This window comes from Haematobia irritans, chromosome 3, assembly GCF_050003625.1.
Source record: "Haematobia irritans isolate KBUSLIRL chromosome 3, ASM5000362v1, whole genome shotgun sequence".
In the NCBI taxonomy this organism is placed as follows: Eukaryota; Metazoa; Arthropoda; class Insecta; order Diptera; family Muscidae; genus Haematobia; species Haematobia irritans.
Window position 1 is genome coordinate 76196109 of NC_134399.1, and position 60948 is coordinate 76257056.

The 60948-nt window shown below is 36.1% G+C and overlaps 1 protein-coding gene across 3 annotated transcripts; it reads right to left on the minus strand.

The window, feature by feature from the left end:
- Positions 1–12886: 12886 nt before the first annotated feature.
- On the minus strand, positions 12887–60720 carry LOC142229700 (uncharacterized). Of its 3 annotated transcripts, XM_075300275.1 has the most exons (4): positions 60546–60720; positions 60277–60477; positions 14684–14823; positions 12887–14611 (listed from the first exon to the last, which is right to left on the minus strand). In XM_075300275.1, the coding sequence occupies exons 3-4, from the start codon at positions 14804–14806 to the stop codon at positions 13172–13174; spliced, it is 1563 nt and encodes a 520-aa protein (XP_075156390.1). In that variant the 5' UTR covers positions 14807–14823; positions 60277–60477; positions 60546–60720; the 3' UTR covers positions 12887–13171. The 3 variants fall into 3 exon arrangements, with proteins under 3 accessions (XP_075156390.1, XP_075156391.1, XP_075156389.1); XM_075300276.1 differs by having other exon boundaries at positions 60277–60720; XM_075300274.1 differs by lacking the exons at positions 60277–60477; positions 60546–60720 and adding an exon at positions 26604–26752.
- Between the last annotated feature and the right edge of the window lie 228 nt (positions 60721–60948).

Sequence of the window (60948 nt, forward strand, 5' to 3'; positions counted from 1 at the left end):
TTCTATAGAAATAAAATTTTGACAATTTGAACCGGATTGGATGCATTTTGCTCCTCCAAGAGGCTCCGGAGGTCAAATCTGGAGAATGTTTTACATGGGGGCTATATATAATTATGGACCGATATCGACCAATTCTGGCACGGTTGTTAAAGATCATATACTAACACCATGTTCCAAATTACAACCGGATTGGATGAAATTTGCTTCTCTTGGAGACTTCGCAAGCCAAATCTGGGGATCGGTTTATATGGGGGCTATATATAATTATGAACCGATGTGAACCAATTTTTAGCATGGTTGTTAGAGACCATATACCAATACCATGTACCAAATTTCAGGCGGATCGGATGACATTTGCTTCTCTTGGAGACTTCGCAAGCCAAATCTGGGGATCGGTTTATATGGGGGATATATATAATTATGAACCGATGTGGACCAATTTTTGCTCGGTTGTTAGAGACCATATACCAATACCATGTACCAAATTTCAGCCGGATCGGATGCAACTTGCTCCTCTTTGAGGCTTCGCAAGCCAAATCTGGAGATCGGTTCATATGGGGTCTATATATAATTATGGACCTATGTGGACCACTTTTTGCGTGATTGTTAGAGACCATATACCAACACCATGTACCAAATTTCAGCCGGATCGGATGAAATATGCTTCTCTTAGGGGCTCCACAAGCCAAATCTGGGGATCGGTTTATATGGGGGCTATATATAATTATGGACCGATATGGACCAATTTTTGCATGATTGTTAGAGACCATATACCAACACCATGTACCAAATTTCAGCCCGATCGGATGAAATATGCTTCTCTTAGGGGCTCCACAAGCCAAATCTGGGGATCGGTTTATATGGGGGCTATATATAATTAAGGACCGATATGGACCAATTTTTGCATGGTTGTTAGAGACCATATACCAACATCATGTACCAAATTTCATCCGGATCGGATGAAATTTTCTTCTCTTTGAGGCTCCGCAAGCCAAATCTGGGGATCGGTTTATATGGGGGCTATATATAATTATGGACCGATGTGGACCACTTTTTGCATGATTGTTAGAGACCATATACCAACACCATGTACCAAATTTCAGCCGGATCGGATGAAATATGCTTCTCTTAGGGGCTCCACAAGCCAAATCTGGGGATCGGTTTATATGGGGGCTATATATAATTATCGACCGATGTGGACCACTTTTTGCATGATTGTTAGAGACCATATACCAACACCATGTACCAAATTTCAGCCGGATCGGATGAAATATGCTTCTGTTAGAGGCTCCACAAGCCAAATCTGAGGGACCCTTTATATGGGGGCTATACGTAAAAGTGGACCGATATGGCCCATTTTCAATACCATCCGACCTACATCGATAACAACTACTTGTGCAAAGTTTCAAGTCGATAGCTTGTTTCGTTCGGAAGTTAGCGTGATTTCAACAGACGGACGGACGGACGGGCGGACATGCTTAGATCGACTCAGAATTTCACCACGACCCAGAATATATATACTTTATGGGGTCTTAGAGCAATATTTTGATGTGTTACAAACGGAATGACAAAGTTAATATACCCCCATTCTATGATGGAGGGTATAAAAAGAAATTTAATTTGATTTTTTAAATAAACGATTTCACCGATATACACGCGTTTTCCCTTCACCAAAATTAGACCGTATCACCCTTTAGGTTAGGTTAGGTTAGGTTAGGTGGCAGCCCGTGAGCCTAAAACCTTTGCGTAGATCCAAAATGTCTCCAGATTTAGAATTTCGATAAAATCGAATAAAAATTGCGGTGTCTTGAACCTAAAAGACAAATCTGGAGATCGGGCTAGATTAGGTTTGGTGGCAGCCCGATGTATCAGGATCACTTAGACTATTCCATCCATACCATATTGGTGAACTTCTCTCTTATCACTGAGTGCTGCCCGATTCCATGTTAAGCTCAATGACAAGGGACCTCCTTTTTATAGCCGAGTCCGAACGGCGTTTCACATTGCAGTGAAACCACTTAGAGAAACTTTGAAACCCTCAGAAATATAACCAGCATTACTGAAATATAACCAGCATTACTGAGGTGGGATAATCCACCGCTGAAAAGCTTGTATGTGCAAGGTGGGCATGCTAACCATTGCACCACGGTTGCTCCCATCGGGCTATATGGGGGCTATACCAAACTGTGGTACCTCTAGATTTTGAATTTCAGGCAGATCGGATAAAAGTTTGGATGTTTAGAAGCTCAAGAAGTCAAATCGGAAGATCGGGCTATATGGAGGCTAAACTAAACCTTGGACCAATACACACCATATTTGACACACCTTTTGATGGACCCAAAATACCTTTAGATTTTCAATTTCAAATAAATCTGATAAAAATTTCGGTCTCTAGAAACCTGAGAAGTCAAATCAGGAGATAGGGCTAGATGGGGGCTATGCCATAACATGGACCGATACACACACATATTTGCGGTCCCTAAATACCTCAAGATTTCCAATTTTCGGTTTCTAGAAGCTCAAAAATAAAATCGGGAGATCGGTCTATATGGGGGCTATACCAAAACATGGACCGATACACACCATTTCCGACACATATTTGCGGTCCTAATATACCTTTAGATTTCCAATTTCAGACAAATCGAATAAAAACTATGGTTTCTAGAAGCCCAAGAAGTAAAATCGGAAGATCACCCTATATGGGGGCTATACCAAAACATGGACCAATACACACCTATTTGCGGTCCTAATATACCTCTATATTTCCAATTTCAGACAAATCCGATAAAAACTACGGTTTCTAGAAGTCCAAGAAGTAAAATCGGTCTATGTGAGTGCAATACCCACCATTTTCAACACACCTATTTATGGTCCTAGCATATACCTCTAGATTTCCAAATTTCAGACAAATCGAATAAAAACTACGGATTCTAGAATCCCAAGACCCAAAATAGGGGGATCGGTTTATATGGGAGCTATATCAAAACCTGACCGATATAGCCCATCTTCGAACTTGGCCTGCGTGCCGACAAAAGCCGTATCTGTGCCAAATTTCAAGATGATAGCGCCATTATTGAAGACTGTAGCGTGATTACAACAGACAGACGGCCCGACGGACACGCTTATATCGTCTTAGAATTTCTCCCTGATCAAGAATGTATATACTTTATATAGTCGGAAATCGATACGGTAGTGGGTATAAAAATTAATAGTATTAATTAATTTTTAAATTGACTTTCAATTAATTTTTGAATTGACTTTCAATTAATTTTCTAATTGACTTTCAATTAATTTTTTAATTGATACTATCATTTCTATGATTGAAGACATTTTCATAAAAAAATTAATTGGATCAATTAATTTCGTGATTGAATCAGATTTTTTTTTTGTGTGTAAAGGGTGATTTGTTAAGAGCTTGATAACTTTTTTTTAAAAAAAAACGCATAAAATTTGCAAAATCTCATCGGTTCTTTATTTGAAACGTTAGATTGGTCCATGACATTTACTTTTTGAAGATAATTTCATTTAAATGTTGACCGCGGCTGCGTCTTAGGTGGTCCATTCGGAAAGTCCAATTTTGGGCAACTTTTTCGAGCATTTCGGCCGGAATAGCCCGAATTTCTTCGGAAATGTTGTCTTCCAAAGCTGGAATAGTTGCTGGCTTTTTTCTGTAGACTTTAGACTTGACGTAGCCCCACAAAAAATAGTCTAAAGGCGTCAAATCGCATGATCTTGGTGGCCAACTTACCGGTCCATTTCTTGAGATGAATTGTTCTCCGAAGTTTTCCCTCAAAATGGCCATAGAATCGAGAGCTGTGTGGCATGTAGCGCCATCTTGTTGAAACCACATGTCAACCAAGTTCAGTTCTTCCATTTTTGGCAACAAAAAGTTTGTTAGCATCGAACGATAGCGATCGCCATTCACCGTAACGTTGCGTCCAACAGCATCTTTGAAAAAATACGGTCCAATGATTCCACCAGCGTACAAACCACACCAAACAGTGCATTTTTCGGGATGCATGGGCAGTTCTTGAACGGCTTCTGGTTGCTCTTCACTCCAAATGCGGCAATTTTGCTTATTTACGTAGCCATTCAACCAGAAATGAGCCTCATCGCTGAACAAAATTTGTCGATAAAAAAGCGGATTTTCTGCCACTGATTTTGGTAATAAAATTCAATGATTTGCAAGCGTTGCTCGTTAGTAAGTCTATTCATGATGAAATGTCAAAGCATACTGAGCATCTTTCTCTTTGACACCATGTCTGAAATCCCACGTGATCTGTCAAATACTAATGCATGAAAATCCTAACCTCAAAAGAATCACCCTTTAGATTCAATATGGCAATTTAAATACTACAAGATCTCTTTAAATCACAACAGGAACCATAATTTTATAATTTAATAAAATTTTATATCGAAATTTAAATGGAAGACAATGAAAAGTCACTAGAATCGAAATAGGTCTCCATTCTGGTATTTACTCTCTAAACTTCCGTTTTTCCATTTTTGTCACACCTGAATCAATTGTGAGAGAAACAATTAACACTAAAACTGTATTTGACCACCTCGTCGCATACAGCATCACTCGTTAACACAATTAAACCCAAAACCGCACACACACAAATACCAACACCAACATTGTGGGTCAGCATCCTTTTTAAAGTCATCTCAAAGGCAAGCGAAAATAAAGCCGAAAAAGACACTGCAGCAATAAAACAAGCAAACAAATTGGCACAAAGGATTAAGATCAAAGTGATAAAACAGCCAAAAACCAAACGCCAAGCAAATAAAGCAAAACAATACAAAGGAAATTCACGCACACAAACATACATACACACACTAAATAAATCTAAGGACACTATTTTGTTGAAGATAAACACACACACTGAGATGGATACAAACGTATTTTGAATGAATTTATTGGAGTTGTGGGAAATCCTGGTATTTGGCGAAGCTGAAAAGAAATTGGTGTAAAAATACATTTATAGCAACACCCTAATGTTATAAATACAAATAAAAATCGTTTTAGTTTTGCAAAGTTTCTCTGGGCAATAAATAGTAAACGGAAATACACAACGGGAAATTTGAGATTTAGTTACTAATAAACGTGCTTTAGGATCAAAAGATGTACCTTCCTTAGAATAGTTTCGCAAAAATGCAACAGTATTTTAAATGAAACAAGTCAGAATAGTCGAAAATTGTGATATTTTTCCTAAATAGGAAAAATAAGAAAATGTTAAACTTTATTAATTGAGATCCACAAATTGGTGCAGCGTATAATATAATCGACCATGCAGTATCGAAAATGCGAAAATGTACTATAGTATTTTTTTCAATACTTTTTCACCCTGGTCAGTACCGTAGTACCTCCGCGAATAATCAGTACCTTTTGTGTAGACAGTTTTGAGCCGATATCAGATTTATGGTACAATGGTTTTTACAAAATATTTTAAACAAAATTATTTGCTAATAGTCTTTTTACAAATTTGGCAAAACAGACAAGAAGATCTCGATTTTGTAAATGCCATAGTCAAAAGTAAGATTTTCTTGAATTTCAAGAATGTTTTAGTCGAAAAAGTATGTGATTCTATATTACGCTTCCACACGAATACTCTCTAGACAAGAAGTTATCGATCGCGTACTAAAATAATGCGAATCATTACAGTTACGGTCGAAACTTGCGACAAAAATATTCTACCAACATTTGGAGAAAATTTTACCAAACAAGTATATACGGCCGTAAGTTCGGCCAGACCGAATCTTATGTACCCTCAAACATGGATTGCATAGAAACTTGTACTAAATACTGTCATCCACAATCGAATTACTTGGGTTGCGGTAACACTTGCCGATGGTTAGGTATCTTAAAACTTTTTAACACCGTGTTCTCAATTGTATGTTAAGTTAGTCCATACGGGGTATATAATACAAAAAAGGCCGGTTAAATACGTAAATAATTCAGTTTGACAAAACTTTCTATAGAAATAAAATTTTGACAAAATTTACTATAGCAATAAAATTTGACAAAATTTTCTATAGAAATAAAATCTTGACAAAATTTTGTATAGTAATAAAATTTTGACAAAATTTTTTATAATAATAAAATTTTGGCAAATTTTTCAATAGAAATAAAATTTTGACAAAATTTTGTATAGCAATAAAATGTTGACAAAATTTTTTTTAGAAATAAAATTTTGGCAAAATTTTCTATAGAAATAAAATCTTGACAAAATTTTGTATAGTAATATACAAATTATGGACTGCTGTGGACCAATTTTTGCATAGTTGTTAGAGACCATATACCAACACCACGTACCAAATTTCAGCCATATCGGATGAAATTTGCTTCTCTTACAGGCTCCGCAAGCCAAATCGGGGGATCGGTTTATATGGGGGCTATATATAATTATGGACCGATGTGGACCAATTTTTGCATGTTTTTTAAAGTCCATATACTAACACCATGTACCAAATTTCAGCCGGATCGGATGAAATTTGCTTCTATTAGAGGCTCCGAAATCCAAATCTGGGGATCGGTTTATATGGGGGCCATATATAATTATGGACCGATATGGACCAATTCCTGCATGGTTCTCAGAGACCATATACTAACACCATGTACCCAATTTCAACTGAATCGGATGAAATTTGCTTCTCTTACAGGCTCCGCAAGCCAAATCGGGGGATCGGTTTATATGGGGGCTATATAATTATGGACCGATGTAAACCAATTTTTGCATGGTTGTTAGAGACCATATGCTAACACCATGTACCAAATTTCAGCCGGATCGGATGAAATTTACTTCTCTTAGAGGATTCGCAAGCCAAATTTGGGGGTCCGTTTATATTGGGGCTATACGTAAAAGTGGTCCGATATGGCCTATTTGCAATACCAACTGACCTACATCAATAACAACTACTTGTGCCAAATTTCAAGTCGATAGCTTGTTTCGTTCGGAAGTTAGCGTGATTTCAGCAGACGGACGGACGGACATGCTCAGATCGACTCAGAATTTCACCACGACCCAGAATATATATACTTTATGGGATCTTAGAGCAATATTTCGATGTGTTACAAACGGAATGACAAAGTTAACAAGTATATACGGCCGTAAGTTCGGCCAGGCCGAAGCTTACGTACCCTCCATCAAGGATTGCGTAGAAACTTCTTCTAAACACTGCCATCCACAATCGAATTACTTAAGTTGCGGTAACGCTTGCCGATGGCAAGGTATCTTAAAACCTCCTAACACCATCTTCTAAATTGTATGTAAGTCCATACGTGGTATATATTAAATCAAAAAAGATCGATCCAATACGTATATAATTCAGTTTGACAAAGTAGACATAAAATTTTGACAAAATTTTCTACAGAAATAAAATTTTAACAAAATTTTCTATAGAAATAAAATTTTCACAAAATTTTCTATAGAAATAAAAATGTTGACAAAATTTTCTATAGAAAGAAAATTTTGACAAAAATTTCTACAGAAACAAAATTTTAACAAAATTTTCTATAGAAATAAACTTTTGACAAAATTTTCTATAGAAATAAAATCTTGGTAGATTATTTTTGGCTCGAGTGGCAACCATGATTATGAACCGAATAAAATTTTAACAAAATTTTCTATAGAAATAAAATTTTGACAATGGTGAAAATTTTATTATGAACCGAATAAAATTTTAACAAAATTTTCTCTAGAAATAAAATTTTGACAAAATTTTCTATTTTTAGCTCTAGTGGCAGCCATGATTATGAACCGATATGGACCAATTTTTGTGTGATTGGACCAATTTTGGTATGGTTGTTAGCGACCATATACTAACACCACGTTCCTAATTTGAACCGGATCGGATGAATTTTGCTCCTCCAAGAGGCTCCGGAGGTCAAATCTGGAGAACGTTTTATATGGGGGCTATATATAATTATGGACCGATATGGACCAATTCTGGCAGGCTTGTTAAAGATCATATACTAACACCATGTTCCAAATTACAACCGGATTGGATGAAATTTGCTTCTCTTGGAGACTTCGCAAGCCAAATCTGGGGATCGGTTTATATGGGGGCTATATATAATTATGGACCGATGTGGACCAATTTTTGCATGGTTGTTAGAGACAATATACCAAATTTCAGGCGGATCGGATGAAATTTGCTTCTCTTTGAGGCTCCGCAACCCAAATCTGGGGATCGGTTTATATGGGCGCTATATATAATTATGGACCGATGTGGACCAATTTTTGCACCGTTGTTAGAGACCATACACACAAAGAAAATTTCATTAAAATTGAGCCAATGAAATTTTTTCATTGATATGACGAAACATTTTCATTTATACAATGAAATAAATCGTTAATAGTACGAAACGTTACGTTGACTAACAGAAAATTCGTTATAATAACGAAAAATTTCATTGTATTAACGAATTTGTTTCATTGGCTCACTTTTAATGAAACATTTCGTTAATATAACGAAACTTTTTCTAACAGTGTATACCAATACCATGTACCAAATTTCAGCCGGATCGGATGCAATTTGCTTCTCTTTGAGGCTTCGCAAGCCAAATCTGGAGATCGGTTTATATGGGGGCTATATATAATTATGGACCGATGTGGACCAATTTTTGCATGGTTGTTAGAGACCAAATACCAACATCGTGTACCAAATTTCAGCTGGATCGGATGAAATTTGCTTCTCTTTGAGGCTCCGCAAGCCAAATCTGGGGATCGGTTTATATGGGGACTATATATAATTATTGACCGATGTGGACCAATTTTTGCATGATTGTTAGAGACCATATACCAACACCATGTACTAAATTTCAGCCGGATCGGATGAAATATGCTTCTGTTAGAGGCTCCACAAACCAAATATGAGGGTCCCTTTATATGGGGGCTATACGTAAAAGTGGACCGATATGGCCCATTTTCAATACCGACCTACATCGATAACAACTACTTGTGCCAAGTTTCAAGTCGATAGCTTGTTTCGTTCGGAAGTTAGCGTGATTTCAACAGACGGACGGACGGACGTACGGACGGACATGCTTAGATCGACTCAGGATTTCACCACGACCCTGAATATATATACTTTATGGGGTCTTAGAGCAATATTTCGATGTGTTACAAACGGAATGACAAAGTTAATATACCCCCATCCTATGATGGAGGGTATAGAAATACCCCGCATCCTATGGTGGAGGGTATAAAAAGAGGGGAGTAAAACCAAAAATTGTGCATTGGCTATACACTGCAGTAGTTAGACCTATAATGCTATATGGTGTTGTAGTCTGGTGGCCGGCACTTCAGCAACCGACAGGCTTAGATAAAGTTCAGCGTATGGCGTGCTCGTGTATCGTAGGCGCATTCAGTAAGGCAGGAACAGATTCCCTTAATGTCATGCTGCATCTATTGCCTTTAGACATTTTGGCCAAACAGTCAGCTGCAACAACGGCTGTGCGGTTGCGCGAGCTAACATATCGCTGTGGCCGGAAAAAAATTACGGTCACAGTTCGGTCCTCAAAATAATGCCAGATGTGCCTACCGTAGTGGATTACACTCTGGCGAAACAACTTTTCGACAAAAAGTTTGATACTCTAATTCCCAACAGTGAGGCGTGGTGTACACATACCCCGGGGAATAAAAGATATATAGATGGCTCCAAATTGGATCTGGAACTTCAAATAGCGAAAAGATTACCTAATCACTGTAGTGCTTTTTCAGGCTGAAATATTAGCAATAAGAGAGGTGGCGAATTGGCTGAGAAGTAATGTTCCAAAAAATTTTGGCATTAATATATACTCAGACAGTCAACCTGCAATAAAATCCTTGGACTCTGTGTTCCTTAACTCGAAAAAGGCCATCGACTGCCGCAAATCTCTCAATTAGATGTCTGAACATCACAATATTCACCTAATATGGGTGCCTGGCCATAGAAACATACCGGGGAACTGCGAAGCGGATGAGTTGGCAAGGCTAGAGACTACCTTACATATTCCAGGGAAACTAGAATCAATTGGTATACCCCTGGCTACCTATAAGCTCATACTTCGTGAGAAGACTGTTATGGTGGCAAATGTTCGACGACACCAAGCAAATATGGTCCCATTTAAACTTAAACCTCACACTAGATATGCTAGTATTCTCGAGACGTCAGATATCACTCCTGATATCTGCTATAACGGGTCGCTGCCTGATAGGCGATTTTGCAAAAACTATTGGCGCGAAGTATAATGACTACTGTATGAGCTGTCATGATGCGGAGGAAAAGGAATCAACTAAACACCTCTTGTGTAAATTTCCGGTATTTTGTGTAAAGCGCAAGCAACTTTTAGGAGCATATAGCTTTAGATTACTGGCGAAACTGGAAAACGTTAACTTAAGCAGTCTGCTAATGTTTTTGGAACAATGTGGTTGGTTCAACAGAAGAAAATAATCGAGAAGGCTCAGCGGTTAAAACTAGAAGTGCCCATATGTAATAGGTACTTTTAATTAATGTGGTATAACAATGGACTGAATAGTCTAAGTGTGCCTGAATCTTAATCGGGCTGCCACTTTAAACTAACCTTTTAACCTTACACAAGCTTCGAAACCCTCAGAAATGTCACCAGCATTACTGAGGTGGGATAATCCACCGCTGAAAAACTTTTTGGTGTTCAGTCGAAGCTGGAATCGAACCCACTACCTTGTGTATGCAAAGCGGGCATGCTAACCATTGCACCACGATGGCGCCCTTATTTATTTACTTTTGAAAAACATACAAATGAATAAGACAGATGGTGTTCTTCAATGCGCACAGGGTTGCATGAAGATTTTTTTTTAACTCCACCTATAATAAGTGTAATAGGTTGGTCTAACAAAGAAAAACACATTTTTTGTCAAAATTCGTTTTTATTATGCAACATAGTTCCCTTCAAGAGCGATATAACGCTTATAACGACCTTTTTTGATACCATTTTGGTAGTACTCCTTCGGTTTTGCCTCAAAATAGGCCTCAGTTTTGGCGATCACCTCTTCATTGCAGCCAAATGTTTCCCTGCGAACATCCTTTTGAGGTCTGAGAACAAGAAAAAGTCGCTGGTGGCCAGATCTGGAGAATACGGTGGGTGGAGAAGCAATTCGAAGCCCAATTCATGAATTTTTGCCATCGTTCTCAATGACTTGTGGCACGGTGCGTTGTCTTGGTGGAACAACACTGTTTTCTTCTTCATATGGGGCCGTTTTGCCGCGATTTCGACCTTCAGACGCTCCAATAACGCCATATAATAGTCACTGTTGATAGGTTTTCCCTTCTCAAGATAATCGATAAAAATTATTCCATGCGCATCCCAAAAAACAGAGGCCATTGCTTTGCCAGCGGACTTTTGAGTCTTTCCACGTTTCGTAGACGGTTCACCGGTCGCTGTCCACTCAGCCGACTTTCGATTGTACTCAGGAGTGTAGAGATGGAGCCATGTTTCATCCATTCATATCGACGGAAAAACTCGGGTGTATTACGAGTTAACAGCTTCAAACACCGCTCAGAATCATAAACTCGTTGTTGTTTTTGGTCAAATATGAGCTCGCGCGGCACCCATTTTGCACAGAGCTTCCGCATATCCAAATATTGATGAATGATATGACCAACACGTTCCTTTGATATCTTTAAGGCCTCTGCTATCTCGATCAACTTCATTTTACGGTCATTCAATATCATTTTGGGGATTATTTTGATGTTTTCGTCGGTAACCACCTCTTTCGGGCGTCCACTGCGTTCACCGTCCTCCGTGCTCATTTCACCACGCTTGAATTTTGCATACCAATCAATTATTGTTGATTTCCCTGGGCCAGAGTCCGGAAACTCATTATCAAGCCAAGTTTTTGCTGCCACCGTATTTTTCCCCTTCAGAAAACAGTATTTTATCAAAACACGAAATTCCTTTTTTCCATTTTTTCACATTAACAAAAGTTGCTTCACAAAAGACCCTCCATCTCACAAACTAATTGACTTACAGACGTCCAATTTTGACACGAATCATTTGAAGGTTGGTACTATATAAAAATAATATGCATTTAATACTAGAGACGCCATCTATGTGTCAGACCGTGGACTTATCAGCCAACCTGTTACCCTGGGTTAGAGTGGTTTCACACAGCTAAAAGCAAAAAATTGTTTCTTGTTCTGTATTTTTATTATATGGTAACTCTATTTTTGTGAATTTGACACTTGGATTAGAGATCTATAAAACGAAAATCGATTATTCGAATGTTGTCATGAAAATCTAGAAAAATCGAAATCGACTATTAACCTAAAAATAATCGCAAACTTGATTTTCGATTTTCAACTATTCCTTAATTTTGATTATCAAAAATCGATTTTAATGCTTTCTGTTTTCATATTACTTGGTTTCAATTGAATTGAGAAGTACCTAGATGTAGGGAAAAGTGCATTACCAATAAAAATAAGAAATTCTGATTTGATTAAGTAAAATATCAAATGCGAAATAAATAATCATTAAATCTCGTACATATTAAAAATTTTATATTTAACATTTTAAATATACATATATTAAAAAAAAATTTACATGTTTTACTACAACACTATTTTTTGACGTTTCTTAGCAACTGTGTCTTATAAACTCATAAAAACACAAAAAGATTTCATAAAATCGAATATTTTGTATAACCATTATTTCTATGAAATTCGATTATGAAAAACCGAATGTTTGATTGGCAAAAATAGTCGAAAATCTATTTTTGATTAAAAGTCAATAATCGAAAAGTCGAAAAATCGATTATTGGTTTACACTATAGATCCCTAATTTGGATGTACTTTTCAGCAATCAGTTGTGGTCAGCAGATTGTAATAGATCATCTTTAAAAGTTTAAACAATTTTGTGTAATAATTTCAATGTATTGATACGATTTTATTCATAATTAAATTTTTGGAATGTATAATGTATATTGCCTTCACAAATGCCAAAACGAAAAGTAGTAATAACATTTTATTTTGTAATGTTTAAAAAAGAGAAATATTATTGGTACGTTACTTGTGCAACTAACCAACGCGTACGTCTCAAAGAGACAAATCAACTCTCTGTATTACTGAACATACTGGAAATTATATAAAAAAATGTTATTACGACCTTTTCAATATTATGACAATGAATGAGGAAGGATTTATGGAAATTTTAATTATCTGCCGGTATTTCATCTTTCTTCTCTGGATGAACTTTCTTCAAATGCCGATAATATGTTGAACGACTTCGGCATTTCTCATCGCAAAATGGACAGTCAACGGCAGCATCTTTATTGGGACTTCTTGCCACTTCAGGATGATAAACGCTGAGATGGTGATAGATACTTGAACTGTATCTAAATTTTTTATCACAATATTCACAACTGAAGGGCATTTTACCGGTATGCGTAACACTGTGGTTGCCCAAACTTTTTCGTGACTTAAACGTCTTGTCACACAAATCGCAGGCAAATTGATTTTTGGCTTCATGGACCAGCCTGTGTCTCTTTAATGTGAAAGCATTCACAAAACTCACATGACAAATGTCACATTTGAGTTCGGCTGGCTTGGTATGGTGTTCAGCATGTTCCTTCACTTCATATCTTTGGGAGAATTTACGTTTACAACATTCGATGTAGAACTCTGAACCTTTGTGATCTTTTTCAAAATGTTGTTGGATATCGGAGAATGTTTTAAAGGCTTGGGAACATAAACGACATTTTAATGAGGGCATCCACTTGGCTATGGCCATATCCATTCGAAACATATTGTAGAGGAGTTTTCTTCTTAGAATTTCGTTGCAGCTATCACCAGAGGTATTGGAAGTTTCTGTCTTGTCATTGGAAACTTTAGCGTCTTCGGTGGAATATTCATCAGTGAATTCTTGGTCATCGGATGATCCCGAATGCTGTGGTGATGCACAATTGGCCACATAAGGTTCATTGGAGGAAACAGGAATCGTATCCTTATTGTCTACTTCTTCTATGGAATATTGCACTCCCATATCTGTAATAATCAATTGACCCGAACCAAATGTTGAATCCTGCAATGAAGTTGAAATTTCTGGTCTTGTCTGGATTAAATGAACCTCATTGATCTTCACGATATCATCGACAGCCATAGAGTCCATAGGCTTCACGAACTGTATCTGTTGAACTTCCTCTTTAAATGGCTTAGAGGTTAGCGGTATTTCTTCAATGCTAGGTTCACTTTTCACAAATATTTCGATTTTCTCTTCAGGATCTTCTAGGCATTGCTTTTTTGATTCGTTGGGAAGTATATCAACTTCCTGTTTGATTTTTTTGGACGCAACTTGAATATCGTTTTCAGATCTTTCAAGAGATTGTTTTTTAGAATTGCCTGGAAGTATGTCGACTTCCTGTTTTATTTGTATCGGTGTTGCTAGAATATCTTCATTATAAGATATGCTAGGTTCACTTTTCACAAACATTTCTGTTTGATTTTCCATTTTTATTAATGATTGCTTTGGCGAATTGGCAGGGAGGACATTATCAGTAATTTGGTGTATATTATGGTACCTACAGATTTTAGTCCAGCAAGATTTGCATAATGCTGTCACTGGATTTTCTGATTCGGGTTCCACCTTGATAAACTAAATACATATACAATATTAGAAAATAATTAATAAAAAAAATGTTTATCCATTTTTCCTTGTGTCTTTTACCTTGGGTTCAAAATATTTAGCTGCAATATTATACAATTCGGTGGGCCTATTGCTGTCATCGTAAAGTCTGAAGGAATCATTACAGCCAGACCTACATAGTCGGCATGAATTTGTCTCGGACATCTTTAAAACTTACGCCCCTACAAAGAGATAAAACAAAAAAGAACGGGAGATAAAATGTGGGATCTCAATAGATTTCATTTGTATAGCTCCATCTAAAGTAGGGAGTATATATAATACGAAAGATAAAGAGTATGTGAAAATCCCACGAATGGCACATCTACACGCTCACAAAAAATCGCTTCTGTAACATATACTCCCAAACATATTTTGCTTCAAGCATATATATTTTTGGGTATTGCCCAAACATTTATATGTTTGATCTCTTCCAATATATAATATGTTTGAAATCATATTGGTTTAAACAATATATGTTTGGGTAGTCTAAGTTCCAAACATTTTGTATTTTTGCATCCAAATTCAATAATGTTGTCTTCCAAAAAACAATATGTTATTATGTGAACATATAATATGTTTGGAAGCATTTAGCACCCAAAAATATTATATGCTTAAAAAAAATTCTCCCAAACAATATTGTGCTCAAAATTTTATTTATTTATTTATATATTTACAATCATAATGAATTATGAAAATAAACAGGTAATATAGGTGCTAACAACAAAGTTTTTCGACCTGAATGCTCAACATTTTGTTTCTGCCTAATTGTATATTCCCCCACATCTTTCTCACTTCCACGAGATTTTTTAGTTCTTAGCACCTTTTTCTGTAATACAAACATTGTAGAAGAAATTATTCAATTGTATGATTTTTTTTATTTTAATTTTACCTTTTGCCGGACGGGGATTCGAACAGCGGACCACACAGTTTGTAAGGATCAAAGAAGTAGCTGATCAATTGCCCAAGGAAAAAAAGTGTTAATTTTGTAATAACAAGCAACAACCACCAACTTAATTCAATATCGCTCCCTGTTAAATAGCGCTCCAAGCTACTAAACACATGTATGTTTATAGGCTATTTCTAAATTAATATATGTTTGCATCCAAGCATATTATATTTACAAACATTTTATGTCCCAAACATAATATGTTCTAACATATTAACATATATGTCCCAAACATGTTATGCTAGTTTATGAACATTATGCTTGCACTCAAAAATATTGTGTTTAAAAATTTGTGTTCCAAACATATAATGTTTATAACCAAACATATGAAAAACAGTCTTTTTCATCCGTGTATCTGTCTATATTACACGTTTTGCCGAAAACTATCACAGGAATTGGATTTACGGGACACTCGCTTCAAAACGACTTGGGTCAAATGTATCATCGTCGTACTACCGTTTCTCTGGCTTACAGATTTGCACTATGAATCTCAAAAGAAAGAATGGTTAGAGAGGCGAAGCAAGCAGAAGTAAGAGAGGTTTGGACGATGGAAAACCGACGGTCATGCGAGTTTTGGAAACCAGAACAGAAATCAGAGGGAACAAGACAAGCAACTACCTAGAGAACGCAATCACTGAAACTGCCGGACGCCAGCACAATCCTGCAAGTGGATGTACGGGCGATAACCGAATAAGTGAAATGACACAACACTAACACAAATCCAGAGAGTGTGAATATATTTAAGAATAGCAGGAAGCCGTGGCACCAAACATCATCATAGCATACGAACCGTGCTGGAATACGATCTCTATCATATGGGAACGTGGACATTCTGATCGGAAGGTCGAAAAACGACAGCTATGATGATTTAAGAAATTATGTATGGGGGAAAAATCATGAACGGCGTGCACGTTCCAAAACGATCCGTTCATGAAAGTGTCAAAAGGATAACAGATTGTGGCAGTCTGACAGCGATAAAATGACACCACGCGTTGTCAAAACAACCACCAGTTTATATTTAACTTTTTAACCTTCTAAATTAAATTTTCAATGTTAAAGACACAAAAGCAAGATAACTAAGCAAGAAAAAATTATACTGTAAAATTCAGCATATGCTTCAAAACCTCTTGAGTAGTTTCAAATAAGTTTTGCTTTTATTTTGCCCAGTTTTGTTGTCTTAATGTGTGTTTTACTAAAAGCTTCTTTATTAAATAAAGTCCGCCGGCTTGGGCATTAGTGGGTTAATATAAAATTTAAATATATATCAAAGAAATTAAAAACAAAACATTAGACTGCAACGTATAAAGAACAAATATATTTCATAATCGAATATTTTGTATAATCATTATTTTTATGTAAATCGATTATGAAAAATCGAATATTAGAATTTCGATTAGTAAAAATAATAGAAAATCGATTTTTGATTCAAAGTCAATACTGGAGAAGGAAAATCCGCTACCGTGACACGAACCTTGATTGTCTGCTTCATACGCGTAGCCTTAGCACATTGCACCACCGACGTAGTTTCCATTCGAACATCTAAGGAATATTTTAAGATTTTTCATGGCCAAAGAAAACCGAAAGCTGTTCATGAATTCGTGGACGAAACTGGGAATACTCTGTTTTGATTTTCCGTGAACGTTTCCGTTTCATTTTGTTACCGTCCGTTCACGATTTTTAAACATAATATTTTCTATTAGTGCAGCTGAGGCTCTTAAAGCGGTAATGTTTGCGAGGGCAACGACATACTGGCAAACCTGTAAGAACATCACCGTGGTGCAATGAACCTGGGTACAATCTCAGTTTTGTTTAGCTATGTAATATCCCCTCTAAGTAATGCTAGTGAAATTTGTGAGTGTTTTAAAGCTTCTCTACACTATTAGAAAAAATTACGTTCCATAGTCGTGAACGGACGGTGACAAAATGAAACGAAAACGTTCACAAAAAATCAAAACGGAATGTTCACAATTTCGTCCACGGGCGTTCACGATTTCATGAACGGCATTCGTTTTTCTTTGGCCATGAAAAGTCTTAAAATAATCGTTAGACGTTATTATGGCAACTCCCTCGGTGTTGCAATGTGCTAAGGCGACTGTTAACAGGATCGAGTCGAGTAGTGGAAATCTTTTTTTAATTTTGTTTAAAGTCGTAACCATAACGTTTTCAGATCATGAACGCTGGTTGTTGTTTTGACAACGCATGGTATCATTTTATCGTTGTCAGATTGGCACCGCCTGTTCTCAGTTTGACACCACATGTGTGGTGATTCACTTTCATGAACGAATCGTTTTGATCATGCACGCCGTGCATGATTTTTTCTATGAGTGTAAGTGGTTTCACCGTATTAGGAAATACCGCTCGGTCTTGGCTATTAAAAGAAGTCCTCTTATCATTGAGCTAACCGTGGAATTCAGCAACACTCTGTGATAAGAAAGTTCGTCACTGTGGTATCACAATAAACTGAATAGTCCAAGTCAGCCTTAAATAACAGGCTGCCATCAAACGCGGGTTGGCTTTTCAAATTTCGGGGTTCGAGAACAAAAGCAAATACGAGTATAAATCATCGAAAATCGTGTTATTGTTTTTCAAAACATTACCCATTAAAATCTTTACGTTTTTGCATGGATTTGAACCAACTGTCAAAGAGCTTTTGCCACACTGATTGAGGTATCTCAAAAGCATGCATTCTAAATGCATCAACCGCTTCTTCAAGTGTCGAAAAACATTGATATCTCATTTTATTTTTTTTACTTTAAGACGGATTATCCATCAAGCCGATATTTTGAATGCTCAAAAAAGCAGAGTTTTTCAGAGTTCGCATCGAAATGTTGAAGAGTGATCCGTCTTCGGCGGTTTATTTTCCAGATTTCTTGGAAGACAACTGCACACAACTACCACTCAGAATTGTCTGTTGCGGCATGTCCAATTTTTCGGAACAAAAGACGATCATTTGCTTGGTAGTGCTTCGTGAGGGAACAATTTTTGTTGGATTTGGCTCTTCTTGAAACCCTCAGGCAATTGCTGTTTACCTTCCGGCTAATACGCGTAAATCCTCGAATCATCGCCTGTTACGATGTTACAAACGTGTTTCGAAGCACTGCGATCGTATTGGAGCATTTCTTTCGACAAATCGAAACGAGCGTTTTTTGAGCGATTAAAAAATAGTTTGGGATCCAACGCGAATAAAATTTGTTAACGGGCACATATTGAATATATGCTAGTCCCACTAATGCCTAAGATTGTTTCAATCTCAAGGTAGGTCACATGACGATCTTGCAATATCAATTGGCGCACAGTATCAATGGTTTCCGAAGCAAGAACTGATTATGTATGACCTTCATGCAATTCATCTTGAAGTGAATTACGACCTTGGTTGAATTCACCATAATCACTGGGCTTCATCGCCAAAAATTTAATTAAATTCACCGATGCACTCTTGTTGAGTTAATGTTGGGAATTTAATTCCTTTTTTTGGCGAAATTAATCTTTTAAGCTTCTGTAAACAACACAAATGTCAAAACCATCGGAGTACGTATAACCTCAAAAATGTCAAGCTTTACGATATAGCTATCAGTTGGCAGATTGCAGCAGTAGATTTAACTGAATCCCGGCACATAAAAGCCATCCCTCGTATATGATATATCCTAACCTAACCTACAAGATCAATATGAGAGGATAGAAGCGTCAAATTAGAAGGATTTAGCACAACAATTGAACCATTTTTTTTGTATGTTAAGCTGGCTTTACAATACCAAGCTAAATATTAGCTTCCTCTAGATCCGCTCCGTCTTAGATCAACGGTTGCGTCAATTTGGAGGTGGTATCGTGCACATTACCGACTCCAAGCTTGTTTTATGATGCTGTATAAAAAATCTAAATCACATTACTCTTTCAATTCAATGTCGACTTTTCACTCTTTTCGTTAAAAGTCGATTAGATTTAGGCCAAAATCAAAAAATCAAAATGTTTGTCGACAAGTGTATCTGTAGTACAAGATATTTTGGAAAACAGTATACGCTGAAATCATATATAAATAGATATTAAATATAACACAATATAAAATAAAATGAGGTGAATCGAATAAAATTAAATTAAACAAAATCAAGTTAAATTAAACAAAAGAACACATAAATAGCATTGATTTGATACAATTATTACTTTAAAATATACGCACTTAAATTCAACTGAATTAACTTATGAACTATTTTAAATTAAATAAAAAATTAACACAAAGCTTATACATATGTTTTATTTCACATAATTTAAATTAAAAACAAGTATATACGGCCGTAAGTTCGGCCAGGCCGAATCTTATGTAACATCCACCATGAACTTGATATGGACATCCATATGAACTTGATATGGACCAATTTTTGTGTGATTGGGGATCGATTTATCTGAGGGCTATATATAACTATAGACCGATATGGACCTAGCTAGGCATGGTTGTTAACGGCCATATACTATTTAGCACAATGTACCAAATTTCAACTGACTCGGATGAAATTTGCTCCTCCAAAACCAAATCTCGGGATCGGTTTATATGGGGGCTATATATGATTATGGACTGATATGGACCACTTTTGGCATGGTTGTTAAATATCATATACTACCACCACGTACCAAATTTCAACCAGATCGGATGAATTTTGCTTCACCAAAAGGCACTGGAGGTCAAATCTGGGGATCGGTTTATATGTATAATTATGGATATATATAATTATGGACTGATATGAACCAATTCCTGCATGGTTGGTGGATCCCCATATACTAACATCACGTACCAAATTTCAACTGAATCAGATGAATTTTGATCTTCCAAGAGGCTCAGGTCAAATTTGGTGATCGGTTTATATGGGGGCTATATATAATTAAGGACCGATGTGGACCAATTTTTGCATGGTCATTAGAGACCATATACTAACACCATGTACCAAATTTCAGCCGGATCGGATGAAATTTGCTTCTCTTAGAGGTTCCACAAGCCAAATTTGGGGGTCCGTAAAAGTGGACCGATATGGCCCATTTGCAATACCATCCGACCTAAATACATCAATAACAACTAAAGGGTGATTCTTTTGAGGTTAGGATTTTCATGCATTAGTATTTGACAGATCACGTGGGATTTCAGACATGGTGTCAAAGAGAAAGATGCTCAGTATGCTTTGACATTTCATCATGAATAGACTTACTAACGAGCAACGCTTGCAAATCATTGAATTTTATTACCAAAATCAGTGGCAGAAAATCCGCTTTTTTATCGACAAATTTTGTTCAGCGATGAGGCTCATTTCTGGTTGAATGGCTACGTAAATAAGCAAAATTGCCGCATTTGGAGTGAAGAGCAACCAGAAGCCGTTCAAGAACTGCCCATGCATCCCGAAAAATGCACTGTTTGGTGTGGTTTGTACGCTGGTGGAATCATTGGACCGTATTTTTTCAAAGATGCTGTTGGACGCAACGTTACGGTGAATGGCGATCGCTATCGTTCGATGCTAACAAACTTTTTGTTGCCAAAAATGGAAGAACTGAACTTGGTTGACATGTGGTTTCAACAAGATGGCGCTACATGCCACACAGCTCGCGATTCTATGGCCATTTTGAGGGAAAACTTCGGAGAACAATTCATCTCAAGATGGACCAGTAAGTTGGCCACCAAGATCATGCGATTTGACGCCTTTAGACTATTTTTTGTGGGGCTACGTCAAGTCTAAAGTCTACAGAAATAAGCCAGCAACTATTCCAGCTTTGGAAGACAACATTTCCGAAGAAATTCGGGCTATTCCGGCCGAAATGCTCGAAAAAGTTGCCCAAAATTTGACTTTCCGAATGGACCACCTAAGACGCAGCCGCGGTCAACATTTAAATGAAATTATCTTCAAAAAGTAAATGTCATGGACCAATCTAACGTTTCAAATAAAGAACCGATGAGATTTTGCAAATTTTATGCGTTTTTTTTTTTTTTTTTTGGACCGGTAAGTTGGCCACCAAGATCATGCGATTTGACGCCTTTAGACTATTTTTTGTGGGGCTACGTCAAGTCTAAAGTCTACAGAAATAAGCCAGCAACTATTCCAGCTTTGGAAGACAACATTTCCGAAGAAATTCGGGCTATTCCGGCCGAAATGCTCGAAAAAGTTGCCCAAAATTTGACTTTCCGAATGGACCACCTAAGACGCAGCCGCGGTCAACATTTAAATGAAATTATCTTCAAAAAGTAAATGTCATGGACCAATCTAACGTTTCAAATAAAGAACCGATGAGATTTTGCAAATTTTATGCGTTTTTTTTTTTTAAAAGTTATCAAGCTCTTAACAAATCACCCTTTACTTGTGCCAAGTTTCAAGTCGATAGCTTGTTTCGTTCGGAAGTCAGCGTGATTTCAACAGATGGACGGACGGACGGACATGCTCAGATCGATTCAGAATTTCACCACGTACCAGAATAACAGGTTGGCTGATAAGTCCCCGGTCTAACAAAGAAAAACACATTTTTTTGTCAAAATTCGTTTTTATTATTCAACATAGTTCCCTTCAAGAGCGATACAACGATGATAACGACCTTCCAATTTTTTGATACCATTTTGGTAGTACTCCTACGGTTTTCCCTCAAAATAGGCCTCAGTGTCCCTCTTCATGGCAGCCAAATTGTTTCCCTGCGAGCATCCTTTTGAGGTCTGAGAACAAGAAAAAGTCGCTGGGGGCCAGATCGGGAGAATACGGTGGGAGGAGAAGCAATTCGAAGCCCAATTCATGAATTTTTGCCATCGTTCTCAATGACTTGTGGCATGGTGCGTTGTCTTGGTGGAACAACACTTTTTTCTTCTTCATATGGGGCCGTTTTGCCGCGATATCGACCTTCAAACGTTCCAATACCGCCATATAATAGTCACTGTTGATGGTTTTTCCCTTCTCAAGATAATCGATAAAAATTATTCTATGCGCATCCCAAAAAACAGAGGCCATTACTTTGCCAGCGGTCTTTTGAGTATTTCCAAGCTTCGGAGACGGTTCACCGGTCGCTGTCCACTCAGCCGACTGTCGATTGGACTCAGGAGTGTAGTGATGGAGCCATGTTTCATCCATTCTCACATATCGACGGAAACACTCAGGTGTATTACGAGTTAACAGCTACAAACACCGCTCAGAATCATCAACACGTTGTTCGTTTTGGTCAAATGTGAGCTCGCGCGGCACCCATTTTGCACAGAGCTTCCGCATATCCAAATATTGATGAATGATATGACCAACACGTTCCTCTGATGTCTTCAAGGCCTCTGCTATCTCGATCAACTTCACTTTACGGTCATTCAAAATCATTTTGTGGAATTTTTGATGTTTTCGTCGGTAATCACCTCTTTCGGGCGTCCACTGCGTTCACCGTCCTCCGTACTCATTTCAACACGCTTGAATTTTGCATACCAATCAATTATTGTTGATTTCCCTGGGGCAGAGTCCGGAAACTCATTATCAAGCCAAGTTTTTGCTTCCACCGTTATTTTTCCCTTCAGAAAACAGTATTTTATCAAAACAAGAAATTCCTTTTTTTCACAATAACAAAAGTTGCTTCACAAAAGACTCTCTATCTTACAAACTAATTGACTTACAGACGTCAAATTTTGACACGAATCATTTGAAGGTTGGTACTATATAAAAATAATTGCATTTAATACTAGCGACGCCATCTATGTGTCAGACCGATGACTTATCAGCCAACCAAATTTTAAATTACTGTGAATTATGGTTAATAAGATTATATGAAATAAATTAAAAACTAAAATTAAAATAAATTACAGGTAATTAATTGAAATAAACAAAGTTTAGTATAATAAATTCAAACAAATGACTATCGGAATTAATATTGATTTTTAATTTAATTTTTAGTTATTGTTTTAAGTTAAACCTAATTAAATTCAAACAAGAAAGGAAATTCTAAAGTCGGGCGGGGCCGACTATATTATACCCTGCACCACTTTGTAGATCTAAGTTTTCGATACCATATCACATCCGTCAAATGTGTTGGGTGCTATATATAAAGGTTTGTCCCAAATACATACATTTAAATATTATTCGATTTGGACAGAATTTGATAGACTTCTACAACATCTATAGACTCAAAATTTAAGTTGGCTAATGCACTAGGGTGGAACACAATTTTAGTAAAAAAATATGGCAAACATTTAAATCTGAAGCAATTTTAAGGAAACTTCGCAAAAGTTTATTTATGATTTATCGCTCGATATACAGTAGATTTCATTTATAGCGACCTCGGTTATAACGACCATCCGTTTATAACAACGGATTTTCAAAGCAAGTTTGGTTCTTAATAGTTTGTACATGCGCAAGCATTCGCTTAGAACGACTCCGGTTTTAGCGACAATCTGCTTTTAACGACCAATTTGCACGTCGGTTTTGGAATGGACATTCGGTTATAACGACGATGTAAGTTCTGTGTACTAATTTTAATTTTTTTCATTCCATTTTTTGTCGTCAGCCAATACTAAATAAAGAAACATATACTGCGGGGAATCACAGGATTTGTTTTCGACTATCCCAAACAGAGGTGCAAATGACAAAGAAGAAATATTCAAACCAGTTTGGGATGAGTTCGAGTTCAAACCAGGACTGGGATGAGTTCGTAAATGTCGATGACAACGTCGTGACATTAGAAGAGCCTTCATTGAGAGAAATAGTGGAGAACACAAAAGCAAATGATGAAACTCACAGCGATAATGAACCAGATGACGAAGATGAGCCAATCAAAATTCCAACTAGGACAGAAACCTTGAGTGCGGTGCACACATTAAAACAGTATTTACGATTTGGGGGGTTCTGATATATCAGAGAGTTTATATAGTTCCGTTGAAATTATTGAAAGTAAATTATTAAAAGAAATTCTTGTAAGTAGAAAACAAACCACAATTCTAAACTATTTCCAATCTCAATAAATATGATAAAAAAAAACTTACAAATATTGTGTACACTTATTTGGATACAACGACGTTCGTTTATAACGACGTATAATTAAGGTCCCTTGGCGGTTGCTATAACCGAATTCTACTGTATATGTATTAGAAGGTTAGGGAAATTAGAGTAATTTTTACAACTTTTCGACTAAGCAGTGGCGATTTAACAAGGAAAATTTTGGTATTTTGACCATTTTTGTCGAAATCAGAAAAACATATATATGGGAGCTATATCTAAATCTGAACGGATGTCAACCAAATTTGGCACGCATAGCTACAATGCTAATTCTACTCCCTGTACAAAATTTCAACTAAATCGGAGTTAAAAATTGGCCTCTGTGGTCATATGAGTGTAAATTCTTGGCGTTACATACAAATGCACAAACTTATTATACCCTGTACCACAGTAGTGGTGAAGGGTATAATAAACAAACAATAAACCAGGTTCAATTAAACAAAATTATTTTAGCTAACCTAAAAAAAAATGCTTCAATGTTTATGAACATTAGTTAAGTTATTAGTCTCAAGCCTGATTTGAACCTGAATCGCTGGATTATAAAGGGTGATTTGTTAAGAGCTTGATAACTTTTTTAAAAAAAAAAACGCATAAAATTTGCAAAATCTCATCGGTTCTTTATTTGAAACGTTAGATTGGTCCATGACATTTACTTTTTGAAGATAATTTCATTTAAATGTTGACCGCGGCTGCGTCTTAGGTGGTCCATTCGGAAAGTCAAATTTTGGGCAACTTTTTCGAGCATTTCGGCCGGAATAGCCCGAATTTCTTCGGAAATGTTGTCTTCCAAAGCTGGAATAGTTGCTGGCTTATTTCTGTAGACTTTAGACTTGACGTAGCCCCACAAAAAATAGTCTAAAGGCGTCAAATCGCATGATCTTGGTGGCCAACTTACCGGTCCATTTCTTGAGATGAATTGTTCTCCGAAGTTTTCCCTCAAAATGGCCATAGAATCGCGAGCTGTGTGGCATGTAGCGCCATCTTGTTGAAACCACATGTCAACCAAGTTCAGTTCTTCCATTTTTGGCAACAAAAAGTTTGTTAGCATCGAACGATAGCGATCGCCATTCACCGTAACGTTGCGTCCAACAGCATCTTTGAAAAAATACGGTCCAATGATTCCACCAGCGTACAAACCACACCAAACAGTGCATTTTTCGGGATGCATGGGCAGTTCTTGAACGGCTTCTGGTTGCTCTTCACTCCAAATGCGGCAATTTTGCTTATTTACGTAGCCATTCAACCAGAAATGAGCCTCATCGCTGAACAAAATTTGTCGATAAAAAAGCGGATTTTCTGCCACTGATTTTGGTAATAAAATTCAATGATTTGCAAGCGTTGCTCGTTAGTAAGTCTATTCATGATGAAATGTCAAGGCATACTGAGCATCTTTCTCTTTGACACCATGTCTGAAATCCCACGTGATCTGTCAAATACTAATGCATGAAAATCCTAACCTCAAAAGAATCACCCTTTATGTCTCTCAGCCATCGCCCTACCTCATTGCACCACAAACAAAACCTACTTAATAGCCACTAACAAACAACCTACAGTGTGGATTTGTTTTATTTTTGGATTTTGCTTTTGTTGCCATTGAAGTGATAGTCTCTTGAGCTACAAATAGAATTGATGTACATTGATTGGCTGAAAGCGAAGTCTTGTGAGCTAAAAATAGTATCGGGGTGGTTTGATATGTATTTGCTTATCTCGTTGCCGACGTCCGTAGAAAATGTATACATAGTTTGTGATTACAAAATGTTTGCTTCAATCCCCTCTGCCCCTAATTTGATAGCGTAAAAGTGCTCAACATTTCAAGTAGAAACATGAAAAAACACAATTACTTCATACACAGTTAATTTTGTATGGCATTATTTTTTAATACCTACAGCAATCAGACTTACTCTGCAATTTTATAAATAAAGCCAAAAACCAACCCAAGAAGTACAACTACAATACCAAATACAAATAAACAATAGAACAAGAAGTTTTGTAAATGTTCTTCATATAATTGCAACAAAATGAACGTTTGACTTACCAAATCTATTTTCGTTTCTAAGTACAAGAACCCGAACAACACACACGCACGTATTGATGAAGCACTAAGTAAGAACTAAAATGGATGGTGGACACGAAGATTGTAATGAATGAACAAACCTATGAAACACAATAACAACAATGTTGAGAGAGCATTTGAAGATTGGATTTCGTTTGCAGCTGACATTCTGGGATTATGACTTAACATAGAGAACAAACACTTCGGTCGTTTTATATCAAAACAAAATAAATGTTTTGTGCCCTGTTTGTGTAAGATGAATGTTTGCTGATATCAGGGATGGAAAATACAATTTTTAAGAAAGTACAAAAAAGGTATTTTTTGAGCGGAAAGGTACTTTTTACAAAAATTTCACTGGAAAATTATTGTCAAGAGACTAAATTTTAAAGAAAATAAAATTTTGACAAAATTTTCTATATAAATAAAATTTTGACAAAATTTTCTATATGAATAAAATTTTGCAAAAATTTTCTATAGAAATAAAATTTTGCAAAAAAATTCTGTAGAAAAAAAATGTTGCAAAATTTTTTCTATAGAAATAAAATTTTGCAAAAATTTCCTATAGAAATAAAATTTTTACAAAATTTTCAATTGAAATAAAATTTTGACAACATTTGCTACCGAAATAAAAAATCGATAATATAGAATCGCATTCTTTTTTCGACTAAAACATTCTTGAAGATCAATAAAATCCTGTTTTTGACTATGTCTTTTACAAAATCGAGATTTTCTTCCCACATGAACATGTCTATGTCTGTTTTGCCATATTTGTAAAATACTATTAGCAAATAAGGTTGATAAAGACTTTCTCAAAATATTAAAATATTTTGTCAAAGATATTCTACACAAAAGGTACTAAATCATTCGCGGGGGTACTACGGTACTGACCGGGGTGAAAAAGTATTGAAAAAAGTACTATAGTACTGCATTTTCCATCTCTGGCTGATATGAGATAAACACCAAGCGTAAGAGAATTGCCAAGAGAAATGCATATAGACTGTGAGAGACACTAAGTGAGAAATGGATTTAAATCAGGGTTGCCATGCTATTTTCCGATAAATCCGAAGTGTTAAATTCTTTCTTAATAAAAAAAACAAACAAACAAATTCTTGATAGTTGTATATTTTTCCGAAATAGAAAAATATTAATTTAGAAGTACATTGTATAGCTGTGATTTTAATACCACCATAATTTATGTTATGTTGATGCTTAAATTAATTTTAATTTAAGTAGGGTATTAATAGCCTGTTTCTGTATGTCGAAAGAGCTCTATCGATCGACTGAAATGGAAACAAACAGCCGAATTTATAACCAACAATCAGCTGTTTCTATTCATTTCAGTCGATCGATAGAGCTCGTTCGACATACAGAAACAGGCTGTAAGTTCGAGTTTAATCAGTAAAGAAAGGCATCAAATTATACATCTTTGTTGCAAATTTTATTATTAACTTGATGGGGAATAGCCCAAAGCAAATTTTCACAAAGTTTTTATTCCTTAAAATGGATTATTAAAGAAAAGTAATCGTGAAAAATTTTGTTTTTAGCGGCTAAACCAGAGAGTATTAAGAAAACCAGTAAGGAAAGTCTAAAGTCGGGCGGGGCCGACTATATTATACCCTGCACCACTTTGTAGATCTAAATTTTCGATACCATATCACATCCGTCAAATGTGTTGGGGCTATATATAAAGGTTTGTCCCAAATACATACATTTAAATATCACTCGATCTGGACAGAATTTGATAGACTTCTACAAAATCTATAGACTCAAAATTTAAGTCGGCTAATGCACTAGGGTGGAACACAATGTTAGTAAAAAAATATGGGAAACATTTAAATCTGGAGCAATTTTAAGAAAACTTCGCAAAAGTTTATTTATGATTTATCGCTCGATATATATGCATTAGAAGTTAAGGAAAAATAGAGTAATTTTTACAACTTTCCGACTAAACAGTGGCGATTTTACATGGAAAATGTTGGTATTTTGACCATTTTTGTCGAAATCAGAAAAACATATATATGGGAGCTATATCTAAATCTGAACCGATTTCAACCAAATTTGACACGCATAGCTACAATGCTAATTCTACTCCCTGTGCAAAATTTCAACTAAATCGGAGCAAAAAATTGGCCTCTGTGGTCATATGAGTGTAAATCGGGCGAAAGCTATATATGGGAGCTATATCTAAATCTGAACCGATTTCAACCAAATTTGGCACACATAGCTACAATGCTAATTCTACTCCCTGTGCAAAATTTCAACTAAATCGGAGCAAAAAATTGGCCTCTGTGGTCATATGAGTGTAAATCGGGCGAAAGCTATATATGGGAGCTATATCTAAATCTGAACCGATTTCAACCAAATTTGACACGCATAGCAACAATGCTAATTCTACTCCCTGTGCAAAATTTCAACTAAATCGGAGCAAAAAATTGGCCTCTGTGGGCAAATGAGTGTAAATCGGGTGAAAGCTATATATGGGAGCTATATCTAAATCTGAACCGATTTGGCTGATATTTTGCAAGTTTTTCGAGACTCATAAAATATTCGGATGTACGGAATTTGAGGAAGATCGGTTGATATACACGCCAATTATGACCAGATCGGTGAAAAATATATATGGCAACTATATCTAAATCTGAACCGATTTTTTAAATAGGGATCGTCTTTGAGCCGAAACAGGACCCTATACCAAATTTTAGGACAATCGGACTAAAACTGCGAGCTGTACTTTGCACACAAAAATACATCAACAGACAGACAGACGGACAGACAGACAGACGGACATCGCTAAATCGACTCAGAATTTAATTCTAAGACGATCGGTATACTAAACGATGGGTCTCAGACTTTTCCTTCTTGGCGTTACATACAAATGCACAAACTTATTATACCCTGTACCACAGTAGTGGTGAAGGGTATAACAAGAGGACGAAAATTTTTCTTCTACAAAAACAACAAATGTCAACCGTATAGATGTCGCACAATGCCTGCAGCTGTAGTATAACCGACGTTGCGGTCGAAGCGCTGTTTTGATAAATTCTTTATTAAGGCATCGGCAATTATAATTTCAAATTGTCTGCCAAAAAAATTAATAGAATGAAAAGATTTATATAAAAGAACATTTGTTACAAAACAAAAACGGCATGACATTAGATAAATTTCCTCATGACTGCCACCTACTGACGCAGTTTCGCTTCACAGTTTCGTTCTCTTGTTTTCTTAATACTCTCTGGCTAAACGCCGGTATGCACCTCTAGCGAAATTTTCGGTAGCAAAAATTTATTTAAGTCTACAACAAAAAAACAGGGCTGTGTACACAAATTTTAAACCAGCTAATCGCTTTTAAAAATTGCTAATATATGTTCCAAATATTCCTCAAATAAATTGTTTATTATTTACAGACCTTTTAAAACTTTTACGCACACAATGATTGTAATAAATTAAATGTTTGCTGCCAAAATATGTTTTTGACAACCCTGTTATTTTCATTAGAGGTGCGTACCATAGACCTTATAATACATAGATGAGCCATGGGTGTCAAACTATGTTTGGCAGTTCCGAAGATTAAGAATAAACGAGAAAAATAAGAGCACGCTTACAATCTCTTTCGTTTAACTTTTTGTAGTTTGCCAATTTTACACAAAATTAGAACGTTTATGATGCAACAGAGGATTTATAAATAAATTAATATATTAAAAGTTCATATTTAAACAAAAAATATGACCAAAACCGCGAAAATACGAAATTTAATTTTGAGCAGCGTAGCTCTTTACGAACAACACGAAAGCAAATGCACGAAAATTAATGTTTGGGCACTCTTTACGAAAAAATCAAAACGAAATGTCAGAAAATTAATTTTTGGAACTGACACATTTTTTTTAACAGAATATCGTAGTGGATCATCTATGTATTATAATGTCTATGTTAATACCCACCTTTACCAAAGAACACTTTTATGTAAAGGCATCTTTGTCATTGCAGAATGGAAACGCTTAAGGCCTCCGCCAACATAGGTCGATATGGCTATCAAATGTCTTGCACGCAAAGAAAAAACATTTTTGAACATGGTTGCCGCGTCCATTTAAGCTTATCTAGAGCATGTAATTGTCGCGAAAACCATATATTTTATCTTTAGGGCTGTTTTCTTTTTGCACTGGATACAACATTTGTATGGGCTATCCAGAACATCGTTGCACTGGTGTTCTATCCAGAACATCTCATCAGTGCAAGTCGTGCCGATCTTGCCAGATTGTGTTTTGATAAAGTGACGCTTCATCGATTCACAATAGCACTTTATTGTGACTAATTTATCGAAAAACATGAAATTCAGAGTGGTATAGTGTCATAAATAATCGCAGCAGTAAATATTTATTACTAATTGGAGCATTTCATACATTAAAAATGCAAGATTTCACTTCTTTTCTGTGATTGTTTTTGAACAGCTGATGACAGTGTTGCATATTTTTGGAGATGTCCTGGATAAACGAGTACTCTGTTTTCTTTTACTCCTTCACGGCTTAGGGTATCCAGTGCTAAAAGAAAACAGCCCTTTTGTAAAAATAGTTTTCGAGCAGAGAAAAATGTATGCTGGCAATAAGCCTTTAAATGGTTCTCAAATGTCGCAAACATGTTCTATTATTTAAATGATAGAATTTGAGACCATTACATGGTCGGGAAAATGACATATTTTTCGACTTTTTTGCAGGGATAAAAGTTTTTTATAGGTTGGGTATAGATATGTCTAGAACCATTACATGGCCATAAAGGCCATGTACATTTTTTTCGTGACCATTTAATTATACCCTGCGCCGCACTGTGGAACCCAGAAGGTGACGAGATAGACACATGGTGTCTTTGGCAATAATGGTCAGGGTGGATCCCTGAGTCGATATAACCATGTCCGTCTGTCCGTCCGTCTGTCTGTGAACACATTTTTGTGATTAAAGTCTAGGTCGCAATTTAAGTCCAATCGCCTTGGCACATGTTCCTAATTTGGGTCAGAATAGAACCCTATTGATTTTGGAAGAAATCGGTTCAGATTTAGATATAGCTCCCATATATATCTTTCGCCCGATATGCACTAATATGGAGCCAGCAGCCAGAGTTTTATACCGATTTGCTTGAAATTTTGTACAAACATAACACTTAGTCGTATAGTCAAATGTACAAAATTTGATTGAAATCGGTTCAGATTTAGATATAGCTCCCATATATATCTTTCGCCCGATATGGACTTATATGGCCCCAGAAGCCAGATTTTTCGCCGAATTTGGTTGAAATTTTGTACTAGGAGTACAATTAGTAGTATAGTCAAGTGTGCAAAATTTGATTGAAATCGGTTCAGATTTAGATATAGCTCCCATCTATATCTTTCGCCCGATATGGACTAATATGGTCCTAAAAGCCAGAGTTTTGGCCCAATTTGTTTAAAATTTTGCACTAGGAGTACAATTAGGAGTACAGTTAAGTGTGCAAAATTTGATTGAAATCGATTCAGATTTAGATATAACTCCCATATATATCTTTCTCCCGATATGGACTAATATGGTTCTTATAGCCAGAGTTTTGGCCCAATTTGGTTGAAATTTGGCAAAGGGGGTAGATTTAGCATCGTAGCTATGCGCGCCAAATTTGATTGAAATCGGTTTAGATTTAGATATAGCTTCCATATATATGTTTTTGTGATTTCGACAAAAATGATCAAAATACCAACATTTTCCTTGTAAAACGCCACTGCTTGTCGAAAAGTTTTAAAAATGACTCTTATTTTCCTAAACTTCTAATACATATATATCGAGCGATAAATCATAAATAAACTTTTGCGAAGTTTCCTTAAAATTGCTTCAGATTTAAATGTTTCCCATATTTATACCCTTCACCACTACTGTGGTACAGGGTATAATAAGTTTGTGCATTTGTATGTAACGCCAAGAAGGAGTAATCATAGACCAACCTTTTAGTATACGGATCGGCTTAGAATTAAATTCTGAGTCGATTTAGCGATGTCCGTCTGTCTGTCTGTCCGTCTGTCTGTCCGTCTGTCTGTCCGTCTGTCTGTCCGTCTGTCTGTCTGTCTGTCTGTCTGTCTGTTGATGTATTTTTGTGTGCAAAGTACAGCTCGCAGTTTTAGTCCGATTGTCCTAAAATTTGGTATAGGGTCCTGTTTCGGCTCAAAGATGATCCCTATTGATTTTGGAAAAAATCGGTTCAGATTTAGATATAGCTGCCATATATATTTTTCACTGATCTGGTCATAATTGGCGTGTATATCAACCGATCTTCCTCAAATTCCGTACATCCCAATATTTTATGAGTCTCGAAAAACTTGCAAAATATCTGCAAAATCGGTTCAGATTTAGATATAGCTCCCATATATAGCTTTCGCCCGATTTACACTCATATGCCCACAGAGGCCAATTTTTTGCTCCGATTTAGTTGAAATTTTGCATAGGGAGTAGAATTAGCGTTGTAACTATTCGTGCCAAATTTGCTTGAAATCGGTTCAGATTTGGATATATCTCCCATATAAAGCTTTCGCCCGATTTACACTCATATGACAACAGAGGCCAATTTTTAACTCCGATGTAGTTGAAATTTTGCACAGGGAGTAGAATTAGAATTGTAGCTATGCGTGCCGAATTTGGTTGAAATCGGTTAAGATTTAGATATAGCTCCCATATATATGTTTTTCTGATTTCGACAAAAATGGTCAAAATACCAACATCTTCCTTGTAAAATCGCCACTGCTTAGTCGAAAAGTTGTAAAAATGACTCTAATTTTCCTAAACATCTAATGCATATATATCGAGCGATAAATCATAAATAAACTTTTGCGAAGTTTTCTTAAAATTGCTCCAGATTTAAATGTTTCCCATATTTATACCCTTCACCACTACTGTGGTACAGGGTATAATAAGTTTGTGCATTTGTATGTAACGCCAAGAAGGAGTAATCATAGACCAACCTTTTAGTATACGGATCGGCTTAGAATTAAATTCTGAGTCGATTTAGCGATGTCCGTCTGTCTGTCCGTCTGTCTGTCCGTCTGTCTGTCTGTCTGTCTGTCTGTCTGTTGATGTATTTTTGTGTGCAAAGTACAGCTCGCAGTTTTAGTCCGATTGTCCTAAAATTTGGTATAGGGTCCTGTTTCGGCTCAAAGATGATCCCTATTGATTTTGGAAAAAATCGGTTTAGATTTAGATATAGCTGCCATATATATTTTTCACTGATCTGGTCATAATTGGCGTGTATATCAACCGATCTTCCTCAAATTCCGTACATCCCAATATTTTATGAGTCTCGAAAAACTTGCAAAATATCTGCAAAATCGGTTCAGATTTAGATATAGCTCCCATATATAGCTTTCGCCCGATTTACACTCATATGCCCACAGAGGCCAATTTTTTGCTCCGATTTAGTTGAAATTTTGCATAGGGAGTAGAATTAGCGTTGTAACTATTCGTGCCAAATTTGCTTGAAATCGGTTCAGATTTGGATATATCTCCCATATAAAGCTTTCGCCCGATTTACACTCATATGACAACAGAGGCCAATTTTTAACTCCGATGTAGTTGAAATTTTGCACAGGGAGTAGAATTAGCATTGTAGCTATGCGTGCCGAATTTGGTTGAAATCGGTTAAGATTTAGATATAGCTCCCATATATATGTTTTTCTGATTTCGACAAAAATGGTCAAAATACCAACATCTTCCTTGTAAAATCGCCACTGCTTAGTCGAAAAGTTGTAAAAATGACTCTAATTTTCCTAAACATCTAATGCATATATATCGAGCGATAAATCATAAATAAACTTTTGCGAAGTTTTCTTAAAATTGCTCCAGATTTAAATGTTTCCCATATTTATACCCTTCACCACTACTGTGGTACAGGGTATAATAAGTTTGTGCATTTGTATGTAACGCCAAGAAGGAGTAATCATAGACCAACCTTTTAGTATACGGATCGGCTTAGAATTAAATTCTGAGTCGATTTAGCGATGTCCGTCTGTCTGTCTGTCCGTCTGTCTGTCCGTCTGTCTGTCCGTCTGTCTGTCCGTCTGTCTGTCTGTCTGTCTGTCTGTTGATGTATTTTTGTGTGCAAAGTACAGCTCGCAGTTTTAGTCCGATTGTCCTAAAATTTGGTATAGGGTCCTGTTTCGGCTCAAAGATGATCCCTATTGATTTTGGAAAAAATCGGTTCAGATTTAGATATAGCTGCCATATATATTTTTCACTGATCTGGTCATAATTGGCGTGTATATCAACCGATCTTCCTCAAATTCCGTACATCCCAATATTTTATGAGTCTCGAAAAACTTGCAAAATATCTGCAAAATCGGTTCAGATTTAGATATAGCTCCCATATATAGCTTTCGCCCGATTTACACTCATATGCCCACAGAGGCCAATTTTTTGCTCCGATTTAGTTGAAATTTTGCATAGGGAGTAGAATTAGCGTTGTAACTATTCGTGCCAAATTTGCTTGAAATCGGTTCAGATTTGGATATATCTCCCATATAAAGCTTTCGCCCGATTTACACTCATATGACAACAGAGGCCAATTTTTAACTCCGATGTAGTTGAAATTTTGCACAGGGAGTAGAATTAGCATTGTAGCTATGCGTGCCGAATTTGGTTGAAATCGGTTAAGATTTAGATATAGCTCCCATATATATGTTTTTCTGATTTCGACAAAAATGGTCAAAATACCAACATCTTCCTTGTAAAATCGCCACTGCTTAGTCGAAAAGTTGTAAAAATGACTCTAATTTTCCTAAACATCTAATGCATATATATCGAGCGATAAATCATAAATAAACTTTTGCGAAGTTTTCTTAAAATTGCTCCAGATTTAAATGTTTCCCATATTTATACCCTTCACCACTACTGTGGTACAGGGTATAATAAGTTTGTGCATTTGTATGTAACGCCAAGAAGGAGTAATCATAGACCAACCTTTTAGTATACGGATCGGCTTAGAATTAAATTCTGAGTCGATTTAGCGATGTCCGTCTGTCTGTCCGTCTGTCTGTCCGTCTGTCTGTCTGTCTGTCTGTCTGTCTGTTGATGTATTTTTGTGTGCAAAGTACAGCTCGCAGTTTTAGTCCGATTGTCCTAAAATTTGGTATAGGGTCCTGTTTCGGCTCAAAGATGATCCCTATTGATTTTGGAAAAAATCGGTTTAGATTTAGATATAGCTGCCATATATATTTTTCACTGATCTGGTCATAATTGGCGTGTATATCAACCGATCTTCCTCAAATTCCGTACATCCCAATATTTTATGAGTCTCGAAAAACTTGCAAAATATCTGCAAAATCGGTTCAGATTTAGATATAGCTCCCATATATAGCTTTCGCCCGATTTACACTCATATGCCCACAGAGGCCAATTTTTTGCTCCGATTTAGTTGAAATTTTGCATAGGGAGTAGAATTAGCGTTGTAACTATTCGTGCCAAATTTGCTTGAAATCGGTTCAGATTTGGATATATCTCCCATATAAAGCTTTCGCCCGATTTACACTCATATGACAACAGAGGCCAATTTTTAACTCCGATGTAGTTGAAATTTTGCACAGGGAGTAGAATTAGCATTGTAGCTATGCGTGCCGAATTTGGTTGAAATCGGTTAAGATTTAGATATAGCTCCCATATATATGTTTTTCTGATTTCGACAAAAATGGTCAAAATACCAACATCTTCCTTGTAAAATCGCCACTGCTTAGTCGAAAAGTTGTAAAAATGACTCTAATTTTCCTAAACATCTAATGCATATATATCGAGCGATAAATCATAAATAAACTTTTGCGAAGTTTTCTTAAAATTGCTCCAGATTTAAATGTTTCCCATATTTATACCCTTCACCACTACTGTGGTACAGGGTATAATAAGTTTGTGCATTTGTATGTAACGCCAAGAAGGAGTAATCATAGACCAACCTTTTAGTATACGGATCGGCTTAGAATTAAATTCTGAGTCGATTTAGCGATGTCCGTCTGTCTGTCTGTCCGTCTGTCTGTCCGTCTGTCTGTCCGTCTGTCTGTCCGTCTGTCTGTCTGTCTGTCTGTCTGTTGATGTATTTTTGTGTGCAAAGTACAGCTCGCAGTTTTAGTCCGATTGTCCTAAAATTTGGTATAGGGTCCTGTTTCGGCTCAAAGATGATCCCTATTGATTTTGGAAAAAATCGGTTCAGATTTAGATATAGCTGCCATATATATTTTTCACTGATCTGGTCATAATTGGCGTGTATATCAACCGATCTTCCTCAAATTCCGTACATCCCAATATTTTATGAGTCTCGAAAAACTTGCAAAATATCTGCAAAATCGGTTCAGATTTAGATATAGCTCCCATATATAGCTTTCGCCCGATTTACACTCATATGCCCACAGAGGCCAATTTTTTGCTCCGATTTAGTTGAAATTTTGCATAGGGAGTAGAATTAGCGTTGTAACTATTCGTGCCAAATTTGCTTGAAATCGGTTCAGATTTGGATATATCTCCCATATAAAGCTTTCGCCCGATTTACACTCATATGACAACAGAGGCCAATTTTTAACTCCGATGTAGTTGAAATTTTGCACAGGGAGTAGAATTAGCATTGTAGCTATGCGTGCCGAATTTGGTTGAAATCGGTTAAGATTTAGATATAGCTCCCATATATATGTTTTTCTGATTTCGACAAAAATGGTCAAAATACCAACATCTTCCTTGTAAAATCGCCACTGCTTAGTCGAAAAGTTGTAAAAATGACTCTAATTTTCCTAAACATCTAATGCATATATATCGAGCGATAAATCATAAATAAACTTTTGCGAAGTTTTCTTAAAATTGCTCCAGATTTAAATGTTTCCCATATTTATACCCTTCACCACTACTGTGGTACAGGGTATAATAAGTTTGTGCATTTGTATGTAACGCCAAGAAGGAGTAATCATAGACCAACCTTTTAGTATACGGATCGGCTTAGAATTAAATTCTGAGTCGATTTAGCGATGTCCGTCTGTCTGTCCGTCTGTCTGTCCGTCTGTCTGTCTGTCTGTCTGTCTGTCTGTTGATGTATTTTTGTGTGCAAAGTACAGCTCGCAGTTTTAGTCCGATTGTCCTAAAATTTGGTATAGGGTCCTGTTTCGGCTCAAAGATGATCCCTATTGATTTTGGAAAAAATCGGTTTAGATTTAGATATAGCTGCCATATATATTTTTCACTGATCTGGTCATAATTGGCGTGTATATCAACCGATCTTCCTCAAATTCCGTACATCCCAATATTTTATGAGTCTCGAAAAACTTGCAAAATATCTGCAAAATCGGTTCAGATTTAGATATAGCTCCCATATATAGCTTTCGCCCGATTTACACTCATATGCCCACAGAGGCCAATTTTTTGCTCCGATTTAGTTGAAATTTTGCATAGGGAGTAGAATTAGCGTTGTAACTATTCGTGCCAAATTTGCTTGAAATCGGTTCAGATTTGGATATATCTCCCATATAAAGCTTTCGCCCGATTTACACTCATATGACAACAGAGGCCAATTTTTAACTCCGATGTAGTTGAAATTTTGCACAGGGAGTAGAATTAGCATTGTAGCTATGCGTGCCGAATTTGGTTGAAATCGGTTAAGATTTAGATATAGCTCCCATATATATGTTTTTCTGATTTCGACAAAAATGGTCAAAATACCAACATCTTCCTTGTAAAATCGCCACTGCTTAGTCGAAAAGTTGTAAAAATGACTCTAATTTTCCTAAACATCTAATGCATATATATCGAGCGATAAATCATAAATAAACTTTTGCGAAGTTTTCTTAAAATTGCTCCAGATTTAAATGTTTCCCATATTTTTTTACTAACATTGTGTTCCACACTAGTGCATTAGCCGACTTAAATTTTAAGTCTATAGATTTTGTAGAGTCTATCAAATTCTGTCCAGATCGAGTGATATTTAAATGTATGTATTTGGGACAAACCTTTATATATAGCCCCCAACACATTTGACAGATGTGATATGGTATCGAAAATTTAGATCTACAAAGTGGTGCAGGGTATTATATAGTCGGCCCCGCCCGACTTTAGACTTTCCTTACTGGTTTTTTACTAACATTGTGTTCCACACTAGTGCATTAGCCGACTTAAATTTTAAGTCTATAGATTTTGTAGAGTCTATCAAATTCTGTCCAGATCGAGTGATATTTAAATGTATGTATTTGGGACAAACCTTTATATATAGCCCCCAACACATTTGACAGATGTGATATGGTATCGAAAATTTAGATCTACAAAGTGGTGCAGGGTATTATATAGTCGGCCCCGCCCGACTTTAGACTTTCCTTACTGGTTTTTTACTAACATTGTGTTCCACCCTAGTGCATTAAATTCTGTCCAGATCGAGTTTCATCGAGTTTAAATGTATGTATTTGGGACAAATCATATTATATAGCCCCCAACACAGTTGACGGATGTGATATGGTATCGAAAAGTGGTGCAGGGTATAATATAGTCGGCCCCGCCCGACTTTAGACTTTCCTTTCTTGTTTTTTAACTTTTTTCCAGCGAAAAGAATTTTATAAAAACATTAAGTAGGTACAAACGGTTTTCATTGTGCGCGTCAGTCATGTGTTGATGGACGCTGAATGCGCAATTACTGTGTTTTGTATTAATTCATTTATTCAGAAATGACACGTGGTTTTATGTGAACACAAAAAAGAGAAATGTACGAAGGCGGTTCGAAAACTTCTTAGCCTATCAATGAAAGAGAATAGTTAGTTTTTCTCAAATATTTTTATTTTTCAATATAATCTCCTGAAACTGCAATACACTAGTCCAACGCTTTTCTAGCAATTCTATCCCTTGATTAAAATATTTTTCCTCAAGGTCTTCAAAATAGTGATTTACAATTGTAATAGCATCTTCATTTGAGGTAAAACGCTTGCCAGCAAGGTTTGTTTAGATTTGGGAACAAGTAAAAGTCACTGGGAGCTAACTTAGGAGAATAAGGTGGGTGGTCAAGCAACTCGTAATTTAATTCGTTGATTTTAGCCATTGTTACACTCTTGAGCGCTGGTGAGTTGTCTTGATGAAAAATTATTTTTTTCTGTGTTGTAAGGCAGGACGTTTTTCTCGAATTTGTACATTTAATTGATCCAAAAGGTTGCAATAGTACTCGGAATTTATTGTTGTACCCTTTTGCAGATAGTCAATCAATAAAATACCTTTGAAGTTCCAAAAGAAACGTTGAAATAACCTTACCAGCCGATTGAATTGTTTTTGCCTTCTTTGAGGCACTTCCTCCAGCTTCAGTCCATTGTTTGGATTGTTCTTTTATCTCTGGTGGATCCATGTCTCATCAACAGTTATGAAACGACGCTTAAAATCCATTTTATTTCGCTTAAAACGATCCAACCAAGCTCGAGAAATGTTCATTCTTATGCGTTTTTGATCGACTGTTAACAAATGCGGCACCCATCTTGCAGAAAGCTTTTTCATCTATAGGTCTTCATGCAAAATTAAATGGACTCGATCATTTGATGTGCCCATGATATTAGCAATTTCACGCTCTTTTATTCGTCGATCATTTAATACCACATCATGCACTTTGGCAACAATTTCTGTTGTTGTTGCTGTTTTTGGACGTCCACTACGTGGTTCAACTCCAATGCTTGTACGACCACGTTTAAATTCAGCAACCCAATTTTTACTGTTGCATATGAAGGAGCACTTTCACCCAACACATTCAGCATATCATTATGAATTTCTTGTCCCAATAAACCTTTTTTATGTAAATATTTAATGACAGCACGCATTTCTAATTTTTATACCCTGCGCCACACTGTGGAACAGGATATTATAAGTTAGTGCATATGTTTGTAACACCCAGAAGGAGACGAGATAGACACATGGTGTCTCTGGCAATAATGCTCAGGGTGGGTCCCTGAGTCGATATAACCATGTCCGTCTGTCCGTCCGTCCGTATGCCTGTGAACACATTTTTGTGATCAAAGTCTAGGTCGCTATTTAAGTCCAATCGCCTTCAAACTTGGTACATGTTCCTAATTTGGGTCAGAATAGAACCCTATTGATTTAGGAAGAAATCGGTTCAGATTTAGATATAGCTCCCATATATATCTTTCGCCCGATATGCACTAATATGGACCCAGCAGGCAGAGTTTTATAACGATTTGCTTGAAATTTTGTACATACATAACACTTAGTCGTATAGTTAAGTGTGCAAAATTTGATTGAAATCGGTTCAGATTTAGATATAGCTCCCATATATATCTTTCGCCCGATATGGACTTATACGGCCCCATAAGCCAGGTTTTTGGCCGAATTTGTTTGAAATTTTGCACTAGGAGTACAATTAGTAGTATAGTCAAGTGTGCAAAGTTTGATTGAAATCGGTTCAGATTTAGATATAGCTCCCATATATATCTTTCGCCCGATATGGAATAATATGGTCCTAAAAGCCAGAGTTTTACCGCAATTTGGTTGAAATTTTGCACAGGGAGTAGATTTAGCATTATATCTGTGCGTGCCTTATTTGGTTGAAATCGATTCAGATTTAGATATAGCTCCCATATATATCTTTCGCTCGATATGCACTTATATGGACCCAGAAGCCAGAGTTTTATCCCGATTAGCTTGAAATTTTGCACTAAGAGTACAATTAGTAATATAGTCATGTGTGCCAAATTTGATTGAAATCAGTTCAGATTTAGATATAGCTCCCATATATATGTTTTTCTGATTTCGACAAAAATGGTCAAAATACCAACATTTTCCTTGTAAAATCGCCACTGCTTAGTCGAAAAGTTGTAAAAATGACTCTAATTTTCCTAGACTTCTAATACATATACATCGAGCGATAAATCATAAATAAACTTTTGCGAAGTTTCCTTAAAATTGCTTCAGATTTAAATGTTTCCCATATTTATTTACTAAAATTGTGTTCCACCCTAGTGCATTAGCCAACCTAAATTTTGAGTCTATAGATGTTGTAGAAGTCTATCAAATTCTGTCCAAATCGAGTGATATTTAAATGTATGTATTTGGGACAAACCTTTATATATAGCACCCAACACATTTGACGGATGTGATATGGTATCGAAAACTTAGATCTACAAAGTGGTGCAGGGTATAATATAGTCGGCCCCGCCCGACTTTAGACTTTCCTTACTTGTTTCATTGTAAAAAAATTGCGGATGCGTCTTTTTTGAACACCTGTTTCTATATGAAGGAGTTGCCAGATCGAAACAAAATTTAACATGTGTTCATAACAGAGATGGAAGTTTCCAAAACACTTAACTTTTTTCTGTTCATACGGCGCTTTTTGTGCTAGGCTAAGAAGTTTCCGAACTGCCCTCGTAATTGAAAAATGTACCTGTTTTTATACCCTCCACCATAGGATGGGGGTATATTAACTTTGGCATTCCGTTTGTAACACATCGAAATATTGATCTAAGACCCCATAAAGTATATATATTCTGGGTCGTGGTGAAATTCTGAGTCGATCTGAGCCGTCCGTCCGTCCGTTCGTCTGTTGAAATCACGCTAACTACCGAACGACACAAGCTATCTGCTTGAAACTTGGCACAAGTAGTTGTTATTGCTGTAGGTCGGATGATATTGCAAATGGGCCATATCGGTTCACTTTTACGTATAGCCCCCATAAAAACGGACCCCCAAATTTAGCCTGGGGATCCTCTAAGAGAAGCAAATTTCATCCGATCCGGCTAAATTAGGTACATGGTGTTAGAATATGGTCTCTAACAAGCATGCAAAAATTGGTCCCCATCGGTCCATAATTATATATAGTCCCCATATAAACCGATCCCCAGATTTGGCTTGCGGAGCCTCTAAGAGAAGCAAATTTCATCCGATCCGGCTGAAATTTGGTACATGGTGTGAGTATATAGTCTCTAACAAACATGCAAAAATTGGTCCATATCGGTCCATAATTAAAGTTCATAATTGTATATAGCCCCCATATAAACGACCTCCATATTTCAATTCTGGCTCCTTAAGTACCGTGCAAAAGTCCATATCGATTCGTAATTACTTGTAGACTTACCTACACATACCTTTTTTGTCTAATATATACCACGTATGGACTAACTCACAATTTAGAAAACGATTTAAGATATCACAACCCAAGTAATTCGATTGTGGATGACCGTCTTTCGTAGAATTTTCTACGCTATTCATGGTGGAGGGTACATAAGACTCGGCCTGGCCGAACTTACGGCCATATATACTTGTTATTCTCTCTGTTTGCACTTATGAAATGTTTAACAGATATAACACCAGTTCAACGATGTTCCGGATAGCTCATGCAAATGTTGCATCGCACACAACAAAAACTTTTTTAACTTCCATCACTAAATTAATTGATCCAATTAATTTTTAGCTGAAATGTCTTCAATTGCAGAAATGTTAGCATCAATCATTTGTTTCAATTAAAAATCAAATTTTTAATTGAATATTTTTTAAATGTCTTGAAATGTCTTCAATTGCAGAAATGTTAGTATCAATCATTTGTTTCAATTAAAAATCAAATTTTTAATTGAATAGTTTTTAAAAATCAATCAAAATTTTAATTGGAAAGATTTTGGTGATATTTTTTTCGAGTACTAATAGAAAACAGGCCTAGTGTAGTGATGTGAAAATAGTATTGAAATTTATTTTCTCCGCTACAAAGACAGTGGAGTTGGGCAAAACGTATTCTTTTGTATTGTAAAAAGACATTGCTTTATTTATTATTATTAATTGAACTTAATATACACAACAAAACCTTATTATTATTATTTACAAACCATTTCACCTCACTACTCGGAAAATTTAATCATTTGGTTCTTTTCGACTCCGTTTTCTTGTATTTTCTCGTGATAACCCGTCTAACTCCATTCTACGGTGAGATCTCATATGAGAATCTAGGTATGCTTTCATTGTAAAACATTTTGCACATTTTTGACACTGAAATGTCATTGGATCCATGTGGAACATCGCATGTTGGTGGAGCCTAAATCGGTATTTGAATTTTCGTCGACAACATAAAATATAAAACTCGTGTTCGGGATGGCATTTATCAAAATGATATTTTATTTTTGTAAAGCCTGCATATTCCTGTGAGCATACGTAACACTGCAGTAAAGGTCGCCACCGAGCTATAGTCTTATCAATTTGCGCTGTTGAGTATTTTGATGGCCGATTCGATTTGTTTTCGATTAGCTGATAATTGGGTTCATCTGCGGAATCAATATCCTCCGGTTCCTCTGGCCTCGCCATACCAAAATAATAATTATCGTTACTATGGAGTTCTTCTTCAGGGGCGGATAGAGTGTCTGAGTTATTATCTAAATAAGTTGAAAATTGAATTTCACCATTAGTGACAATCAATTGGCCTGAACCAAAACCCACTGATTCCGTTGGCTGAAATTCTTCTTCGTTAACTTCATCATCATCATCATCATCTATGATATTAATGACATCCGAAGGTTCGCCTTTTGATTGGAGTAACACATCTGATGCATTGCCATCTTGGCCATAATGATGTACAGTCTCTGTTTGTTCTTTCTCTTGGAATAGATTGTCCAATAATAATACTATAGACTCTCGGAATGTATTGAAACTAGTTATTTTTCGCCAACATTCGATACATACCACAGCCTGCGAATTAACGTGAAGATACTAAAATAAAAATAAAACAAAAAAAGTTTGGACATGCTTTCCCATACCAAATATTAATGAAGACCGTATTACCTTGGAATCGAAATATTTTGTGATGATATTGTAAATCTCATTTGGATTACCCATTGCGTCACATAAACGTAAGCTATCGCCACAATCACTCCTGCACAAGCGGCACGTATTTGACATAATAGCAATCTTTATAAAGAGAAGATAGATATGACAAATAAATATACAAATATCCGATACACATATAGAGAAATTAGACAACACCTATTGCCAGGAAGAACTACGATCCTTACACGCAGCGAAGGAATATGCTCATATTCAATGGATCCAAAATGTAAGGAAAATCGAACATACATATTTTTATTAGTAGAATTTCACTACCAATAAGAATACAATTTTTTTTTTTTTGATTAATTAAAATATAAAATTGGTGGAACTGAATCCTTTGTGTTTTCACTTTCCTCGAGTTTTTCATTATTTGGGAAAGTGCGAAATAGAGAATCATTAAATCCCCGTAAATGTTACAAATATTATATCGAACATTTTAAATATAGGGTGAGTGCAGCAAATCTGGTGCAGGCTGGTAATGTGGTATAGTAGTTTTTTTCTCTAGCTAACAACATACGAATAACTAAACCAACCTGAATAGATAGTGGCCGTCAGAGAATGAAGCAATCAAAGATCAGTTTGATTTTTGCAACTCTTTCTTTGTGCCAGTTGAAAGAATTCACATTTACCCGTGCTCGAATGTTTTTATACCCTCCACCATAAGATGGGGGTATATTAACTTTGTCATTCCGTTTGTAACACATCGAAATGTTGCTCTAAGACCCCATAAAGTATATATATTCTGGGTCGTGGTGAAATTCTGAGTCGATCTGAGCATGTCCGTCCGTCCGTCTGTTGAAATCACGCTAACTTCCGAACGAAACAAGCTATCGACTTGAAACTTGGCACAAGTAGTTGTTATTGATGCAGGTCGGATGGTATTGCAAATGGGCCATGGTTAGGTTAGGTTAGGTGCCAGCCCGATGTATCAGGCTCACTTAGACTATTCAGTCCATTGCGATACCACATTGATGAACTTCTCTCTTATCACTGAGTGCTGCTCGATTCCATGTTAAGCTCAATGACAAGTGACCTCCTTTTTATAGCCGAGTCCGAACGGCGTTCCACATTGCAGTGAAACCACTTAGAGAAGCAAATGGGCCATATCGGTCCACTTTTACGTATAGCCCCCATATAAACGGACCCCCAAATTTTGCTTGCGATTGCTCTAATAGAATCAAATTTCATCCGATCCGGCTTACATTTGGAACATGGTGTTAGTATATGGTCTCTAACAACCATGCAAAAACTGGTCCACATCGGTCCATAATTACATATAGCCCCCATATAAACCGATCCCCCGATTTGGCTTGTGGAGCCTCTAAGAGAAGCAAAATTCATCCGATCCGGCTGAAATTTGGTACGTAGTGTTAGTGTATGGTCTCTAACAACCATGCAAAAATTGGTCCACATCGGTCCATAATTATACATAGCCCCCATATAAACCGAACCCCCGATTTGGCTTGCGGAGCCTCAAAGAGAAGCAAATTTCATCCGATCCGGCTGAAATTTGGTACATGGTGTTAGTATATGGTCTCTAATGACCATGAAAAAATTGGTCCCCATCGGTCCATAATTGTATATAGTCCCCATATAAACCGATCACCAGATTTGACCTCCGGAGCCTCTTGCAAGACCAAAATTCATCTGATTCAGTTGAAATTTGGTACGTGGTGTTAATATATGGCCTCAAATACCTATGCCAAAATTGGTCGAAATCGGTCCATAATTATATATAGCCCCCATATAAACCGATAACCAGATTTGACCTCCGGAGCCCCTTGGAAGAGCACAATTCATCCGATTCGTTTGAAATTTGGTACATGGTGTTAGTATATGGTCTCTAATCACCATGCAAAAATTGGTCCACATCGGTCAATAATTATTTATAGCCCCATATAAATCGATCCCAAATTTGACCTCTGGTGCGTTTTGGAGAAGCAAAATTAATCCGATCTGGTTGTAATTTGGTACGTGGTGGTAGTATATGATATTTAACAACCATGCCAAAAGTGGTCCATATCAGTACATAATCATATATAGCCCCCATATAAACCGATCCCGAGATTTGGTTTTGGAGCCTCTTGGAGGAGCAAATTTCATCCGAGTCAGTTGAAAATTGATCCCCAATCACACAAAAATTGGTCCATATCAAGTTCATAATTCTATATAGCCCCCATATTTCAATTCTGGCTCCCTACGTACCGTCGAAAAGTCCATGTCGATTCGTAATTATTTGTAAACTTACCTATACATAATTTCTTTGTCTAATATATACCACGTATGGACTAACTCATAATTTAGAAAAGTATGTTAAGAACTTTTAAGATACCACAACCCAAGTAATTCAATTGTGGATGACAGTCTTTCCTAGAAGTTTCTACGTAATCCATGGTGGAGGGTACGTAAGAGTCGGCCTGGCCGAACTTACGGCCGTATATACTTGTGTTTTTTTTTTTTTTTGTTCGTAATCATTTCCTTTTGTGTGAAGGTATATTTTCAATTTATTAATTTTCGGGTGTAAATAACTGACGAGTACAAAATAAGCATAAAATGTATGCAATTGCGATACATATATTGCATTTATTTTTTTTACAAACAAAATCTACGTTATGGTGTACTACATTACCTGTACATTTTATGAATTCGTACTTAATGTGTTTTTTTAATAATTTCGCAAATATATCCGAAATTATTTGTTTCTTATTTTTCGCTCATAGTTGCGTGGATGGCTAACACTAGTAAAATGAATGTGGTAAAATCCTAGACTCGTCGGAGAAAAACAAAAAATTTGGCTATCGAAAAACAAATGGGTACTTTGCTGCACTCGCCCTATATTAAACAAATTAAAACTAGTAAATAAGACCGTAAATTCGGCCAGGCCGAATCTCATATGTTAAACCTTCTTAACACTGTCTTTATTTTGTCTGTATTTTATTCCATATGAAGTTTATATAAGATAAAAAATGCAAAACAAATACGTACATGCAGAGGAGGGATATGATCACCCCAACCATGTTCCAAGAGCAAAATGTTACTTTTTCACGGAAAACATGTAGCATGCTTGTCGAAACCATGTTCTTTTCTCGGAAATTATGTATCTGATTGCGGAAAGCATGGTATGTTTGTCGAGAAAATAATATTTTTGCGACAAAAATGCTACATGGTCGCTGTGAAAAAGTAACATGATGCTCTTGAAGCATGTTTGACGTGATCATATTCCTTCTCTGGGTGTTTATAAGACTGAGCTTACCCGGAAAATATAAAAAATGTAAATTTCTTTAAATAAATATTTCCATTGTTCTAAATATTTATTAAACATACAGTTTTTATACAGATTTTTAGGCGTACTATTAAAAACTTAATTGAAAGCAATTTTAACAAATATATGTATTGAATTTATTTATTTATTTTTTTTTTTTTTTTCAACATACCCAGAAAAAATATCACCAAAATATTTACAATTAAAAAGTTAATTGAAGTTGACATTTTTTTCAATTAATAAATTAATTGGTACAACTAACTTTTTAATCAAGATAGAAACATTAAGTTAATTTAGTCAATGATTGAAAATTTAAAAATTTTTAATTAAAAATTTAATTGATACAATAAACTTTTATTCAAATTCGGTAGACTAAGTCAGTTAAAAAAGTGATGAACATTTTTTTAAATTTTTAATTAATTTTTTTTTTTCAAACAATCAATTGTTAATCCAAATAAAAATTCTGAGCCAATTCAGAATGTAATTGAAAATAGTTACCTTTTTTAATTACAAAATTAATTGAGTTTTGCAATCAACATCAATTAAATTTTTAATTGAATCAATAAAAAAATTAATTGAAATTTGGTAATGAAATCAATTAATTTTTTAATCAAGATTTTTTTCTATGCCCAATTAAAACTGTGATTGATACTATCATTTTCGTGATTGAAGACATTTCAATTAAAAAATTAATTGGATCAATTAATTTCGTGATTGAATCAGAAAAAAAAAAATTGTGTGTATTGGACTATTCATATTTTAATTAAACTCATCAACATTTTCTCAAACTTTTTTTATACCCTCCACCATAGGATGGGGGGTATATTAACTTTGTCATTCCGTTTGTAACACATCGAAATATTGATCTAAGACCCCATAAAGTATATAAATTCTGGGTCGTGGTGAAATTCTGAGTCGATCGGAGCATGTCCGTCCGTCCGTCCGTCTGTTGAAATCACGCTAACTTCCGAACGAAACAAGCTATCGACTTGAAACTTGGCGCACGTAGTTGTTATTGATGTAGGTCGGATGTTATTGCCATATCGGTTAATAACAGACCCCCAAATTTGGCTTGCGGGGACTCTAAGAGAAGCAAATTTCATTCGATCCGGCTGAAATTTGGTACATGGTGTCAGCATATGATCTCTAGCTACCATGCAAAAATTGGTCCACATCGGTCCATAATTATATATAGCCCCATATAAACCGATCCCCCGATTTGGCTTGCGGAGCCTCTAAGAGAAGCAAATTTCATCCGATCCGGCTGAAATTTGGTACATGGTGTTAGTATATGGTCTCCCACAACCATGCAAAAACTGGTTCACATCGGTCCATAATTATATATAGCCCCCATATAAACCGATCCCCCGATTTGGCTTTCAGAGCCTCTAAGAGAAACAAATTTCATCCGATCCGGTTGAAATTTGGTACATGATGTTAGTATATGGTCTCGAATGACCATGCAAAAATTGGTCGATATCGGTCAATAATTATATATAGCCCCCATATAAACCGATCACCAGATTTGACCTCCGGAGCCTCTTGGATGACTTCATCATTCATCTGATTCAGTTGAAATTTGGTACATGGTGTCAGCATATGATCTCTAGCTACCATGCAAAAATTGGTCGACATCGGCCCATAATTATATATAGGCCCCATATAAACCGATCCCCAGATTTGACCTCCGGAGCACCTTGGAAAAGCAAAATTCTTCCCATTCGGTTGAAATTTGGTACGTGATGTTAGTATGCTATATGGTATCCAACAACCATGCAGGAATTGGTTCCTATCAGTCCATAATTATATATAGCTCCCATATAAACCGATTACCAGATTTGACCTCCGGTGCCTTTTGGAGAAGCAAAATTCATTCGATCTGGTTGAAATTTGGTACGTGTTATATAATATACTACATATTATATAACAACCATGCCAAAAGTGGTCCATATCAGTCCATAATCATTTATATCCCCCATATAAACCGATCCCGAGATTTGGTTTTGGAGCCTCTTGGAGGAGCAAATTTCATCCGAGTGAGTTGAAATTTGTGGATGACAGACTTTCGTAGAAGTTTCTACGCAATCCATGGTGGAGGGTACATAAGATTCGGCCTGGCCGAACGTACGGCCGTATATGCTTGTTTTTTATTAAAAATTTAATGGTATCAAGTACTTCACGTATTTTAGTTTATTTTTATTCTGAGCAAGATGAACGTAATTGAAAATATTGCAAAAATATATTTCAGCCATAAATGAAATTTAGTAAAATCGTTCATTGTTCAAATTGTACTCGCATGAAACGGAAAATATCCTTTGTCGTTTCCAGGGCTGTGGAGTCGGAGTCAAAAGATTTTACTGGAGTCAGAGTCGTAAAAATTTTGCTCGACCGGCTAAACTAAATTTTTTAAGGCATTTCACATTTTTGTAACTAACATACATATATACACTCAGAGAAGGAATATGATCACCTCAAACATGTTTCAAGAGTAAAATGTTATTTTTGTATGGTGACCATGTAACATGTTTGTCACTAAAATTTTATTTTCTCGCCAAATATAACCTGCTTGCCGAAATCAGATACATGATTTCCGAGAAAATAACATGCTTGCGAAAACCATGTTACATGGTCACCACCCAAAAATAATATTTTGCTCTTAAAACATGTTTGATGTGATCATATTCCTTCTCTGGGTGTATACGCCCGATTTCGACAAATGGGGTCATGTTGCGCTTTTTTCCAACCGATTCTCTCCAAATTTGACAGAAGGTAATATAATTCACCTCCCTGCAAGTGTACTAAATTTCATCGAAATCGCTTCAGATTTAGATATAGCTCCCATATATATGTATCGGGCGATTTTGCCGAATTTGGCCATAAGTCGCTTAATTATCCACCGATCTTACTCCAAATTGGCCAAATCTAATCGTCTATAGTAGTGACTATATGTGCCAAATATCATCGAAATCGGTTTAGATTTAGATATAGCTCCCATATATATGTATCGCCCGATTTTGACAAATTTGGCCATAAAGCCGTTGTTTATCAGCCGATCTTACTCAAATTTAGCTTACTTTAATTTTCTATAGTACTGACTATATGTGCAAAATATCATCCAAATCGGTTCAGATTTAGATATAGCTCCTATATATTGTAGCGCACGATTTTGAAAAATTTACCCCTTATAACCTTATTTTTACCCCTTATAGCCTTATTTATTAACCGATCTTACTCAAATTTAGTACAAGGTAATCTCCTGTAATATCAACCAAACCTGCAAAATTTAATCCAAATCGGTTCAGTTTTAGATATAGCTTCCATATATATGTATAGCCCGTTTTTCAAAAATGTACCCCTTATAACTTTATTTCTGACCATAATAGCCCTATTTAGTATCCAATCTTACTTAATTTTAGCACACGGTAACCATCTGTTGTATCAACCAACCTGGGAAATTTCATCCGTATCGGTTCAGATTTAGATATAGCTCCGATATATATGCATCGCTCGATTTTCCCAAATTTTGGCCATAATACTCTTATTCATTAACCAATGCTATTCAAAATTCAAATTTGGAAATATTAACCGTAGTTAGACTTATATGTAACTCTTACAAAAATATATTTCCCAAGATTCACAAATTTGGATTTATTACCCACACTAATTGAGCGGTTTCCTCTTTTTTAATAATGGACCCAATATTAGTGGCATACTAACTCTACGAGTAAGAATCAACTATAGCTCCTAATATCAGAAATTTCTGTTCAGAAATGTTCTTAAATATGGAAATTCGGTTTATCTCCCAAACCTATATGTTACCATTGATACCCCACAAACAATATTTACTAATTCAGTAGGGGTGGTTTAGTGTATCATATAGTCGGCCCCGCCCGACTTCCTGCTTTACTCACTTTTTATACCCACCACCATAAAATGGTGACGGGGGTATAATAAGTTTGTCATTCCGTTTGTAACACATCGAAATATCGATTTCCGACTATAGAAAGTATATATATTCTTGATCAGGGAGAAATTCTAAGACGATATAAGCATGTCCGTCTGTCCGTCTGTCTGTCTGTCTGTCTGTCTGTTGTAATCACGCTACAGCCTTCAATAATGGCGCTATCGTCCCGAAATTTGGCACAGATTCGTTTTTTGTTTGCAGGCAGGTCAAGTTCAAAGATGGGCTATATCGGTCCAAGTTTTGATATAGTCCCCATATAAACCCCATAATTTGGGGTCTTGAGCCTATAAAACCCGTAGTTTTTATCAGATTTGCCTGAAATTGGAAATCTAGAGCTATTTTGGAACCATAAAGAAGTGTGTCGAAAATGGTCCGTGTCGGTCCATGTTTTGGTATAGCCCCCATATAGACCGATCTCCAGATTTTGCTTCTTGGGCGTCTAGAAACTATATTTACCATCCGATTTCCCTGAAATTGGAAATCTAGAGGTATTTTGAAACCATAAAGAGGTGTGTCGAAAATGGTCCGTGTCGGTCCATGTTTTGGTATAGCCCCCATATAGACCGATCTCCCGATTTTGCTTCTTGGGCGTCTAGAAACTATATTTACCATCCGATTTCCCTGAAATTATAAATCTTGAGGTATTTGGAAACCATAAAGAGGTGTGTCGAAAATGGTCCGTATCGGTCCATGTTTTGGTATAGCCCCCATATAGACCGATCTCCCGATTTTATTTCTTACGCGTCTAGAAACAGTATTTTTTATCCGATTTGTCTGAAATTGAAAATCTAGAGGTATTGTGGGACTATAAAGAGGTGTGTCAAAAATGGTCCGTATCGGTCCATGTTTTGGTATAGCCCACATATAGACCGATCTCCCGATTTTGCTTCTAGGTCTTCTAGAAACTATATTTACCATCCGATTTGCCTGAAATTGGAAATCTAGAGGTATTTGAGGACCATAAAAAGGTGTGCCGAAAATGGTGCTCATCGGTCCATATTTCGGTATAGCCCCCATATAGACTGATCTCCCGATTTTGCTTCTTGGGCTTCTAGAAACTATATTTCCTATCCGATTTTCCTGAAATTGAAAATCTAGAGTTCTTTTGGGACCATAAAAAGGTGTGTCGAAAATGGTGCCCATCGGTCCATGTTTTGGTATAGCCCCCATATAGACCGATCTCCCGATTTTGCTTCTTGGGCTTCTAAAAACTATATTTACCATCCGATTTGCCTGAAATTCTAGAGCTTCTATAAACTTTATTTATTACCCGATTTGCCTGAAATTCGAAATCGAGATGTATTTTTCGACCACTAATAAGTGTGCCGAAATTGAGGTATATCGAGGCCCATTTTTTGGTATAACCCCCATATAGACTGATCTCTCGATTTTTACTTCATGGGCGTCTAGATACTATATTTTTTAGCCGATTTGTTTGAAATTGAAAATCTGGAGGTATTTTAAGAACACATATATGTGAGTAGCAAATGATGCCTATCGGTCCATGTTTTGGTATAGCCCCAATATAGATCGATCTCCCGGCTTTATTTCTTGGGCTTCTAGAATCCGTAGTTTTTATACGATTTGCTGGAAATTAGTAATCTATAATGAAATTTTAGACAAACGAAATTTCCTTTTCGTATAAAGTATTTTCGTTTATTCAACGATTGTCTCTAAAATTTATGTCAAAAAAAAAAAAAAAAAACTTTGCTTGCCTAAAATTACGTTTCTCAAAAAAGAAAACACTTATTTCATGGTCATGAAAATTGCTTGAAACTGAAAGTAGAATTTCCAGATTTAACTCATCGTATTTGTTTAAATAATGGCGGAAATAATCTACAGATTTAAGATTTCCAATCAAGTCGTAATTTCATCATATACACGATATATTTATAATTCTCTAAAACTCAAACAAAATTGGTTCTCATAAATCCAGAATCTGATCTGGTCTTCATTGACTTGCTTGGGAGAAGATTTGTCATCAAACCCCCTACAATTCTATATATGATCAAGGAACCCACTACGACGAAGAGTTTTCAAACTAAACTATTATATTTGATTCATGGTGGGTATTTAAGATTCGGCCCGGCCGAATTTACTGCTTTATATACTTGTTTTTTTTTTTTTAATTGTGACAATTATTTTTTTTAATTATTTAATTAAAAACAAACATTTTGCATTATTTTCTTGGTGGTTTCTAAAGTTGTTTTTAACTATTTCATTAATATTAGATTTAATGTATTCGGTGTAACGGAATTCGTAAGATGTGTAGACATTAATGAAATTCAGTAAAATTTTTCTATGAAGTACCTAGTTATCGCTTATAGTCCATCGCACGTGTAGGAGATTTTCACATATAGAACACGCCCATAGAAAAAATCATGAACGGCGTGGTCATTTCGAAACGATCCGTCATGAAAGTGAATCAACACACATGTGTTGTCCAATTGAGAACAGATGGGCTCATTCTGACAACGTAAAAATGACACCATGTGTTGTCACAACAACAACCAGCGTTCATGATCTGAAAACCTAATGGTTACGACTTTGTAAACAAACTTAAAAAAAGATTTCCGCTAGCGTGACTCGAACCTGTGTTTTCTGCACCATACGCGTTAACAGTCGCCTTACCACTTTGCACCACCGAGGGAGTTGCCATAATAACCTCTAACGATTATTTTAAGACTTTTCATGGCCAAAGAAAAACGAATGCCGTTCATGAAATCGTGAACGCCCGTGAACGAAATTGTGAACAGTCCGTTTTGATTTTTTGTGAACGTTTCCGTTCCATTTTGTCATAGTCCGTTCACGATTGTGAAATGCAAATCATTATGATATAATTTTCACACATATAGTTTGCTGAATAATCCATTTTATATATAGGCTGATTTTGCATATATTTCATTTTTTATTATGCTGCTAAAAATAAATCGATATATACTATTTAGTCAGATCTGGTTTTTAATCAGATACAGTGGGTAACGGATGTAAGAAACTCAGAAAATCCTGCAATTTTGCGTCTTATATGCGTTTTTTCTTGTAGGCAATCATTACATATAAGAAAAGTTTCTTATAAGCATATACATTTATAAAAAAATATTTTTTATAGGAATATATTTCATAAAACTATCTTTTAGAAAGAAGTAACCAAATTGCGATTCAAAATTTTAAAATATTTTTATTAAAAAAACGTTACAATGGAAAATTTAAGAACTCCAGTCTGAACAAGTAGAATAAAATAAAAAAAAAAAAAAAACAAGTATATACTGCCGTAAGTTCGGCCAGGCCGAAGCTTATATACGCTCCATAATGAATTGCGTAGAAACTTCTTCTAAACACTGCCATCCAGAATCGAATTACTTAAGTTGCGGTAACGCTTGCCGATGGCAAGGTATCGTAAAACCTCCTAACACCATCTTCTAAATTGTATGTAAGTCCATACGTGGTATATATTAAATCAAAAAAGATCGATCCAATACGTATATAATTCAGTTTGACAAAGTAGACATAAAATTTTGACAAAATTTGCTACAGAAATAAAATTTTAACAAAATTTTCTATAGAAATAAAATTTTCACAAATTTTTCTATAGAAATAATAATTTTGACAACATTTTCTATAGAAAGAAAATGTTGACAAAAATTTCTACAGAAATAAAATTTTAACAAAATTTTCTATAGAAATAAACTTTTGACAAAATTTTCTATAGAAATAAAATCTTGGTAGATTATTTTTGGCTCGAGTGGCAACCATGATTATGAACCGAATAAAATTTGAACAAAATTTTCTATAGAAATAAAATTTTGACAAAATTTTCTATAAAAATAAAATTTTGGTAGATTATTTTTGGCTCTAGTGGCAACCATGATTATGAAACGATATGGACCAAGGTTAGGTTAGGTTAGGTTAGGTGGCAGCCCGATGTATCAGGCTCACTTAGACTATTCAGTCCATTGTGATACCACATTGGTGAACTTCTCTCTTATCACTGAGTGCTGCCCGATTCCATGTTAAACTCAATGACAAGGGACCTCCTTTTTATAGCCGAGTCCGAACGGCGTTCCACATTGCAGTGAAACCACTTTGAGAAGTTTTGAAACCCTCAGAAATGTCACCAGCATTACTGAGGTGGGATAATCCACCGCTGAAAAACTTTTTGGTGTTCGGTCGAAGCAGGAATCGAACCCACGACCTTGTGTATGCAAGGCGGGCATGCTAACCATTGCACCACGGTGGCTCCCATATGGACCAATTTTTGTGTGATTGGACCAATTTTGGTATGGTTGTTAGCGACCATATACTAACACCACGTGCCTAATTTGAACCGAATCGGATGAATTTTGCTCCTCCAAGAGGCTCCGGAGGTCAAATCTGGAGAATGTTTCATATGGGGGCTATATATAATTATGGACCGATATGGACCAATTCTGGCACGGTTGTTAAAGATCATATACTAACACCATGTTCCAAATTACAACCGGATTGGATGAAATTTGCTTCTCTTGGAGACTTAGCAAGTCAAATCTGGAGATCGGTTTATATGGGGGCTATATATAATTATTAACCGATGTGGACCAAGTTTTGCATGGTTGTTAGATACCATATACCAATATCATGTACCAAATTTCTGGCGGATCGGATGAAATTTGCTTCTCTTTGAGGCTACGCAACCCAAATCTGGGGATCGGTTTATATGGGCGCTATATATAATTATGGACCGATGTGGACCAATTTTTGCACGGTTGTTAGAGACCATATACCAATAACATGTACCCAATTTCAGCCGGATCGGATGCAAATCTGGAGATCGGTTTATATGGGGTCTATATATAATTATGGACCCATGTGGACCAATTTTTGCATGGTTGTTAGAGACCATATACCAACATAATGTACCAAATTTCAGCCGGATCGAATGAAATTTGCTTCTCTTTGAGGCTCCCCAAGCCAAATATGGGGATCGGTTTATATGGGGGCTATATATAATTATGGACCGATGTGGACCAATTTTTGCATGATTGTTAGAGACCATATACCAAGGCCATGTACCAAATTTCAGCCGGATCGAATGAAATATGCTTCTCTTAGAGGCTCCGCAAGCCAAATCTGGGGATCGGTTTATATGGGGGCTATATATAATTATGGACCGATGTGAACCAATTTTTGCACGGTTGTTAGAGACCATATACCAACACCATGTACCAAATTTCAGCCGAATCGGATGAAATTTGCTTCTCTTTTAGGCTCCGCAAGCCAAATCTGGGGATCGGTTTATATGGGGGCTATATATAATTATGGACCGATGTGGACCAATTTTTGCATGGTTGTTAGAGACCATATACCAACACCATATACCAAATTTCAGCCGGATCGGATGAAATTTACTTCTCTTAGAGGATTCGCAAGCCAAATTTGGGGGTCCGTTTATATTGGGGCTATACGTAAAAGTGGTCCGATATGGCCCATTTGCAATACCATCCGACCTACATCAATAACAACTACTTGTGCCAAATTTCAAGTCGATAGCTTGTTTCGTTCGGAAGTTCGCGTGATTTCAGCAGACGGACATGCTCAGATCGACTCAGAATTTCACCACGACCCAGAATATATATACTTTATGGGGTCATAGAGCAATATTTCGACGTGTTGCAAACGGAATGACAATTATGGACCGATGTGGACCAATTTTTGCATGGTTGTTAGAGACCAAATACCAACATCATGTACCAAATTTCAGCTGGATCGGATGAAATTTGCTTCTCTTTGAGGCTCCGCAAGCCAAATCTGGGGATCGGTTTATATGGGGACTATATATAATTATCGACCGATGTGGACCAATTTTTGCATGATTGTTAGAGACCATATACCAACACCATGTACCAAATTTCAGCCGGATCGGATGAAATATGCTTCTGTTAGAGGCTCCACAAGCCAAATCTACGGGTCCCTTTATATGGGGGCTATACGTAAAAGTGGACCGATATGGCCCATTTTCAATACCATCCGACCTACATCGATAACAACTACTTGTGCCAAGTTTCAAGTCGATGGCTTGTTTCGTTCGGAAGTTAGCGTGATTTCAACAGACGGACGGACGGACGGACGGACGGACGGACATGCTTAGATCGACTCAGAATTTCACCACGGCCCAGAATATATATACTTTATAGGGTCTTAGAGCAATATTTCGATGTGTTACAAACGGAATGACAAAGTTAATATACCCCCATCCTATGATGGAGAGTATAAAAAGAGGAAATCGATCAATTAGTTGTGGGTAATAAATCCAAATTTCTGCAAATAGTGCAATATATTTATGTAAGAGCTACATGTAAGTCTAAATACGGTCAGCTAGTACATAAAAATTTGAAATTTGAATGACATAGGTTAATAAATAAGAGTATTATGGCCAAATATGACCAAATCGAGCGATGCATATATATGGGACCTATGCAGGTATGATTGATACCACAGAAGGTCACTTTGTGTAAAATTTGAGTACGATCAGTTAATAAATGAAGCCCCTATGGTCAAAAATAAGGTTATTAGCCGCAAATTTTCCAAAATCGGGCGATACATATATATGGGAGCTATATCTAAATTTGAACCGATTTCGATGAAATTTTGCACATACAGTTAGTACTATAGAAGATTACATTTAGCCAACCTTTGTTACGATCGGTTGATAAATAAGGGTTTTAAGGCCAAATTTGGCAAAATCAGGCGATACATATATATGGGAGCTATATCTAAATTTGAACCGATTTCGATGAAATTTTGCACATACAGTTAGAGCTATAGAAGATTACATTTAGCCAACTTTGAGTACGATCGGTTGATAAATAACGGTTTTACGGCCAAATTTGACCACATCGGGCGATACATATATATGGGAGCTATATCTAAATCTGAACCGATTTCGATGAAATTGCGCACATACAGTTAGAGGTATAGAAGATTATATTTCGCCAACTTTGAGTACTATCGGTTGATAAATAAGGGTTTTACGGCCAAATTTGGCAAAATCGGGATACATATATGTGTGAGCTATATCTAAAGCTGAACCGATTTCAATTATTTTTGGCACATATTGTCAGTACCATAAAAGATTAGAGTAAGCCAAGTTTGAGTAAGATCGCTTAATAAATAAGGTTTTTATGACCAAATTTAGGAAAATCGGGCGATACATATGTATGGGAGCTATATATAAATCTGAACCGATTTCGATAAAATTTTGCAGACTTAAAGGGTGATGAAAAAGTTTACTATGTGCAAAATTTGATGACGATCGGTTTTTAAATAAGCGCAACGTGACTCCATTTGTCGAAATCGGGCGATACATATATATGTGAGCTATAGCTAAATTTAATCCGATTTCTTCCAAATTTAATAGCGTTCGTCCTTGTGCCCAAAAAACACCCTGTACCAAATTTCATCTAAATTGGTTAATAATTGCGACCGGAATCCTGTGAACAAGAAATACATGGACAGACGGACGGACGGACACCAAGCGCTAGATCGACTCAGGAGGTGATTCTGAGTCGATCGGTATATATTTTATGGGGTCTAAAATCAATATTTCTGGTAGGCACATTTTTTGGCCGATCAAACTTATTATACCCTGACCACTATGTGGTTTAGGGTATAATAAAATAAAAAATAAAGTCTTTTACTTATTTCCTTTTATCATATTCCTTTAAATGTGCGAAAACAGTTAATACCAAAGTGACATATAAAAGAATTTGCTTAACTGTCGAGTTTCACATATTGTCCAAAAAAGTTGTGCAACTACACAGAAAAAACTTTCACGAAAATTTTTCCAATTAAAATCTTGAGTTTAAAAAAAAATATTCAAATAAAAATTTAATTGATTCAACAAATTTTTTAATTGAATCAAAAATCAATCACACAAATTAATGGTATCAATTAATTTTTTAATTGGACCAATTAACTTTTTAATCGACTGTCAATTAATTTTTTAATTGATACTATCATTTCTGTGATTGAAGACGTTTCAATTAAAAAATTAATTGGATCAATTAATTTGGTGATTGAATCAGAAATTTTTTTTTTGTGTGTATGGGTGTGTTCTATAAGCGAAAACTAATGTACTGCATGCTTTACTCATATGAAATGAAATTTTCTTAGTCATTCCTGTCATCCCTACTATTAAATAGTCTTTATCGTTATAACAAGTTCAAATTTCTTCAAATTCCGTTCACTTGGCTTTTGTTCAAGAGTGGACAAAGTACACACAACATTTCATAAAATGTGTGTTTGTTTTTTTTTCTTTTGTCTATTTTTAGGTCTACTTTTTACATTTAAACATTCACGGTAGCCAACAAAATAACTCTGTTGTGTGCACACAAGCCAGATGTGCCAATGCTTCAGGATAAAAAGAGTGAAGAGGGGAGGCAGTATTTTTCGTTCTATATGTGCCAACAGTGAGTGTATACCACACACCCCATTTACGACAAAACAGAGAGAGAAAGAGAGCAATGAGAATAACAAACTCAAATAACAAACTCGTATGTCATACGAACAAAAAAGAACCAAGTAAATAGAAATGCAACAACATTATAAGTTTGCAAATGCAATAGGTATACTAAGTTATACAATACATACCGTACTATGGATTATATTTAAATAATAAAATAACACACTTAATAATTTATAAATTTAATAAATAAACATTGTCCACAACATCAATACTTTATTATACAAAGTTTGATCTCTTGAAATAAGTCTGACAAGCAGCGATACACAATAAACACTATTCTCCCTGCTTTGGCAACCATCCGTCGTTGTCGGCAAAATTCATCTTTTCTACGAATGTGTAAGAGCGTAAAGAGAGTGACTACCAAAATGAGAATAAGGCAAACAAGTATACAAACCCATGGATATGTGTGCTGTGTGCATCGTTATGTGCTGCTGTTGTTAGATTTTTCCCTTCGCCCATCGATGCCCTATGGAAACGATGTGTGTCTGTCACACATCGCGTTGTTGGCTGGTAAATATCTCAGATAATTTCTTTAAGCGCTCTAATGTAAGCGAAGAGACTCGCTCAGCTTTAACAAATGTGTTGTACCCAAAGACAATAAACTCTAGTTTATTGTCTTTGGTTGTACCTACCTGTGTATGGTATGTTTTCATATTACTGGCATTTGGACAGTTACAAACAAAACAAATGTGGTTGCCTTATATTTTCAATTATGTGTGTAGCTACTTTGTATAGGTAACTTCACTTCCCATATGCTTGAGGATATATAAAGCAATTTTAATCAGAATTACCTGAAT

Coding starts and splice junctions, on each gene's coding strand:
- LOC142229700 (XM_075300275.1), bottom strand. CDS start 14,806: ATGTCCGAGACAAATTCATGCCGACTATGTAGGTCTGGCTGTAATGAT. Junction 14,612..14,683: donor CTAAATATTTTGAACCCAAG/GTAAAAGACACA, acceptor ATATGTATTTAG/TTTATCAAGGTGGAACCCGA.